The 71331-nt window shown below is 47.3% G+C and overlaps 1 protein-coding gene across 3 annotated transcripts; it reads left to right on the top strand.

Moving 5' to 3' along the window:
* Positions 1-12002: 12002 nt before the first annotated feature.
* Positions 12003-59572, top strand: NTN4 (netrin 4). Of its 3 annotated transcripts, none has more exons than XM_038153993.1 (10): positions 12003-12134; positions 15642-16171; positions 32835-33113; positions 42576-42702; positions 43999-44187; positions 50182-50398; positions 51025-51137; positions 52318-52386; positions 54068-54238; positions 57859-59572. In XM_038153993.1, the coding sequence occupies exons 1-10, from the start codon at positions 12077-12079 to the stop codon at positions 57993-57995; spliced, it is 1890 nt and encodes a 629-aa protein (XP_038009921.1). In that variant the 5' UTR covers positions 12003-12076; the 3' UTR covers positions 57996-59572. The 3 variants fall into 3 exon arrangements, with proteins under 3 accessions (XP_038009921.1, XP_038009923.1, XP_038009922.1); XM_038153995.1 differs by having other exon boundaries at positions 12079-12187; XM_038153994.1 differs by lacking the exon at positions 12003-12134 and adding an exon at positions 12210-12988.
* Positions 59573-71331: the final 11759 nt, after the last annotated feature.

Here is a 71331-nt window from a genome sequence, read left to right as displayed (position 1 = left end):
GCCCGGGAATGGGACTACAGAAGTCAGGACTACATTGGAGATCCAGGACATGAGCAGGTAATTAATCGTGCTGGATGGATCTCTATGTCAAATCAGCATCTACCATATCTGCCCAAGGGTTTTTCTTTGGACTGTAATGTCCCTATCATGCATACGGCTTATGGGACCCTAATGGCCTGACCTGAAGGAGAGGTCACTCGTGTGATCCTGTTTGTGCCTCTGGGTTCTGGAGTGCTGCTGATGCTCACCTGGAGCAGAGCTCCTGTTTAGGGGTCATTGAAGGCAATCTCATTCTCACGTGCCACAACCACTCTGCAAATCCAACCGGTAAGCAAGATTGGAGATAAGTGGAGATTATCAGGGAATTTGTTTACAAACTGCACAACTGTTCCTACAAAGCCAAGACTACTCCCATGTTTGTCTGTCAGAGATTTTATGGCCATGATAGTGGAAACATGCCACTGCGCTGCTGAACTTTGTTGTTTTCAGATGCTAACACAATAGTCACTTTGTCACTGCAGTCACTGTGCTTGCCCTGTGAAGGAGGGGTTTCAAGGCTCTCAATGGACACTTTCTAAGAAGTCTAGACTTATTTTATAAAGGCAGGAAACACAAAGAGTGATTGTCTCTTATTTTTTTCATTCTGCAGATGACTTGGCTTTTGGACTCCTGCTTTATAGCACAAAAGGGTACTATAATGACCCGGAAGAGTGGAGTCTGTCATGCTTAAGCATTTCCTTTATTGTCTAATATTCTTTAGAGATAATTTCTTACACACAATCTTACACTGATTTTGTAAGAAAAAAAAAAAGATATCAGCAGAAGGGGAATGAGAGAAGTGGGTGGGTATGAATGACAGATCAGGGAAGGGAAGACAGATGTCAGGTGTAGGCCGCAAGGGTAGAATTGGTTTTTTTAACAGGAGGGAATTAAAGGTCATGACGGCAGGAAATAAAGGATGGATCTAGGCTGCAACATGGAAAAGCAGAGCAAGACTGAGACTCAAGAGCAACTTAGAGTAAGGAAGAAAACAACAAGAAGATCAAGAAAGAAACAATAGAAATGAAATCTCATTTAATTTTATTTTCCAGCCCAAATAGACCATTTTTTCTCCTTAAAGTATACGGTATGTGTTTCAGCTGATAAGCTCATGACAAGGAGGAAAAAACATCCCTGTCAAAGCTTTCATTTACTGGTGCAGTTTGGAGTAGCAGAAAATATTTTTGGGTTAAGGACATAGGTTTAGCTATAACAAGAAATAATGATCTGGAAATGCTGGGATAAACCTTTTCATAATGTTCACAGCAATTTTTAGGACACATTTGTGGTAGCAGCAAAATTTTAAATTCAAGCAGCAATGGTATCAACACTGACTGCTGCTGGAGTCATCCCAGTTGAAATACCAGCGCATCCAGGATGCATCAGTTCAAGCCTCTTCACTACCTGCAGACATTTAGACCCCTGTCTCCTGCCACACTGCTTTGGGTTGTGGTGGGTGTTTTGGGATGTGCTTTTCATTGCTTCTGCTGACACTGTACCTCCTTGCATACACATTCACTTGGCACTTGGATATGTATCAGTGTAAAGGTGGGACATTCCTCCTAATGTGGTGCCCAAAGCAGTAGGTGATAAAGCCATCCTCTCTTGCACAATCTCTGTGCAGCAGCAGCCTGTGAAGCTCGCTAAAGAAACCTCAATGAGCAAGAAAAAACACTGAGAATAATTCAGCCTCCAAGAGCTCTTTGGTTAGGATGTTTTCCCAAGAAGGAGGTTTAACTCTGCCCAGGACTCAAACCAATACTTTGCTGTTCCTTGGTGAGGCCTTCTTTAACTCCTTTAGCTCCTTTGGGGCTTGGCATTTCAGCCTGCTGAACATGGCAAATAGGAAAGCTTTCAGGCACAACAATGTTGTCAATAACAACATCTAAGAAAAGTTGCTCAAAAAAGCAATGATGTTCAGAGTTTAATTTCAGGGATAAGAATGGTATGATTAGTTGGTTTATTGGGAGGTCATCCGAAAAGAGAACAATCACATTTCTGATCAGATGATGAACTGAAAAATAGCTACTAATTCAGTCCTCGGTAGTAGTTATGTTTTTCTTCAAAACCAAAGGTCTTCCATGGCCTAGAAGTGCTACAGAAGCACCCAAGCTCTCAGTGGTTTCAGAGGCCCATCACTGAGACAGCTTGAAAATCCAGGAGGATTGACATCTAATGTGTGCCAGGGAGCTTCAGCAGTCTCAGTCTCCAGTGAACAAGCTGAATCTTCCCAAGGTAAGCATCAGAAGCAAGCAAACCTTAAGGAGCAGCTGTGCCAGCTGACCCCAAGCAGAGATCTCATCTAAGGCTTAACAGCAAACCTGGGCAGGGAACCAGGTCAAGAGCAACAGCAAAAAGAGAGCAAATCTCCTCATTCTTTGCACATCCTGGTCTAAGCATGCAAACTCTTCCAAAAATACTGTAAAACAGTTCCAGTTCCCCACTGAATTGGCACACTCATCTCATGAGCAAGATGGTCAGGGCTGTTGATAGAATGGTCTTATTCATACAAACTAAGCATCTGGCTGGTATCTGTCCCTGTTTGTGAGCTTTTTCCTCCCCTTCCAAGCACAGTCACAGCACTGACTCATGGCTTGAAGGAGTTCCCTGTTGCCCAGCAAAAGTGATTTTTAGCTACTTTAAATTGAAGTTACCCTTCAGGAGTTCAAAACAATCACCTGAAGAAGTCTTGCCTGCTGAAATGTTTTCATAGGAGTCCATGGGCCTTTGCTAACGAACTAATGCACCTGGCTGCATGTAGGAACAGCAGCTCCTTCCACTCCCCCATAGTTCCCAGTGCCCAAAGCCCATTTGCTGAAGTGCTTTGGGCATTTAAGGCCTCACAGCTTTATAGCAGCTCTATTTTCTGTTCTTCCTGTGAATTTACCAGATCCGCCAGTGAGAAGAGGCCGTGCAGACCGAAGCTGCCTCAACTTCTTTTTCTTCTCTGAGAGCTCCTCCCAAACCTCTTTGGTACAGGTACACAGCTAGCATGTGTACCTGTACCAAAAAATCTATAAAATCCTAAAATCTGTCACTTTACTATGATGTACTGCAAAATGTCTCCAGATCCCCAGGTTTCTGCTGCATGTTGTGGGATCAGAGGCATACACACCAGGGTCTGGAAATCTGAGCTGCTTTGAGGAGGATGGAGAATCCCCAGAGGACTCTGTCTGAGATGATCAGGCTTTGTTCTGGCCACGCTGATATTTCATGTCTTCACTGCTGCCTGCAGCGTGGCTTAGAGGTACCAAAGCTGGCTGTAAGCAAGAGCTTAATATAGGCTAATTTAGCTTAATTGCTCTATTTTCAACCAGAGCAAAAGTCATGAGGCCCCTGGCATCTTTAGCATATGCAGGAATAAGGCAGCTAGGAACAGTGTTACTTAGGCTGGTTTGCTGGCCATCTTCCCACTCTGTACGTGTTCTACGTCCAGACACACTGAACAACCAGGGCTGTTGTATTTAACTACCCATAGAAATGTTTAAAAGCTCCCTAGTGATCCAAGCTTGAAAGCAGCCAAAGGGTGACTAGGGTAAATGCACAAGTTACATGAATCCATAGCTCTGCTACATTGTGGTGCTACAACAGTACAGACACAGCACGTTCCACATTTATGGAGCTCTTTCTGTTTAAAAAGAGAAGTGCTCTTCCACTTCCACTTCCACTGAAGCTAACTCATTTGACTGCATGATATACTGCAGATAATCTGCTGGATGTGTGTTAGTCATGCAGAAGTAATTCCCTTTTGAAGGTGTATTTTCCACCAGCCAGCACTCAGTGATGCTCACATTCAGTAACCTGCATCATGAAGTCTGCAATGAAAGTATCTCAACTAGCACGAGCTCTTTCTAGCATTAGATCTTTCCACTACACTCCATGGTGCACGGCAAGTATTTTCCTCTGACCAGGACTGTGGCTCCCTTGGGTTATTCCTGATGTCCTAAATGCAGATACTTTTCTTGAGAGATGAGGGAAAATAGACCTTCTGCAACACACCCCTTTGTCAAGAGGGCTTTCCCATCAGTACAGGACAAGCATCATTTCTGTCATATTTTTGTGGAGTCTCTGCTACACAGAGAGGAAGGAGGAGGACAGCCAGTCATGTCCCTGTCCTCCCCAGCTGTGCAGTCATAACTCAGGACTGTGGTTCCTTCCATTTTTGCTGCTGGTTCATCAGTACAAACTCCCCATCACTTCTGCATGGGGCTCTGCCTGCCTTTGGAGGCTGCACTGCATGTCCTGCAGCAAGCAGGGTGGGAGCCCCTGCACTGCTGCCCAGAGGGACTCGGGCTCACGAGGGCACCAGTGCTCACAGTACCTCTTAGACCCTGGGAGGAACTTTCTATTCCAACAGCTCATTGAATCAAGTGAAATCATTTAACCAATGTTTTTTTCACATGTTTTCTGGCAGTCATTTCTGTTTCTTTTTCAATGGAGCCCAATGGGATCATGGAACAGCAATGTGCTTTCTCTAAATGCTACCTTTATTGCTATGTTTGATAAGGGGTCATTATTTAAATTGATCTGGAATGCCTGAAGGGGGTGATTTAAAACCGCCGTACCCTCCCTAAGTTTGCCATGAAACCACTGCCAAATGCTTGTTTGAGCGTTTCTAAGCTGCGTTTGTCAGATTTTCATTGCTCATCCTGTGCATCAGGCAGACAGAGGCATGTTTTTCCCGTCTTGCTTTTTACTAATACCATCTTTCCTCCGCATGAGTAGTGATTGTAACTGAAGGCTATTAAACCTCATTTAATTCCAATGTGGTGCAGTTCTTGAACAGTCCCACTGGGGAAGCAGGTTCAGCAACAAGTCGCTGTCCTGGAGGAAACCCTGATCCTCCAGTGCCTACTCCTGGCTTGCTTAGTTAGATTTTAAGCTGGTTTTCTAAGTTCATTCTGTGTTTGCAGCTGGAAGTCCCTGCAGCTGTCTCTGCTAAATTACCCTTCTGTAAGGTGCAGTGCAATAGGCTTGCTCCTACGCTTCAGGACCAAATTCCCATTGATCAGGCCACCAGGGCTGGATGCCTTGAGAGTCCCCTGGATGCCTGGATTGCTCAGCACCACAGCATAGAGAAGGATCACAGAAGGATGAAGCAAAAATTAAAGAGCAGATGCCAAAGAGGGTGGCATGGCCTCACCAACATCTATATCCCATACATCCAAGGTCCCGCAAAAGGGTGCCCCGACAGATGTCCTGGTGGAGAGGTGGGAGCAACACAGCAACACTGTGTTGCCCTCCTTTTCCACTGGAAAAGGCACAGGGGGAAGCACAGCAGGATGGGTTCTGTGTGCACACACATAATAACACCTGCTGGCAGAGGACCCCTCCCTCAGTCACCCTGAACCCCAGCTTTGGGGTTTGGCTCACCGTACACCCGTGGTGAGGTAGAGGAATGCCAAGGGTCTTTCCCACATCAGGAGTTAGAAACAGGTATTCCATAGCCAGCCAGGTGTTTCCTGGGGGTGAAAGATGTGCCAACTCTTACCCTTGATGATTTTCCAGCACAAGGCAAAGGTCCAGACTAAGCTGTGCCTTGGATGGTAGTGGAGAGGCGACAGCAGATTTCCTCAGCTAATCCTTTCCCCTCTGTATCCCCAGCCCACTCCTCCAGCCCCACATCCCACTGCTGTGGCAACTGCTGGCTGCTGGGCTTTCCTCTGGCAGTGTGCTCCCAGTTTTGGGATTGAGTGCCAGGGCTGAAACAAAGCCAGGCTGAGGGCCTGGGAGGGCTGTGCCTCTCGTCCCACCGCCAGCCCCGTCGCTGCTGGCCGTGGCCGGCTGTCACACCACCGCAGCCACCTCTGGCCGCCTCGCAGCTCTCCCTGGCTGCCAGGAGCGTTTCTGCTGACTGGATGCTGAAGTTGGCAGAGGTGGCATTCAGGAAGCAGCCAGCAGGTTAATCCTCCTAATAATTTGTAGCCTGAAGGACACAGAGAACTGACATAGAAAGCGTTGATGCTGTGGGTTTCTATGGCATTTAAATTTCATCCTGGTCTTGATATTTGCATATCAATTAGCCAGGAAAGAAGGGGAGGAGGAAGGGCAGAGGTTATGTGGGAGCTAAGAAAACACTGAGAGCAATAGTCCAGCAAGCACAGGTCTTATGGCAAAAAATTATGCTGACTGCCTACCAACACTTTTCTTTCTTTAGCAAGTCCTCCCCATCTCTTTCTGTCTTTTACTTTGCTTTTTTTCCTCCTGAATCCCGTGTAAATGGAGCATGGGCAGATTAGCTGGTTCCCCTTCATTCCTGCTCATCCAAAATGGACAGTAAAAAGAGAAGGAGAGAGAAAGGGAGAAAAAAAAAAAAAAAGCCAAACTCAAAATGCCTGGAGCCATGGCTTGTGGATAAAAAACAGCTGAAAAACATGAAAAACAATTGATGTGGGATTTGAGCTTATATGGCCTGGAGAATGAAACACCAACTCACCCTTCCAGAAAGATGGCAAAACCTTTAAAAAGTATTATTGAAAATAGGGATTGAGGTTGGGTTTTTATAGCAGTGGATGTAGAGAATTTAATGCACTTGGATCCAGCCTTGTGCACTGCCAGGCAATCCCCTGCAGCAGTGGGCTTGGGACTGACCTTTCTTCCTAAAACAAATCCCTGTCAGAAGGCATTTTGGGGCTGCTAGTCAGAGAAGTGTAGCAGCTATTGGACCTCCTGGACACCTGCAACAGCCTTAACCCTCTCGTCCCTCCCATGAATCCCACGAGAGAACTGTGAGTGGAAGCAATTCCTGCTTTCGTGACCAGGTGATGAACACTTACTGGAGCACTGGTGTGGGGAGACCCATTCCCACACTGAAAGGACCAGGGCTATACACAGAGGGACAAGGATTCAAACCTTCACCAGCCTACACAGTAAAATGTTTTTCTGTGATTAATGGAGGGGTTTAGCATTATGTGCCAGGTGCAGAAGTCTACCCAAGAGACTGTCATGATCTCAGTCTTGCCCTCACATTAAATGTGAAGTGCAGTGAGTAACTCCAGGATTCCTTCTTCCTCTGTTTTTCAGGTTCCAGACTGACTCTTTGCCTTTTTTCCTTGTGGTGGGCAGAAATAGGGTGTTTTCCATCCACATTACATCTTCCATCTGAAGAATAGCACTACCACTGTATAATCCTCCTGTGACTTGACTTCCAATTACATTGAATTCCATAAATCCCACGAAAGTGCTCCCATTCTTACATGCGCACTGGTCGAGCATGCAAAATACTTGGCTGCAAAAAGTTCAGTCAGTCACTGGGTAAAGGGCAAGGTAAGGGCATTTTGGCTCCCTCATTTTCTCCAGTTATTTGTAGGGTGTTGTCAGGTATCGTGATTCAGCTTTAACAGGAATTTGCATATCACAGAGCACGTGAACAGATTGCTCAGAGAGGCTTTGGAGTCGCCCTCATTGGAGACATTCAAGAACTGCCTGGACTCAATCCTGTGCAATCTGCTCTAGGATGACCCTGCTTGAGGGAGGGTGCACCATCTGTCCCACTGTGGTCCCGTCCAGTCTTACCCAGTCTGTGATTCTGTGACACTGTGCATATGGAGCTTTAATCAAGTAATGTTTGCTCTGGGTTTTCCTTTGGTTTATTTTCAAACAGAAAACTTGGGAATCAAGTTGTTTCAAAATCTCATGAGTCAGTGAAAGGTTTTTGGGCTCATTGGACGATGGTTGGAAGATTTTCAGTGATTTGCAAATAAAAAAATGGAGAAGCACAAGAGTTAACAAGATGTTGTAATAGGAAGGATTAAAGATGTAGTGCCACAACAGAGAGGAGGGAGGTGACTTCAGACCCCATGCAAAATCCACTTATCAGCTGTCAACTTCCATTGACTTCAGTGGGCTTTGAATCAAAACCATAATTTTTATTGAAACAAATTTCTGTTCCTTTCTACAAAGCTCTTCTAACATTTTTTTAAATGTGTGCATGGTATATCCACCTCCACTCATGGCTAGAGGAGCAGATCATCTCCTGAAAATTGCAACGGCCACAAGATCTGGATCAGCCAAATTTTCTCTGAAATCAGTAGGATTGCTGATCCAGTAGGTCCTTCATATAAATAGGAACATCACCAAAACATCACCTTCATATAAATAGGAACATCTGACACAGTAAAGGACAAGTTCTACTGCTGAGCAGAGTGAGATACATCCAGTCCTGCCCAGAGGACACTGAAAGGGTCCCTCAATGAAAACTAATTAACAAAAATAAGCATTTCTAGAGCTAAAACACATGGGTAATGGTTCAGCTGGAATTGCTGCCCTGCTTGGCAGAGACTGCTCCAATCCATCTTCCCACCAGCCTGCGATGCTCTGGGTAGCACTCCGTGCACAGCACTGAGCAGGCCATGCCCAGCTGGTGGAGGAGCAGTGAATGAACCAGCAGGCTCAAACAGCACACGTCACACCACTTAAAATAGTCAGGCATGTCTGAAGGACTGCATCGACCCCAAGGGCCTCCTGTTAAACTGTAACAGGAGTTCTGCATACTTACACAGATGCCAACAGACAAAATGCTGATCTTTGAACAAGCCTCTAGTTAAAAATAAGTTTGATCTTTTGAATTTTTGAGATTTCTTTAATGACAAAAGTCTAAACCTGGTGGCTCTAACTGGGTGAGGTATTTCTCCCCCCTCCTCCCAGCCATGGTCTGATTCTAAATTTAGCTTCGTACAGTGACTTGAAAGTGTTACTCCCAGCTCATCCTTACCCTTGGCAGCGTGCTTGGGGAGGAGATTCACTGAGGATCATCTCTCCTTGCACAATTCAGGGGCCAGGATTTTGCACTGACAGATAAAGCCAAAAGGCTTCTGCTTCCTCTCCCCAAGGATAGCATCATGCCTTTGAGGATCTCTGCCAAAGCAGCAGGCTCCTTCCTTCAGGTTACCTCCTCAGCATCTCAGAGAAGGCAGAGGCCATGCCCCCAGGCTTGTCATCCTTGATTATTTCCTTCACACTTACTGTGACATGTCTGTTGAGGGAACATCATTACTCTTTAAAGACTTCTAAGGTATAATTGAGAAATGCATACACCAGACAGGTGATCTTCACATTCTGAGCCTTTCCATCTACCTGTCTATCTACAGCCACCCTGCAGGAATCATGGAATCACAGAATGGTTTGGGTTGGAAGGGATATCATCTATCTACCAAATATCATCTAGCATCTACCCTCTGCCATGGGTAGGGACACCTTCCACAAGCCCAGGTGTTCAAAGCTATCCTGGCCTTGAACACTTCCAGTGATGGGGCATCCACAACAGAGCCATTCTGTTCCAGTGCCTCACCACCCTCACAGTGAAAGGTGATGATGAACTATCAAATGACAGCTGCAAACAACTCTTGCTCTTCTTTAACTAGTTGTACAGTATGAACCCAAAAGCTTATGATCCTGAAGAAACTTGGTGAGAGGTGTACATTTGCCTCCTCGCAAGTATATGATTTTTCTTCCTCTGGCAACTCAAGAGGCAACACTGACCGACAAAGGAAATAAAACTGTGCTGAAACACCTCTAAGCCTTCTAACCTTCTGGTAAACTCCCAACAGCCCTGTGAAGCAGCAGATAGCAGCACCTGACCTGGAAAGATGTCCACAGTTTGTGGCGATGCACAGCTCCCCAGGATGCATTCACTGAGCCACTGGCTTGGGTGCACTCATGGCTGCAGGTGTGTGCAGGTCCCGTGGAGCCTCCGGGAGCCTGGAAAGGGGTGCAGGAAGATACAAGCTCCCCATGGCCCAAGGTGCAGAGTGTGAGGCCTCCAACAAGTAAAACAAATTACTCTAGGAAGAGCAGAGCTGATAGGCAAGAAAGTGCAGCTGAGTTATCTGGCTTAAGGGGACCGAGGCACATGAACCAGGCAGCATCTAAAAGGGGTGGGATCATGCTATCAAGCTCTCAGATGTACGGATACCTAAGATGACTTTGGGATGTCATCTCTGAGGTTATCTGGAAATTGTCCCTTATTCTCTTCAGTTTTCTATTCCATTAATCTGTTTCAGCAACATCCAACCTCCTGTTTCTGACAATGCTGTGAGTTTGTTCTGAGCACACGCTCTCTCCCTCTCCTATCCCCACAATTACACACCCACTGTGTAACCTGTCTCCTCATTTCCATTCTCTGGACACTGCTCGTCCCTCTTCCAATTTAAGCCTGAGCCTGTTAACACTCTCTCTCTCCAGCTTGTGATAGCACCACTCACCTCCTTCAAAATTTTTGTTCTGCAGTTTTTCAGTCCAGATTGTCTCCTTCCCTCCTGACTCAGGGATTTCTCCAGAGCCATCCTCTGCTCCTGCCCGGTCTCGTCTTCTGCCCTATCAAGAAAACTACTCCTGCTGCTTATGGACCTCAACCTGCTCTCTACTCCTGATGCCAAATGGGTTGACACAGCAGTGTGAGCTCTCGCTCAGGTGCACCCAGCTTATCACCCTACAGCAGACTTATCACCTGGCACTGTCGATGTAGAAGGAGAGTTATGAGTTGCAATGGAGATAAATTCCCCACCTGTGGCTTGCACTTTTCATTTCCCAGCCCTGCAGAATGTGACTGCTGCAACCTGTCTGTAACAACACGAACCCTGTGTGATTCCTTGGCAATCCATCCCCATTTTGAAAGATGCAAGGCAGAAAGCCCCTGGAACATCCTTTACCTCCGTGGTCACTGCTGTAAGGAGGCTCAGACGTGTGGGAGCATCCCACACCATGACAGTCAGGCTGCAGGAAAAGCTCCTGAGTACCTCACAAGTAGCCATGGGGACTCAACAGGTGCCTGGGAACTAGAAGTCCTTATGTAGATGCTCTTACCTGGAGGGTAGAGAAAACGACAGTGGCAAGGCGAGCAAAATGCTTCCCTGTGGCATGTAACTCAACACTGAAAAATCAGAAAGATGCAAAGATCAACTTTCTTCTACCTTTTAAGGTAAAGACATAGAGATAACACTGTCCAGTCAGATGATTGTGCGCTAAATACTTTTCAGTGAGCATTTTGGTGATGATATAATCCTAGCAGCTCAGAATGCTCGTTTGTAATGCATTACAGGAGACAGCGTGGTAGTCTTAGAACACTGTTATGCTGATTTTTAAAACGGAATAGTCCTCAAGTTGTCCAAGTTCAAAGTGCAGAGAATGACATATTGTAGCCTTTTGTAGCTCTTGCAACATTCTCGCCTCCCAGATTAGATTTAGGTAAGTAAAAAAAATGACTGCTCAGAAGTGCTCCACCCTTACTCTCTTAATGGTCCTTCGCTGAGACCTAAAAAGGTAGTGGTCTGGGGGCGAGCAGTGGATGTCACTATGTCTTTTCCTATTTTCAGAGCCCAAAACTGTTGTTGCGGTATGGTGACCGGCGCTATCGAACCCATCAGACCATAGGGGAGCTAAGCCATAGACTGCCAATTCCCAAGAAAGAAGGGAAAACCTCTCACGTTTACGTGGCTCCATCGCTCGGTTACCAGAAAAGCCGATAAAACAAGTAACGTCTTCAAAGCTGAGCGACCCGGGGTTACTTGTGGCAAATTAAGTCCCTCTTTTGAAACCGAGCCGGGCCGGAGGAAGGCTGCCTTTGGCAGCTTCACTTCCACTCTCTGTGCCCAGACAGCGCGCCCGGGCTCGGAAGCCGAAGCCTCCGGGCACCGGCGAGGGGTAGCCCCTGTCCCGGGGGATCGCGGATCCCTCCCTCTGGCTCCGGGCACCAGCCCGCCCGCCTCGGGCCGCCGCGGCGGAGCCGCTGGGGCTGCGGGGCCGGTGCGCGGGGTGTGCGTGGGCGTGCGGAGGGGCGCCCTCCGCTGCAGTACCGCGCCCGGCCGCGCACCGGCAACAGCCCCCCGCGGCGCGGCGGCCCCGGCGGGCGGGCCGGGCGGCGGCGGGCGGGGCGGGGCGCGGGGCGGCGCGCGGGCGCTGCGCGGCGGGCGGCGGGCGGCGCGGGGCGGCGCGGTGCGCGGCGGGCGGCGGTGCCGCGCGGGGCGCTGATGCCGCGCGGGGCCGGTCGCGCCGCGGGGCGGCGGGGCGCGCAGGGCGGGCGGCCACGGGGCGCTCGGCCATGGGGCGCGGGATGCGGCTGGCGCTGCTGCTGCTGGGCGCCGCCGCCGCCGCTGCAGGTGGGTCGTGACCGGCCGCGCTCGGCGTTCTCCGTCCTCCGCGGGCGTGCGAGGTAGATACGCGCCGCGCCGCGTGTGCGTGTGCGGGTACGCGCGTGTGCCGGAGCGTCCGCGCCCGTGTGCGCGGGGTACGCGGGCGTGCGCACGCACGGGGAGCCGCACGGGCGTGTGCGCGCTGTGCTCGCACGCGTCGGTCCCTGTCCGCACGTGTCCGCGCACACGCACATAGGCGGCTGCGTACGCGCGGATGTGCGCGCAGGCTGGGGCGCGCGTCGGTCCCGGCGTGCGCGGATGGGGGTGGAAAGGCAGCGGCCGGGATGCGCGGCCGCCCCGCGCCCCGCGCCGCAGACAAAGAGGGGTCCGGCCGCGCCGCACCGCGCTGTGCTGCGCGGGGCCGCCCCTGCCCGCGGAGCCGCCGGCGAGGCCGGGTGGGCTCGGGCCGGGGCTTCGGGGGACGCCGCGGAAGCGGGGCCCGGCTGCGGAGCGCTGCGGGAGGCAGTGGCGGGGCGCTGCGGGCTCCGCAGACGCTTAGGGCGGCAGACCCCCGAGTGGTCGGGGTGCGGAGGAGGGCGGACAGGGTTTCCAAAGCCCCTTCCCGCAGCGTAAACACTTCGCGCTCAGAGCTGCCCGCAGCGGGGTCCCGCAGCAGACACGCTCGGGCACAAACAGTTTGCGTAACGCTTCCTCGGCCGGGTGCAAGTCGAGTGCCAAATTTCTTTTTTAAAAAGAAGAAAAAAACTCTGATGGGAAACAAACATTTAATCAGGCGCAAGATATAAACGAAACATCACAAGGCATGTGTTGCTAAAATGCTTAAGCAGGAAGCATATGATTTTCCATGGATGTTTTCCCAGGTGAGTCATGGTGTTTGCTGCATGCTCTTACTCATTTCTGAAGATCCCAGTCCGATGGCATGTACAGTAGATAGAATGGGAAGATTTAGTCGGGCAGATGCATTAAGTGCAATAGGGAAAAGCACCTTTTCCAGTGCTGTGGCAGACCCGTTGTGAACTTGTGACTGCCAGCATAGAAATCTCTATGCTCTCTGTTTGTCCTTTTACTGAATTCCTGTGGCAGCCAGTGTTACACTAGAAAGCTGTCACTTTTCATAACATGAAGTGCTCTGCATCGGTCATGCAACTCTTTTCCAATTCAAGTGAAAACAAACACCCTTTCAAAGGGGGTTTCCTCTCCCTCCTTTCTGCCCCTGGGACCCACGTCTGTGTGCCAGCAGCATTTCTCAAACCCTGCTGAAGCCAAGGTCCCTTGCCCCAGATCTGATCCCGGTGAGGAAGGGACCCTCAGTGCCTGGCCCGAAGACAACTGCAGTCAGTGACCGTGCATGACCAGGGCTGGAGCACACCCCGAGCTGGGAGCAATCAAATACTCTCAGCTCCCGGGGTCTGACATGGGATTTGGTAGCCAACCCCTCCCAGCTGGGCTCAGGCAGAGCCTTGTCCCTGCCCTGGGGCCATCAACGACAGCCCTACCACCAACTGCAGTCCCCGGGAAACCTCCCATTGACCAGGTCCTCCTCCACTGCATTCCTGGAGGCAGCAGTCTGGTGTGTAAAAAACAAAAGGACCTGATAAACACAAACAGTAATCTCAACCTGTCTGAGGGGGCTGACTGAGCCCTGCTCTTCCTACCACTTCCCAAATCTGCTTTGCAATCCCACAACTGAGGGAACCACAGTGAATGTTCATCTATTTGTGTAGCGGCCAACTGCACTGTGTTATACGTAAGCCAAAGAATCCAGGAAAGCAGCCAAAGACATAAATTAGGCCAACTACTGGCTAGCCTAACTGATAATATGATAATAGCACTTAACTTACCTACCCCTCAGGAGAGCTACATAGGTTAGTTAATGTTTATACCACGCTTTGAAAAGGATGTTCGGGAGTTGTAGGTGATATTACATTGACCTTACAGTTCTATTTGTTTACTTTTCTGGAGCAAACATATTCACCCAGTTACTATAGGTCATCTCCAACACAGCCTTACCGGCACACTCTGGGAAGCTGACTTGACTGAGCATTTCTTGTTCACTAAAACTTTCCCAAGACTGCTTACCCAGTGAAATCCAGAGACTGGATTCAGAAGTGCTTTGTACTGGGTGCATAGCAAGCAGTGCTCCACAGCTGTTCTGAGAAAATGTTGTAGAAAACCCATATAGAACTTTTGTGGTAAAAATTATTTTTATCCAGGGTGCTTGAGGAGTGGCAGAAGTGGGGGATGCTGCCAGGCTTGGAAGGCTTAGCACTGCTAGTGCATAACATAGCTTAATTGCAACTATGACACTGTAGGCAAAAGCTGAATAAGCCCCAGATAAAGGATTTGTTAGATGCTAAACTGAAATGACCTTCAGACATAACAAAAATGCCAAGAAGAAGACATTAATTGATGCACAAAGCTGACTGTGTGTGACTGGCCTGGTGATAAAGAAGACATTATGCACCTCAGATGCTTTGACCTCCACACATTCAAGTCAACAGAGATTTTTTTTTAATATTAAACAATTCCCCAAGTACCACTTTGACCTACTCTGAAATTTATTAATAAAAAGTTGGAGAGCCCCTAATCAAGCATTGCTGCACCAAGATTTGCATTGATTACACGTGAGAGTTACATGATTTCTCAGTAAAGCCCATGGTGATTTTATTTTTCTTTGACTCTAGAACTGTGGATTTTAAAATTGACAGGACTTCCAGAAGAGCTTGAACAAAAACCACAGAGCCTCAGCTGTGTGGCAGCTTGCCAGAATAATTTCAACCGAAACTTTTTTTTTTCTTCCATTTACACTCACCAGCAACAGCCTTTCCAAACTTAAGCCGTGCTACAATTAAACACTGGTGTCAGCAGCAGTTTCTGATTGTGGGAAAATTTGGGGTAGGGGTGGAGTGGTGGGAAAGGGGGTGAAGACTTGAGGTCCTTGCTGGCAGGTGACATTCCCGTGGGCTCTCGCATCCCCAACACCTGATGCGCCGCACGGTGGGCTGGGTCGCAGCAGTGCTGTCCCCCACGGCAGTCTCCTGGCCTCGCGGCAGCATGCTGACTCGTCGGCAGCCTGCCTTTCTTCTGCTTTTCTCCGCTTCCCCAGGGCCACCTGGATCCCTTTGGAGGCCTTGGGGCACGGGTGGCATGGCCCTGAAGCCCCAGCCCTGCTCTGGTGCCCAGGGGCGGGAGGGCCGGGCGTACTCATCTCTCTCCCTGTCTGCTGCCCGCTCTGCATCTCTTGATAGGTAGGGATCTTCCCAAGTGCAGGGAAACCGTGAAAGATTTTTAGGGTGGCTTTTTCAGATTTTATAGACGCACTGAGCTCCACAGAGGGGAGAGCTGAGCAGCAGTGCCACACTGTCCCACAGCCCCTCCAGGGCTCGGTGGGTACCAGCGGCACACGCTGGCGGCGGGGGCAGCATCCCGCTAGCCGCGGGACGCGTCTGCTCGGACGGGGCGAGGTGCTCCCACCCGAGGAGCCGCCTCCAGCCCCCGCTCTGTGCCCCGCAGGTCTGGGCGGCGCGGCGGCAGCGAGCAGTCCCTGCGAGAAGGCCTGCAACCCTCGGATGGGCAACCTGGCGCACGGGCGGGCGCTGCGCACCGAGACGTCCTGCGGCCGCGGCGCCGCCGAGCCCTTCTGCAGCTACAGCGAGGACGCGGAGCGGCGCTGCCGGCGCCCCTCGTGCGGCCGCTGCAGCGGGGCGCACCCGGGGCTGGCGCACCCCCCCGCCGCCATGGCCGACTCCCCGTTCCGCCTGCCCCGCACCTGGTGGCAGGCGGCCCGGGATGCCCCCCGCGAGACCATCCGCCTGGACCTGGAAGCCGCCTTCTACTTCACTCACTTGATTATGGTCTTCAAGTCGCCCAGGCCGGCTGCCATGGTGCTGGAGCGCTCCCAGGACTTCGGCGAGACGTGGAAGCCTTACAAATACTTTGCTGCTAACTGTTCGGCCGCCTTCGGGCTGGAGGATGACGTGAGGCAGAGAGGAGCCATTTGCACTTCCAGATATTCGAGCCCCTTCCCCTGCACTGGAGGAGAGGTAAGTCTGCCTGGGCTGGGACGAGAGAGCCCCTGCTCCGGCCCCCTTTCTCCCTTCAATCTCTGCACCCGTGTTTACGCTTCATATTTCACTGCACCGGCATCTCTTGTCATCGCACGTATTTCACAAGGCGAATTAACGTAATTCGTTCCTGGGTGATGCAGGCACCACCCTGCCTCTTGCTTTGCTGCTTTCGCAGTCCCTCTCCATTCAAAAAAATTCCTTTCTTTTCACCTGGTGAGCCCCGCTACACAACTGCAACCCGGGCACGTGCTGCTAATTCCTCAGGACTGCCAAAGGGAGCGTCACTCTGGACAGCTTTCTCCAGATCTTGCAGTCGTGTGGTTTTATGGTGATGCAAATTAACCTGACCAAAATGCAACCATGTTGAAATCAATAATCACCAGACTGACTTTTAGTAGTGACCGCCTTCACTGAGAATCAGGCGTGTAACCAGCAGAAGTAGCTACTCACCTCACACTGAAGTATGGTTCCCATGAACCAGGTTAGCCAGGTAATTTTAAAACTAATACCTTGTCTTTTTTCCTGTGCACACGCATGTGAAAAGAGCTTGAAAAAAAGGAGGAAAAACATATTTGCTGAGAAGAAAAATATAGGTGAAAGTCGGAAGATTTTCAGTATCAGAAACAGCAGATAACAAGTGACGCATTTGGAGGCGCTACCAGTAACACTCTTACCGATGTGCAATTCCGTCCCCCAGTGCTGGGGAGCTTCCCCTGCGAGCCGCGGCCATGGGGACACCCTCCTGTGTCTCCCCCACTCGTGGGGACGCATCCCCGGTCACCAGCTCTGGACTCTGCTCCCTCTAGTGGCCTAATTCAATGAACTTGCCTGAAAGCTTAGTCAAACTTAAACTTGGCCTAACACAGAGAAAAGATAAAATCTGGTTGGTGAATCAGGAGATCAGTGATATCATTGCAGTTGCTGCTGAGAACTGGTTTTGAGGTGACAGCCCGATCCTTGGAGACCAGCATTCATGCTGAGAAAAATCACGTATTCAGACCCCTTTGCAATCACTTGTGGTCACCTCTAGCCATGCTCTGGCTAGGAAGCCTCTCTGCACTCTCTGGGAGCTGTTTTTTCTCTAAAGTGCATCTGTTAGCTGTGTCCCAGGAGGCAGCCAATGTCTTGCTCTGGGAGAAGCTATTCCATGCCCTCATTAGCTGAGAAACAAGGATCTCCAGACCTGTCAGACAGATCCAGGGTGACTATTCCATTACATTTTAAATCAAATGGTGAGAAAAAGTGCTACCTTTCTTCTGCCATCTTTTGCTTGTGCTCCCAAAAAAGCTGCCTAAACTTCCTTTCAGAGTGCAATATATAAAGGGGCTTACAAGAAAGGTGGAAAAAGACTTTTCAACATGGCCTTTTCTGACAGGACAAGGGGCAACAGTTTTATACTGAAATTGATTTAGATTGGACATAAGACATTTTTTGATTATGAGGGTCCAGAGGCACTGGAACAGATTAGCTGTGAATGGCTCATCCCTGGAAGTGTTCAAGGCCAGGTTGGATGGGGCTTTGAGCAACCTGATCTACTGAAGTATGTCCCTACCCAGGGCAGGGATGTTGGACTCAATTATCTTTGAAGGTCTTTTCCCAGCCAAATAATTTGGTGGTTGTGAATCAGGGCTAACTACAAAGGAAGACCTACAAAAGGAAGGATGTATGTACACCACTGGAGTTTCTCAGGCCCTCAGTACTTGTGCCAGCCTCTGTGTCCCACCTGAATCATGAAGTTAGGCCAGCCTGTGATGGAGGACATGGAGAAATCCACTTAGGCCAGCCAGTGGGACTTCTCTTGTGTATATGATTTGCATGCTCCTTTTTTAGCTTTCCAGGGATTTTTACTCAGGGACGAGAACCCCAGGGCATCTTACAAGGCAGCATTTGCCTCACTGGTATTGGGTCCCCTGTTGCTAGTGTCCTGGTGCAGTTTTCATTGTGGTCACTGCACACCAGGATGCTGCTGTCCCTCCACACAGGATGGGGGCTGTGCCTGGAGAGAGCCTGTACAAATCCAACCTCAGGCTAGCTCCTCTCAGGGCTGGTGCAATCTGGGGACAGCAGAATCAAGGTCTTGTGTGTCGAAACCAATGCCTGTCTCATGAAGAAAAGTAATTTGGTGCTGTTTGATGCATCTGCAGTAGCATGCTGCAAAGAGAGGCTACGTACCGAGCTTGCTCCTGTGGGACCTCTTCTTTTGGCATCCCTTTAGTCTGTGTTATTGCAAAGAAGCTATAAAAGTCAAGAGCATTTACTTGTTCCAAGTTTTAAACAAATACTGCATCCAAGGGGCTGGAGCTTAGAAGATTTTGCTCACATGGTACACTTCAGTTTCCTGCACTTAAACGCCACTTTTTACCTGCAAAGTAATAGCAGCAGCTCTCCAGATGGCAAGCCTGCATGCTTAGCAAATATCACATTTAATTTATTACAGTGTGCCGCATTCCAGCAATTACTAGTAGCTGCCAATAGCAACATGTATCTGACCTAAAGAAACATCAGAATTTTGTGTTCTGTTTGGAGTTATGTTGTGCTTTACTCCCACTTTGGTAGCACCTAATTTCAGACATATGGAAACAGCAATTTCACTTGAAACAGTGGTTTCAGGCATGCAGTCATCCAAAATGTCCATGTCTGAAGGGTATTGCTCTTTACTCTGAAGGGTATTACTCATCTTCAAAGCACAACTCCAAATTCTATGAAGGCCACTGGGTTTCTTTTTTAACCTTTTAGATTTTTTTAAACTGGGATGTAACAAGTGTAACCCGTGATCCAAGCCATGTGTCACACTGTCTGTGCGCTGCTTTCTCACACTCCAGACACTTCAATGCCACATGTGCATTTCTGGGCACGGTGTTAGGGCTTGCAGGATGTTGCAGGATGCTGGGGTCTGTCTGCATGGTGCTGGCAGCTCACTCACCGCTGTCTATCCCCTTGGATGAGGAGTTTGGCTCAGGTGAGGCCTCAGGTGGTGGTGACTCACCCCAAATATCACTGGAGTTTGGCACAGAGACAACAGCTTGTTGGGCTGGTGGATTCTGGTTTTACCCTCTGTAAAGAGCAGGCACTGCTGATGTACCTGCATTTCTGCTGATTGTTAGGGTACCTGCAAGCCCCAGTTCAAGGCAGCAGTGTGCAGAACCCCGCAGTACTCAGGGGCTTAGGTCCTTTTTTCAATATATCACCTGTCTTAATTTGGATCAAAGGTGTAACTGCTTCACTTTTTATTAAAAAGAAAGATCAGACTTTATGCATTCTGCCCTCATCATCATGAGCCATTCCTTAGATGCCTACTTCAACTCTTAAGACAAAAATCCTCCCTCATCAGAATTTGCCATGATGTTGATCTTGAGGAGATTTATGGTAGTGTAGAAAACAAGCTGCCAAGCCTCTAGGTTCATTTCAAAGAGCCAGACCTCAGAAATGCTGAAATGGCTCTGGGAGATGCCTTTCATCCTTCTGTAGCAGTGTGACTCTGGGCTTGCCTATGCAGCGGTGGGACTGGGGTGCTGGAAAGCTCTGGGAGAGTGATACTTTGGGAAGGCTGCGGTCACCTCAGCTGGGTGCCACCTCAGCAGTGGGAAGCAGACGAGGTAATTGTGTCACATGCCATGTGTGGCACTTGGATGGTCTATTGATGGGTAGAATCACCTCATCAGGGGCTTGGTAAGTCCTTGCTCTTCTTTGCTACCTGTTCCTAATGCTGCAAGTCCACCAGACGTGGTTATCTCTGATGTGGATGCAGCTCCAGCCTGTGGCAGGCGAGAGATGGAGGATCAACAGCCCAGGGATGGGATTAGGAAGGAAAGGACAAATCTGGGCAGAACTGCCAAGCAAAGAGGTTGAAGGCTGTACTGATGTCAGGAGCACTGCACTAAAATGCCCTGGGTTTGGTCTAAATAGTTTTCTTGATGGAAGTAAGCCTGAGTTCACAGGTCAGCATGTGCCCAGAGACCTCAGGGGCTCTGCTGAGCTGAGCCACATGCCAGGGCAGCCTGGCTGAGGTCTGACCTCATGCAAGGAAGAACCATTGTTTCAACAACCAGCAAAGTAGTCAGTGATTTCTCTGCAGGTGTACAGAAGCCAAACAAACCAACTGAGCCTCTCCTCAGTAGGGAACAGGAAAGGAGGCAGACGGTGCCCACCTCCTGCCCTGGCATCCCAACCTTGGTACAGCCAACCCGGGTTTCCAGCAAGCTTCAGGCATCTGCCCGTTTGAGGAGTTGGATTTGCAACATTGTGAAGGAGACACATTGCCATGTCAGGGAATAATTTCGGATCAGTTGCATGCAGAGAGGTCATTATAGACATCCCCTGTGCTTAATACGGTGAATTAATTGTTTCACAAGAGCAGTTTGTTAAGCACAGGCAGAAACCTCTAAATGTTAGCCTTGTATCACCAGTGTTTTAAGAAAATGGCTGTGGCCAAGTTTTAGCCTAAATCATACAAAAATGCTACAAATGCTGAGTATTGTCATTGTTTTTCAGGGTGTAACCCTTCAGCCACATTACTGCAAGGGAAACCAGAACTGGATCCAGATCCACCAGCCAAACATAATCTGATCTAAGTAAACAAGATGCAGAAATAAATTCTTTCAGCTTCATGCTCAGACAGGAATACTAATTTTACTAGTATGCATAAAAGGCTAACTTCCCTCCCATAGTTCAGATTATATTAATATTTCCTTTTCAACACACTAATCTTAAAATTATCCTTGGCTAGGGATCACTTTTGAGGGCTCAAGGGGCCCTTAGCAGATGTTAATTCTTTAACTGTGAGTGAGAGTGACTGTCCACTCTGCAATGCAATTATCTCATTCACTTTACATTGCCATCTGTGGTCAATTCAGATTAGCTCGCCTGAGTGTCCCCATTTAGACAAGCTCCAGGATAAAAGGGCTTACTGAAGCAGAGTCTCCTTGACAAGATTTTAGTAAATTAGTAACTTATTTTAGTGTTCATCTATTCAGAATACTGCTAATAAATCACTCGGAGACCTCAACTATTGTCGCTGTTTGCTATTTATAGAAGAGGCATATTTGTAGTTTGACTATATTCCAGCAACAAATTCTGACATGCTTTTAACTTTTGAAACACCACATTGCCACTGTTTTGCTGTGGGATGCGTGTCTTACTGAGCGTTTTATTGATCTCGTGCCTTCCGTAGCGGAAAGTCCTTCGTATATTTTGCCTTTCTCTGTTACTGCATGCAGCCTGCCTCTCTTCCTTGAGGATTTGGACACCAGTCCTACTGGTTTTACCTGACATTAGCTGCGTAGAGCAGAAGTAAACTGTGTATTTCTACTCAGAAGTCTGACCATGACAGTGAGTGGTTGTAACACTCACTGCTGAAACCAATAGGAGTTAAAGATGGTCAGTAGCTTTTATATTTGAGTCCCGATTTTAGGTTGCAGAAACTTCAGCCTGGTTGGGCTTTTTTTCCTTTTAGGCCCAAATAAGCTTGGTTTTCAAGCTTATCATTGTTGTTCTTAACCAAAGCTACATTATAATTGTACTGAGGTCCTTCAAAGGTCTTGTGGGTAACAGGAGATTTGGGTTCAACCACTTGCAGGACTCCACAAAAGAACCTGGGCAAATATGCAAGAATAACCTCCAAACAGCCAGGGATGTCAACCCATTAGAGGGCTGCAAACATCTTTTTTAATTGTCCTGTGCCACTGACATCTGCACAGAGAGAAAACAAAGGCCCAAACAGATGAGAAGGAAAGAGGAATCCTGGCAGGCATGTGAGGACATGGCTAGGGAAGTACGTTTTCATGTCCTACCTCTACACTTTGCAGAAGTGCACTCTGTGGGAAAAAGACCTTTTTAAGAGTGTTTTCCTGATCATCCTGTCTTTGGAAAAACACAAATTGTTGGGCTCTGTTCAGAAATGCCGTGTGCAAAGGAGAGTGTGTTCAGCTAGGTGTTGTTGGGGGGATGGCCAAATCCTGTCCAGCTCTTTGCATTGAATCACTAAATCTAGCAAGACATGGGGACCATTGTTTCATAAGCACAAGAATAATGATTCATTAGGGAATAGTTAATGAGACAAAGTAAATGAGGCTAGGCTGGAGTCAATAAAATTATATAGGAGCCTAGAAATCTCAGGCTGTGGCAGCTGGCAGTAGCAGCACACCAGCAGGACACCATCTCACACCAGCCACCTTGCTGATGGCTGTGGTGAAGTGCATTCTTTGGTTTGGTCCTCAAGCTTTCCTTCCTGCAGGGAAGCCCATCTTCCCAAGCACTGTGGGGGGTTTCCAAGCTGGTGCAGGTTTCCAGCAGTGGAGGAGGGGAGATTTTCCCTTTAAATAATGGGGCAGCAAAAAGCGAATCGGGGAAAAGGAGAAACTTTAGCTTAGTTTTCACCTGGTTGTGACAAATCCCTCCCCCTCTCCCACAGTCCATCCTAGAGGAGTGACATGTTCCCTTATGAGGCTTCCTGGATGCTCAGCATCTCTGAAGCACAAGGGCATGTGAAGAGCAAGATGCTTCTCCAACCTGCCCCATGATCCTCTGCATGATTTCTCCCATTACAAGTAGCCCATAGGATCGCCTCCTTTTCTTCCTGGATTTCCCAGTGCTTTGGCACTTGGGGGTTGGCCCTCTGCTTGGCCAGCTCTTGAAATGCAGCCACCTCTGGGATGGAGCATAGCCAGCGTTTAACAGTGCATATCAACAGTCCTCCGTTTGGAACAGCAAGTTTCTAACAACTGCTTCTGGATCGACCTCCAATATGGCTAAAGCAAATTATTCTTTGGAGGGAGCTTGACCAGTCTGTGAAAGGGGGGATATTGTAGGCTGCCAACAGCAGGAGGGAATGGGTCCCAGGGCTCCAGGAGACCCTTTCCAAACTTCTTATGTAGGATGTGAAGAGCACTGTGCCCACATGAAACAAGAGGAGTTTGGGTAGGCAGAATTTAATTCTCTAAATTGGCATCTGGCCTTGTTAGCGGGACTATTGCTTCCCTTGAGAAAAGTGCCACGGGATTTTAACGGTGCCTCCGGAGCCTCTCTTCAGGCACTGCACCCCACTGCTTCATTTCACAGTTCATTTTTGGCATGAAGAGAAGACTAGCTCACTTATTCAGCTCCCAGTTCTCTGGCTAGAAAGTAGGACTGCCATGTTTCTCATTGGGATTCCTGGATACAGCTGGTTTCATGGGAAGCGTGTAACCTAAAGCAATGTATTGACATGTCTCAGAAGTTTTGGATCAAAAGCTCATTTGAGATTAATTGCCATGCAACAGTGGGTGTCAGTGTGAGATACCCAGTCTAACAACATTCTAAATCCTATGCAAATGGTGAAGTTCTCAAATTCTCCATGAGTAACATTTTACAGGAAGAAAAGAAGTTAATGTCCAGAACCCAGTTACTCAATGCATATGTTATGAGTCTTTTATCACCAGTTTCTCTGCAGCATCCCTCCTTCCAGTAATCAAAATCTATAGCTATGGATTGAAAGAGGGGTGCTGCTTCTTGTGACATTTTTGACAGTGTGCAGTTACATATAATTCCAACAAGTGTTCTTTTTCCTAGAATAAAGTGTATCTCATGGTAGTTCTAGCAGACAGTCCTATAGACACAAAGTCTTTTCATTATAAACAAGAGCAGTTGAAAAATATTCATGGAATTGTGTTACTCCTAGGCTGAAAGAAAATCCCCTTGATCCTTAGTGCCATTGCAGTTACTGACACACTAACCTGCTGCCTTTCAGGCTTTTGCAGTGGTGTGTTTTGCTCAGAAGCTGTTAAAGAGGTTATTCTGCAGCTCTGGGGAGTGAGCCAGCTTTTCTTACAGCCCTGCCAATGAAGAAGCAAGTCCAGTCCTTTGTCTGGCTCTTTGGAGGAAGCTCCAGGATTTTTTTTGGTCTTCCATATGCACAACAGGTACTGCTGACCGCCCAAGGCTGAGAACATTAATCTTTTATGGGGATGGGGAAAGGAGGGGAATTGCTGGAGGGATGAGTATTTAAACACCATCTTTCTTGCTGATGGGTCAAAGGACTTCATATCATCAGCTGAGATGTGCTGGTTCATTTTCCTGACTGGGCTAGCACAGCCTTGGAAACAGTGATTCTAAAGACGAGAAAAAGGCAATAATTGTTTTCCTTGATAGTCCATAGCCAATGATATCATGCATCTGGAGGGTTTTGTGAGCCAAGAAACTGAGTGTTTCTATCTGTTTGATGAGTGAAAGTAGTGGTTAAGCAAAATGGAGCCATTGTGGAATAAATTATGAATTATTGGAGAAGCACTATTAACCGGAGATGAAGAAATCCAAGGTATTTGAGCTGTAGTGAGATTTTCCTGATAAGAACATTACTTTTGTGATCGACTGCATGAAGAGAGGAATGACCTAGCAGTGTTTCATTTTCATCTAATGAAATTGTGTAGTTGAATGTTGAAGAGAAGCTGAGAAGATGGCTCTCATCTGGCTGATTACTGCCAGAGATTTCAGGGATCCTGAAGAAATCCCAAGGGTCTTCCCTAGCTCTCCTTGTGCCTTTTCCAGCCCCTCACTGGTCAGCTGCTGCATGTGAGTTGGAACTCTTCCTGGACAGCTTCTCACTTTTGAGAATGGCAAAAGAATGCTTTGAGATTGCCAAAAGACAAAAGTTACCTTGGTATAAATTAATTTGGGAGGGATGATTATTTGAAATAGTTGGATTTTTGTCCTTAAGTCTTGGTAAGACTGCATAAATTTTGGATGCTGAGGCAAGGGATTATTTGTCCTGATTTATGTGCTGTAAAAGACTGCAGAAGGACTGGAAGCTTGGGCCAAATGCTTACGTTGAATTATATGAAAGACATCTTACGTTGAATTATATGAAGGAGCCTTGCTAAAGGCTGCTGCAGGAGTACCATTTCTCCAGCATCTCAAGGAGCTCAGGGACTGCTGGTGGTAGTACACAGTAGGTTTCTGTCATGGTTGCTTGGGGATGTGATTGAGTCCCAAATAATATGGCCTGCAAGATTCCAATGCTCACTGTGATCTTAGTGCCTTTGATGGTGTCCTCTCTGCAGTGGCAAGGCAGGTTTTCCAATTTCTGTTGCTGTTTCACCTCACCCGGGTGATGCTGAAGTGCATACCATGGGGGTGGTCAGACCTCTCCACAAGCAAAAGAAGCTCTTCTTCCCTGCAGTCCACTTGGTCTGACAGCCAGAAAAACAAAGAAGTGTTTTAGAGGAGCTGGTGGAGAATACCTGCCCAGCTTAGGCCGATGAACTTCCCATACTAAGTGATCTATTTGTAGCATCTGCCAAAAGCAGATCTGTCTTTTTTTAGCCTAGAATCATTGCAATGAACACAGCACAGAGATGCACATTGGTTTCACTCCTAAAATCTCGTTGCTCGGTGTGGTAATATATGAAATAAGACTGGATTGCCAGTAGGAGGTACCAGCTTTGTGGCCCTGTCCGCCTTCTTCACAGGGGTAGTAGTCCAACAGTCTTAAATTTGTGAAGCAATGAGATTGTTTTCTTATAACTTTCAGGAGCTTAACATTTGAGGTATATCTCCAAAAGGAGGTTGAAGTTAGACAGTGGTTTCAGAGGTTTTTAGAGTGGACTGATGGGCAGGGACAAGGATACACATGCAGTGCAATGGCACAGGACCCATTTCTGTAGCAAAATATTCCTCTGCAGAGACAGCTGCCCCCTCCAGGAAGAGCCAAGGAGAGCCTGGCAGATTTTGACCACACTGATGCAGAAAATCTCAGAAACTAAAATACTGACCAGCAGGGTAAATGCTAGCATAGATTTGCACCCTCAATACTGAAAGTGGGAGACAAAAGAAGCTGCCTGCAGAGAATGTGTCTCTCTCAGAAGGTGTTCGAGGGCAGAATATCTGCTGGCTGTTGCTTGCACTAGGTCTGCTGTTTAAACTGCATCTGACAGCAGGTGTGCCTGAGCTGCTCCTGCTCAGGGAGCCCTGTTAAACCAGGCAGCTCCTGTGTCTGAGGCTTCCCACTGTAAAAAAAAAAAAAGGTCCCCAAAGGTGTCTTGCCAAAGGGCGAGTAGGATTGTCCATGTGCCCCAAAGGTACCAAATTAGATTCATTGCTGCAGCTTGAGTCTTGCTGCATGGCACAGCAAACCTTGAAAGTCAAGCCATCCTCATATGAACAGTAAGACAGTCTCACATCAGTCTTCCCTGCACGTGTTGTGGTGTGAGAAGTTTAATGACTCTTTTCTGGGAAGGCACAGGGGGACAAGCACAGAACAGTCTTGACTCCAAGGTTCCTCTGCAGCACTGAAGGTGACTAAGCAGGGTGTGGGAAAGAGGTGTGAGAACGCTCTCTGTGAAGGGGGAGCACCTCGCTGGCATTGCATTTCTGCAGCTAAATTTACATCCAGCTCCATCAATCAGGCCTTTGTGGTTATGATGAGCTTATTGCTTCTAGTACCTTTCTTGGGTGGAAGTTGAAAGCAGACACTGTGGCAGGTTGACAGTTGGCACACATATTGCATCATAATTAATATTTTTGGTTACACATTTCTACAAATGAAATTGCTCCCTGCAAGTTTTCCATAATGTTTACCATGAGAATTGACTACCTATAACTTCTACATCCAGTGGGCAGGAAAGTGCCACAATAAAATTTCCCTACTGAGCTTCTTTGAAGAAGACCAGCCAAGGCTGAAAGCAGTTGCCGCCTTTGGGTAGTGCCTTCTCGAGAGTTCCTGGGCTGTTGGATGGCTGGGCTGGCTGGAAGGAGGCGCAGGGGGCAGGGGTGGAGGCAGGCAGTGGCTGGAGGGGAGGCAGAGGTGTACCCATGCAGTGGATAGAGCACGGGCTATCTCAGCTTGTGCTGTCGTTTGAAGTGAAAGCCGAGGCCTGTGAGCACAAGCAGATGCAAGGCAATGCTGGGCACACAGCTGGGAATCCCAGGGCCAGGATGTCAGAGACAAGGGCTCAGTTTCACCTCAGCCCCAGCACCAGGCAAGTAGTGCCTAACCTCAGCTGCTTGTTGTGCTTGAGGGAAATTTTTAAAGAGGCAAAGGGCTGAGGTCCTGGATGTGCTGGCAGAGCTCCACCACTGCATTTACTGCCTACATTTTCAGAGCCTTGTCCAGGCACTAAATAAATCACATCACTTCCAGTGACGTGGAGATTCCACAGGGCCCCAGAATACAAGCCAATTAAGCACATTTATTTAGTGCCTACATACCAAGAGTCTCTGCAGACTCCTAATGCACACCTCAACTTTTCTGTCAAACACTTACTTAGACATCATACGCCCTTTTGTAAAGTGGTGCACATCCCTCATTGCTTTTGCTTTCTATCTGGATAAGACAACAAATTTTGCATTCTTTTTATTAATACTATTTTTTCATTTGTTCCTGTAAAATGCATTGAAAGGGCTAAATCTACCAGCAAAAATCAAATAAACCAGTACTGAATTTATCTAATGCCCCTGAGCTAATTACATGAATCACTAACATGGATATGCCATTGTTGTAGAGTACTTATCGATACATTTTCATGCATCCAGGTCAGACAGTGCAGGGTAGAGCTCATCAGTCTCTTTTGGAAAGAAACCACACATCACTTCATGCAATGTTATCACCCTGGTCTTCATTTACAACCAAGTAAAAATGTGGTTATGTTTTTAATTTCTGTTTATTGCTTTTATTTCTGCCGTATTCCTGTTTGTTGGCTTGCTCCCATGTGTATATGTTTCTTGAGTCTTCTATCCATTTGTCTTCTATCCATTTTTTATCCATTCCTGGCTGAGGCCAGGCTCTTTGGAGGTTGGAGTGTGGCACCTTTGGCCAGGTGCAGGGATCCAGGGAACGGGCACTAGCACAGCAGCTGCAAGACTCTTTGCAAAGCCTCTGTAACTGTGCCTGTTTCCAAAGGTCTGTGAGGAAGAAACTTTTGTGGATCACCCATGTCTCTTCAATGTCACCTGCATTTGTATCCCACAGGGTCCCATTCCATTGCTCTGGGCACTTGCATCTTGACAAAGGTCCAGGCTCTTGCAGCTACATTCAGTGGAGGTGGGCCCGTGACTCATTGAGAAACCTTTGCTCCTGGCAAGTCTTTCATTGGTTTTGTTGACTTCCTCAGGCAACTTTGACTTCACAGTTTATTTTGTTGCTGTCAGAATCATTCATTAGCATTTTCCTTCCCCCTGTGGAGATATATATAAAGATGTTCTTTTATTGCCTCTCACACATAAACATATTAGGGTACTTCTTGCAGAGGGACTTTATGTATTTATAAAATCAAGGTCACTGTGGTGCAAGTGGTTACTTGAGTGCACCACGTCCATGGCTGCTGCTTTATTTATATACAGGGCTACATTACTGCATCTGCAGAAGGGTGAGGAGCTCAGGCTTCTTCTGCCACTAGAACTGTGAAATTGTGAAATAATCAGCAGAGCAAGAGGTGCTCATGACAGCCCATAAGGAAATCAAAACCCTGTGGAAATTTATTAGAGGCTGTCTATGTAATGATGTGGCCAAGCTGCCGACAGCTGCAATGGTCTGGCTGAAGAGCAGAGTATTTTTACTCCATGGCATGTGCAAGGTACTGTGGTACAGCTTATCCACTCCTGCTCCCTTGGAGTGGAGTGGGCTTCCCTCGGGAGTGGAGTGAGCTTCCTCCTGCCACCAACATGTATCGCACCGAGGGAGTCAGATGAATCCAACCCTCTTGAGGCCCAGCAGTGACATTCCTTACTCAGAGACTACAGACTGCAGCTCCTATTTGGCTGTGTAGACAGATCAACACCATGCAAAAAAAAAAAAAAATCTCTGTGCATCTTTTAAATCACTCCTCAATTGATGTTGCTTCATGCAAAGGTTGCTTTTATAGCACATGGGATCCAGCTGCATCGCTCCACATGTCACAGAAGGAACATTACCCCAAAGACTAGATATTTTGTTTCTTCTCAGTTCCATTTGCCTCCTGGTTTGTGACATGAGTTATTGCGAGATAGTTAATTTTAAGTGGAAGCTGAGATAAAGTTTCAGTTCCTGGGACTGCATTTAAGAATCCCAAATATCATAAGATTTTTTGTGAGCTAGCAACACCGGGAATGAAAACATCTTTCTGATATGCTCTGGATGTAAAGCACAGAAATGCAGGGGTGCTTCAATATATTACTTCTGACTTGTTTTACAAAATATAATACTTCAATTAGTGCATACATTTCAGAGCTGCTGGTGTAAAGATCAGGGGCTCCCACACTTTGCTATCATACGTGGGGCTATCGTACTGCATACGTCACATCGTCTGCCTAATGTTGCGATGCCAGGTTTTGATGTTTTGTTAGAAGGCCTTGTACACAGAGATGGAGACTTGAGTGGGAAAGACAGAAGCCTGGTCACCCTGGGGTGCTTGCTGTTGAGACTTGCTGCCTGCAGAGTGGCTGGGGACCACTGCCCAGCAGAGTCCTGGCTGGACAGTGGCACCAGGGAGACAATGGGCTTGTAAAACCACATCATCAGATGCACACACATGTTGACAAAGTGTGCTTTTCCGTTTTTTCTAACCCTTCCTCTACACTGCTAAAATTGAACAATATTTTGGTTGAGGAGACCTCTGATTGCTGTAGCTGGGAGTTGCTAGAAGAACCAGAGGTGTGAAAACCTGGTCAGGTCTGCTGTGCAAACCACAGCTCATTAGTAGAGAGGATGCTGAAACCCTGTGCCCATCCTGCTGGCGGGACAATTGCATTGAAAAGCCCAAGAATAAGTAAAAGCAGGAAATCTGGCACTGCCTAAGTGTGTATGTGTGGCTGGGCTGCTGGAAAGCACAGGGGTGCAAACCCATGATAGCTGTGTAAGACCAGTGTGGCCCCAGTGATGTGCAGACTCCTGAGACCAGCTGGGATAAATTAGTGATGTAAATGACTGAACAGGAAAATCTTGCTGGGAAACACATCCTTATCCTTATTATGCAGTGTCTGAGGGCTTGTAGAGTCCCAGCTGAATCTGCTGTGTCAGAGCAGAAAATTGCTATTTGTATGATGCCCTACATATTATAATGACCAGTTAGTATTTCATTACAGCAGTGCTGCCGGGGTCTGGGATGGAGGCATGGGGATGTTTACTGTCCTGGCAGCACTGAGACCAGGCTCACTCTGTTACACAGCTGCAGGGCACAGTGTATCTCCCCAGGCTGCTGGGCACAGCCAGAGAGCAGTACAGGACAGCCAGGGGGGGAGCAGCTGAGAGCCTGCAGCCCCTGGGAATTACAGACAGAGTTCATGTTTAGCATCACTGTTTTCACGCAGCCATAAAAAGAAATGTTTGTAGCATTTTAGGGTCTGAGCAGGAATACTGGCTCCATTGAAATCAGCAGCACAACTCCCCCTGAATTCCACACAGACAAGATTTAACTCTGTCAGTGCATAGGCACTCAGGGTTATTGATTTCCTTGCTGTGATTGTCTTTACTAGAACTACAAACATCAGTCACATGCATTAAACAGGGACAGATAAACAAGGAAAACTGAAAACATGAGAGGAAAGTCTACAGCTCCATCTAGCATAAATCGTTCCCGTTTATATAGTTTCTCCACTGCTCTCATCTGAATTAGGGCAAACAAAGAATTCTCTGAGATGCAATTTATGCAATATCAAGAAACCCAAGATGCTAGTTTTTACTGAAAGTTCTTGACCCAGCATTTTCTGTCATGTCCACTAAAAGGAAATCAATGTCTTCAGTTTGGATTTTTCCCAAGGAATTTTTTTTTTCCGTATCTGAAAGCATCTTGTGTTCACAAAACCACTAGCAAGTAAATGTGATCAGAATGGCATTTATCTAAATTTGGGTAAATAACAAGCCTTGGGTTGAGGTGCAAGACTTGCTGTAGTTGGGGTTCACTTGGGTTTCTATTGATATCTGGTTTATATTTTTATTTTAGGAAAGAAGAAAAAACTCTGTATATCTCTGAAAGAGAGGGGGGAGAAGACCTCTTTTGAAGTGTGTTACTGTTTATTAATACCCCTCATCAGACTCAACACTTGTGCACAAGGAGCATGCTCGCCAGCCTTGTCCTCTGACCATCTCTCCCAGTTACCTTCTCCCTTACCTGTGTCTTTCTGGCAGAAGATGCTCAAACACCTTTGGGAGGGAGTGTTTGCAGGAGGGCAGTGCAGAACTGCAGCCAGCATGTGTTTGCCAGCATGCAATGCCCAGCTCCAGCACGGCCGAGCCCCGCTGTCACCAGCATGCTGGTGGCAACTGTGCTTGGCAGGCTGGCGGGGCGCACAAAAGCGTGCTGCCGCCATCCAGCTCCAAAACAAGGCTAAATCTCCTTCCAGGCTGACACAAAGCTTCCTCTGGCTGGATTGGGGCAGCCCTGGAGAAATGCCAGGTCCCAGCCAGGAGAAGTGCCAGCAGTGCTGGGGCTGATGGAGGCAGCAGCTGGTAGGCAAAGCCTGTGGGCTGGCCAGCTGGCAGCACTGTGGTCATTATTTCCAGGATCTGTGGATCCTGGTCAAATAAAAGGGAAGCCTTCATCAGCTAAAGCGTATCAGCTGCTTTCTATGGAAGGAGTGGATTTAGGGGCAGGAGGCTGTGATCCCTGATAGCGACAGCAGCAAGCTGGTGCCTTGCCTCTCGGTGGGCCGGAAACAATGGTCACCTCCTTGCCGCCTGCAAGAGGCTGGCCAGCATTTTGGGTGGCATGGATTGTTTCAGTGGGGCAGCAGTGTAGTTTGAGGAGGTTTTAACTCACTGCTGGGAGTAGTGCATGGAGCCATTAGCTGCATCACACCCTCAAGCACTCAAGTGATTTGATCAAATGTTGTTTATAATTATCATAGTTCATCAAGCTGTCGGTGACTGTTCAGTGAAAAACTACTTAACTATTGAGAAAGTATTGCTGTCAGTTGAATGTACCAATAGCTAATATATGTCACAGATATGTTTTTTAATGTCAGTGGTAATCATATAAAGTATATGCTGTTTCTGATTCCTCATTGTAGGCAGCTAGACCAAAAACTTTAAAATAAGCCTTTTCAAGAAAATTGGTTATTTTTATCTACTGCTCTCAATATTCAGCTTGAGCCAATATTTACCTATTCAATCAAACTGAAGTTAAAATAAAGAATGAATGATAAGTATTTGTTTAAACTTTGGAAGCCCCCCTCTTTCCTTTCTCTCTTATCTCGGTTTTCTTGATTATCAGCTTGCTGTCACTAATTGCCACACCTAATCACTTTTTTCACTAGGAAGCAGCCTGGGACTGATAGGAACCAAATATTTGGAAATACGAGCTATATTTGTTAAAAAATACACCCCCTCTGGGAGAGGGAATGTTAATGAAGAGTCCCCCACATGTGCATCATCCGGCAAGGTGCTGGTCCCTGTGCTGGGCCATGCCACGTAGCAAGGGCACCCACCTTGATTTGAGTTAATGGCAAAACGTCACTTGACACCCTAAGGTCCTTACTTCTTGTGGAGAGGAATGTAAGGGATCATGGAAGGGTCACCCTGCACTCACTGATTTGGAGGCGGATTTGCTGGTCCCACCACTTGTAGAGGGAGAAGCGCATCGTGAGAGCCCGGTGCACGCTCCCAGAGGATGCTGTCATTGCCATTTCACCCCACGGCCCACCCTGGGGCTGGCTGACGTCCTCCTTTCTGCTTCACCCACTGTGTTTCTCTGCCCAGGTGATCTTCCGAGCGTTGTCACCGCCGTACGCCGCGGAGGACCCGTACAGCGCGGAGGCCCAGGCGCGGCTGAAGATCACCAACCTGCGGGTGCGGCTGCTGGAGCGGCAGGGCTGCCCCTGCCTCCCGGCCAGCCCGGCCCCGCAGCCCCCGCCATCCCTGCACTACGCCATCTACGACTTCATCGTGAAGGGCAGCTGCTTCTGCAACGGCCACGCTGACCACTGCATCCCTGTCGCTGGGTTCAGGCCCACCAAGGCGGCTGGGGTTTTCCATGTGGTATGTACATGTCCCAACAACATCTGCGCTGCAGGAAAGCAGAATTTTAAAAATAGTAAGGGACTGTATAGAGTATGGTGTAGGTCCAAGTATGCAATATTTGACGTGTGACGCCCTGGACTCCAAGCACAGCGAGCAGAAATGGTCTTTACAAAGGGGGTGGTCTCCATGTGGGGCTGAAGTGCTGAACTTCCTTTTTATCTTGGTGTGGCACTCTCACCCTTCAAAGGTGCTCCACAGTAATTTATTTATTTCAGGTAAATCTTTTAAAATAATTAAATTGCTGACACCCATCTTTCCCCAAATGCTAACTTGCAATAACACAATATCTAAAGGATAAAAAAATGCAGGACATTTTGGTAACAAAGAAGGAGGAGAGCTTCTCTGAAGATACGAGCCATCATGTAGCTACCATTGTTCCTGGAGGATCCAAGGATATTGGGCTGGATCTTGAACCAAGGGGATAGAGATGGGTTTTGACTCTCACTCACAGGCTTTCTATTGCACTTTGCAATACCTTTCTCTGGATAAAAACACTGTGCTCTGGTTTCAAGGGGACTCCCATCACAAGAGCTCTGAGCTCAAATTCCTAAGGACCCACCAAGACCTAAACTCCAGGGAAGCAAGAGCCACTAACCCATAAGGCAGGTGACGGGCACAGCAGCGGCCATGCCTGTGGCATGGCATGCCTGCACCCAGCCAGTCCAGGGACACTTCCTGCCACTAGCACCTCTTATCCTTCCTGCTCATCCAGGCTGGCTCTGAAAGCTCTGGCTTTGCTGCTTTGCTGGAGAGGAGCAGTAGGGAAAGACAGAACAGCTAAACATCCTGTGCTGAATAATGTTAGACAGAGAAAGATCTTAAAAAAAAAAAAAAAGGCAGTCTAGGTAAGGAGTCCAACTCTTTTGGGAGCTCTCATTTCATTCAAATTACAGTCTCAGACATGAAGCAGACAGGATGTTTCCCTTCTGCTAGAGCCTAGCCTTGCAACATCTTGAAAATATACCAGTTTGAAAGCATGCAGCTCTGTGATTGATAAGACTGTTTCAAGTAGCACTGCTCTGCTTTCTGCAGATGTCCCCTGAGTGAAAGTCTTTGAAAGGAGCTGTTTGCTCAGGATTATTTTGGTGGGATACAATTGCATGGGAGCGTGCCCTGGAGCACCATTGAGAATCGTAACAGAGCCTGCAGCCAAATAGGCCCCCAGTACAGCTACAGGCTATGGCAACCATGGTGTGCAGGTAACAGGCAGGGCTGGGGGAAGGAAGCAAGTGCCAAAATCACACTGAAAACAGAGCAAGAAATAGCAACAAACCCCTGTGCTGGCCCCAAGGGGGAAATTCAACTCTGGTTATAAATGTTTACGTGGCAGGAGTCCCAAAGGTGACGTTTCTGCAGTGAGGCTGACTCATTTTGCTGTGTCATAGTGTGTTTTACTTACCCCTCATCCTGCATGTCCCGTGAGGGGTGTGCCAGCAGGGGTGACATAGCCCCATGGTTTGCAGGGAGGGTCAAGGTGTGCTAAGAGCTTTCCCCTCCCAATACCACCTTTTCCACCATAGAGCTGGGGCAGTTTTGGGTGAGCCTAGTCCATGCCAGGCTCCTGTGGCATGAGGCTACTGCTGTTCAGGGACTGCAGTGGCACCCACCTCATGCAACCCAGCCTGGCTCTTGCCAGTGCATTGCATCAAGATTGGAAGAGAGAATTATTTCCAAGGTGATAGGAAGAATTCATCACACACATGAATGAACAGGAAAGGGATGAAAGATTGCAATGTCCATGGCTGTTTAGGTGGTAGAAGTCAAAAAACTTCTGAAAAGAGAGTAGGATTTCAGAGAGGGAGCATTTTTATACATTTCATCTAAAAAACTCACAGAAAACATAAATCTAAAGTCAGTCAAGAGGTAGATGGACATTTCCGTATAGTCTTTATGAACTTCTACCTACTAAGGGTTTTATCAGAACCATCAGTGTAAAACTGAGGACAACAAAAGCAAGGAAGCACAGTATCATTTCACAATATGATTATAAAATCCGGCTCTGTTTTTATGCTTGTTTAGACAAGATCCCTCCTGATGAATATGTTCTAAGATAGAGAGTTAACATCAAGATTTAAGCGTGTTTAAGATTGTTAGATAAAAAAACCAAATAACTTTTCAAAAAAAATCTATGTGCAAGTTTTCTTAACTCCCCACTTGTTCTCAGCCTACAGGCAAAATCCTAACTGCAGCCTTAGTTTCAGTCCCTGCTTGGCCAGCAGAAGACACAGATGATATATTTATTTTTCTCTTGGGCTGCTCTGGGCAGTAAGCTGGGGTATCCCACAGCACTGAGAACAGCTGTCAGGTCTCAGTCAGATCTCACAAAGTGACCAGAAGCATTTCAGCCACCTCACCCAGAGACAATCTGACAAAAGAGTGTGGGTGTGTGAGAATGCTGGGGGCTGCTGCTCTGGCAGGTTTGATGCAGAATCCCGACCCAAGGGGCCAGGATGGTCAGCTTGGCACATGGGCTCAGCTTGCTGCCAGAGGATTCTTCCCACTGGATGTATTTTTTTCTTGAGATCTTGGCAATGTTGAGTTGAGAAGGTGATGGTTTTTAAGGCAAATATTGTGAGTGGCTGAAGTGAGGCTACAAGTCCACCTGGCCATGAGATAATACTTACCTGAGACACCCTCAGGGTGTGGGCTTGGGATGCAAACAGGGTGGCTTCATGAACAAAGAGAGGCTCCTTGTGCCCTGGCAGAAGCAGCTCTAGCTTCATTTTTTGGGGTGGGGAAACCTCCATCTGCAATCTGTCTGAGTCAAACCAAAGCAAAGTTCAACTTGACAGACACCGATAAGAGATTTGTTTCTGTGCCCTCATCACCATCTAGCTGCAAAACTCTCCATGATGCTCCTCTCCTCCTGGCAATTCCCCCACTTACCCTTTCTCCTAAAAGCAAATGGAATTTATACAGAAAAACTCTGGTTTTGTTTGAGTGTCAGAAATGCCATGTCAGCCTTTAGGTGAATTCTGAATAGACAGGTGGGACTTCTGCTCTAGCAGAAGGTATATTTCCATCAGCTCCCCAGAGAAGACCTGACTGCCTGGGATGGCAAAGGCTGCTCCTCATGGGTAGTATGATCCTGTCTGTCCCTTGTTGGACATTTGTGTACAACAGGCAACTAACTGTACAACAGGCAACTAACTGATACAGATACACTTTTTCTCTTTCCCACCTCTCCCAAACTTATTCAAAGAGTCACTACTCAAATCTCATCAGCAAAAGCCCAATGCATACCCAGGAAAAGATAAGCATGTACAAACAGACCTCCTACCATACCATGCTAAGCAGTTGATCACTTTTTGAGCTGCATTACATGGTAAACTAAAAATATGAGCAAACAAATAAATTCACATAGATAGGAGATCCCTCCTGATCTTCAGTGGCCATGACAAAACTGGTTTTTTCCCTGATCTGTGGCACAGGAGCTTCTCACCCTTTGCCAGTACCTCTGCACATGGAGCCATTGCACTGCACGTTTGCATGCACTGCATGCCTCTTACCAGCTAAAGCATCCCCGTGGCCTGCTTGCAGCAAATGGCAAGTGGCATGCAAGAGGAGAGGCGAGTGTTGTGTAAGCCTGGAGATAAGTAGGACCTTGCAATTTAGGACTCCAAAGTGGGGAAAGCAAACCCAGAGATACCTCACCTGGGTTCTGCAGTTCTGTCTCAAGGTGAGTGCTGGAGTTCATCCATCTCAGAGACTCCTTGGCCCTCCCTGAATGTGGATTCCTGCAGCTTAGCCAGCTGATCTCTCTAAGCTTCTTCCATGGTTATGAAGGTTGGGATCCTGGGTGGACTAAGATACTCTGCTAAAGCACTTCTGTGTAGTTGGGCAGGGTGAATATTCCCCCCCATTTCCCATGTGGCCAACCCAGTGGCTGTTATAAATTGTTATCATGCTACTGACATCAAAAGATGTTCAAGGTCTTCCAGAGCAATGCTGACAGAAGCCTATTGTACAAGGAATTAAAAAAAGCCCTACTGCACAGCCCCCACACCCTGGACAACAGGCTTTGTATTCTTTCACAAGAACAAGATAGGATATGAGAATTTTCTCATGCATAAATTTGGTTGTCTGGTGCTTTGGGAAAAGAATACCTCTCCATGTGCTGACAGCCACCACTAGGCATTGGTTCTAAAACTGGCACAGCAGCTGAAGAACAACACAGTTTAAAAGCTATGGTTAGAGACTCAGTGTGAATGCTGCCATTTCCCCTTCGGCTAGCATCGTGCCCATTTTCCATGAAAGTTAAAAAAAAAAAAGAGGGAAAGAGAAAAAAAAATACAGTTTTAGCAGTTCCAAAAAGGAAATTCTATTAAAAGCAATTGCCCCTCCCAGCTATTTAGACTGTTTACGCTATCAGGTCTTTGGGACATTGATTTTCTTTTAGTGTGCATTTGTGTTGGACTCCATATAGTGGGTGAATTCTTACAATATAAATCCATTTATAACAGGTGACTGAAAGCATTTTTCCCTCAGTGCAGCAGTCTTTGTCACTGCCTAACATTTTGGAACATGATAAATATGGGGAAAAGGATTTTATAGGATCCAACCAAAGAGAAAGCCCTATGTATTTGCAATCTGAAAGGAAGCGCTGGAAGGTTATAATTTGGCAACAAAAGGCTCTGGAAGGAAGCATGCCCTAGCAACTGTCTTTGTATAGAGAAATCAGTCGCTCGTTTATCTTACAGAAGGCAACTTTTGTAACACTGTTTGCATTGTGCCCTCTAATGACTGACGTTGCGACGGGGCTGTCAAGCTAAGAAGGGGAACAGTGTGAAAGTGAACTGGGATATAAAGACCCCATGACAAAATGAAAAATGCTATAGGAAGGCCTTGCTGCTTAAATGAGTCAGGAGCCGTGTGAATGCTTAAAGGAGTGAGACATACTGGCAATTGTGTTTGTGTACTTAGTGATGCTCCATAATGACCCTAGTGGGTATGCCTTACAGCTAGCTATAAGTTGAGGTGAATGAAAAGGGAAGAAAATATGTGCTTTTTCCCCCTGTCAATGCACAGGGATCAGATTCTGCCTTCAGAAAGGTGCTGAGATGCTGAAGAAATGCTGAAGGCCAGGTATGTCATTTTCCCAGTCTACCTTGTGTCCCAGCAGAGCTGCTGGGCTGGTTTCTCATCCCCGTCTCCCAGCTGCTCCGTGGCATGACAGGGTATTTGCATGGCAGACCTGTCTTGCAAGTGGCCCTCCTACAGCTCTTACAGACATTAATTTTGTCCAGTGCAGACAGTCTGTTGGTTTTTTTTCACCTGCTGCCACTTCTCCTTGTATTACCCCTTCTTGGCCTTTCTCGTATTTCTAGCTCTCATACTATTTCTTTATAACTAAAATAAATACATGTCTGCCTATGGGCTGCAAGAAAGGGCTTGCTAGTATCCACCTCTTTTGTTGTTTCCCATGCATAAAAATATTTGCTGTCATGCTGGAATTATTTAAAAGAAAGAAGATATTTTCTTCAGTGGGATAAAGCTAGGTTGGAGAGACACTTCAATACAGAGCTGTTTTGGGTGGTAGTAATTGTAATGCTATTTTAAGAGAACAAATACATCAGCCTGAGGCAAGGTTTTTGAATCACTTAGGTCTGACTTTTCATTAAACTTCTGTGGAAAAGGAATATGGAAAAGAAGGTACTAACTAAATGGTTGCACTAGGACTCTGTTTCCCTCTGCTCCCTTGGTTTGACTGCCCCTTTAGCTCTTTAGCTTCTTCATTAGTGGGCCTGCACCCCACACTCCACCTGGCTGAGAGGGGTTGGGGCCACCACGAAGCCTGAGGGGACCTTGGAGAGGCAAAGTTTTCTCAGCCCACTTAAGCAGCAGCGCTGTAAAGGCACGGCAGCGTCAGAACTGGGAAACCTGCTGCCTTTTCCAAAGCCTGCTCCCAGAGCTTGGTGTCTGGGTAACTGCTTCCAATAGAGAAGAGGGGTCAGCCAGGCCGCTGCATCCCATGCCTCTGCAGGCGTTTGCCCAAACATGAATCCCACGGAGATGACGAGTGCCCAGCCCTGCAGCGAGCAGGGGCACACAGGTTTGCAAAGTGTGCACTGCAGGCTGGGCTACTGAGCAGCCATGCCAGCCCCTGCCCAGGTGGGCAGAGGGCATGTGGGATCCATAGGGGGATCTGCACTTCGGAGGGAGCAGCTGATGGAGGCAGCTTGTGATAAACCCTGAGGAAAGGAAACTGCAAGGCAGCACCTTTATGATAAGAATGGTGCTTTAAGATAAGAATGGGCCAGTGCTCCTCCTGGCCCAGCTGGACAGCACCCACCGAGTCAGGTGGGAGCCCAAGCCCACAGGCCTCTGGTCCTGCGATTGCCTTTGCAGATGGCAGAATGTGCTACTCTGTTATTTTTTAAGCTTTTCAGGCAGATCATTTGTTTCCTTGTGCCCAGGTGCATGGCACCTTTACAAACAATCAATACCAGGAGTGTCATGCCATGCTCTGCCTCTATCTAGATAAACACCAGCTGCTTGATTTGCATCATCTCCAGCTTGGCTCTTTTGCAGCTGTCCTTGCCACAGTGTGAGAGACCACAAGCCTTCCATTGCTGCAACAGCTTTTTAATTATGTACAACCTCTTTCCTTAGAGTTCACATACAGATTAATATTAATATTAATATTGATATGTTGAGGCACAGCTATTCAGTGGTTTACTTATTAGCTCTGCATGCCAAATTAATGGTGGGACAGCAAATTCTTGGCATACCCATCCTATTCTGTTTTATTTGCACCCACCTTCCTTTATTCCAGCAATGCAGCAATGTTCTATTATACAGTACTTGGGCTTTCAGAAAATCCAAGCTCTTGCTCTTTAGAACCATGAATGCTCCTTGGTGGGGCATTTTGCCTTGCTCTCTGCTGGTGTCTTGGGATGCTTAATCCATTGAGGGTTTCTGAGGTGCTGCTGAATTTCGGATGAGTTTTTTGATTATTAGTGCTGAGCAGCCTGTGGATGATTGATTGGGTCCCCACTGATTCTTTGTGTCGCTTTGGCAAGGAGCAAACTGAATGTGGAGGGTGAGACTACAGGCTGTGGGGACAGAAAGGGGAAGCACACATCCCCACAGTAATCCCAAGTGTGCCCATGTCTGAGACAATTTCTGGTTGCAATTCTTCTCCTATGTCCTTCTCACTTTGGCATCATGATTGCAAAAGCACCAAAAGACCCCCTGATTTTGACCATGGCACCCTCTGACCCCTTCTGATCATGTATGTCCAGGGTCTGATGGGTCCCTCTACCCTTACAGCTGGGACAGTCCTGTGAGGAAGGATTTCTGCAGGATATCTCTGGCCACAGATGTGGTTCAGGCTAGTACAACATGTACTAGCCCTAACCACTCAATGGCCAAAGGGCTTGCAAGAAACTCCTACCAAAAGTGGCATCAAAGAGTTGGGACACCATCAAAACCACCAGAAGATGACCAGTATAGGTTCAGTCATCTTCTGTTTCCATGCAGGTGTGTATGCTTTGAAATGTATGTGAAGAGATTCTGTAACATTGGTTTGTGTGTGCACCTTGCCTAAAAAATATGAGAGGCAGAAATTTATCAACGAGTGGTAATTTAGGAAAGGGAGGTATCTGAGAGCTTGAAGAACAATTTCTTGGTGGTAGCAAAAATGAAAATATGAACACACAAGACACAGTTTGAGAACTAAATATACCCTCCACAAATTTGTTGTTTCTTTTCTATGTTTACTTCTCATTCTTTTCAGACATTAGCTTATATCAATACAGTAAACCAGGCAGACCAAGTAGTATCTGCAGTCAGACCAACTAATACCTATGATGAGGCCAAATAGCACAGAAAATAATGTTAGCTTAGTATTTTCACTTTAGCTTAGATGCTTGGGCATTCTGACTCCATCTGTACCTAACCATTGCTTACAAAGCCCAGTTGCTGTTCTGTATTTATTGATGATCTGAAATTTTAATAGGACAGGAATGAATCCAAGAAGTTTTTGAAACATCTTACTATTTTTCTTTCTGCTTAAAACTCTTGGAAGGACTTTCCAGGTCAGTTTTGAAATTTTATCTGTACTGGTTACATTTCAGTCCAGTGACATAGTAGCTGAAATCTATTCATTACAAATGAATAAATCAGAAAGTCACCATAAGCCAGGAGTGTGTGTGGTGTGTGTGTGCACCTATATAGTAAGCAGGAGCTGTTTACAACATGTTCAAGGTCCTCTTCTGTTTTCTTGAGTGTTCAGGCTTAACTTGTAAAACCACAAGTTAAACTCTGTGGAAGGCAGCATTTTCCAGCAGCAGTTAAAGCCATGCCCCAGCTCCAGGCTGGATCACCAAGCACCCCAGCCACCCTGTGCTCTTCTTGATGCCAAAAGTAGCCAGCAGCTGGTGCAGCTCCGTTGGTTTTATGGCCAGCTTGTGGCATGAGCACAGGGCCACGCTGGCAGCGCAGACCGAGGCCCCTGGCTCGATCACGGGCAGCAGGAGAAGCCAAACCCTGCATTTAAAAGCAAAATGTGGAGCAAAGGAAAGCTGCAAACACAGGCACGTATCAAAATAGCTACAGTAGGTAGCTACCTGCCATGCTCCACGGGAAAAGGCAGGGCCTTCATTCTTGCCAGCAGAGCCATGCTGCTGCAGAGCTTGATCTTGTTGCATCCAGGCACTGCTGGCTGCTCGTGCCCTCTGGCTACATCCTGTTTTCTTTGCATTTGCCAACGGGGTGAGTAATGCCAGCGACTGACAGGGCAGCTGGCACCAAGTGTGCTGTGCTGGCTTTTCATCTCTAATTACCCCCTTACACTGGGCTGTCTAGCTGTTAAATTATCTGTCATGAACATGTCCGAGTATAGTCAGTCACAGGCCTTGTGCTATGCTTGATTCTTGCTTTGTGGGGCAAAAATTCTGCCTAGGATGAGTAGATATTTATGTTTCAAGGGGTTGATTTTCTTTTTTCTCATACTTATTTGTGCTGGAGATAGTTGGGCACTCAGAGATGGGTTCTGAGATTATAGGTGCTATTCCTGCAGTACTGCAAAGGGATATTCATGTTTATGAGCAAGAAAAAGAGAAAGGTTTTACAGCGTTTCCCAAGAATGCTTTGAATCCTGGCATTTTTTAATCTCTCCTGGAAATTCATGCTGCATCTGGAAATGGCTAAAGACCCTTTTAGATCTCAAAAAAAAAAAAAAAAAAGGTACAAAAAAGGTACCATGACATGACATGCAGATCTACACACACTAACCTAACTGAAAGTGTAACTACAGAATATTTGCCCTTGGCTGAACTGGGCACCATGCTATATCCCTCCTTCTAGTCGATGCAGTAGCATGTAGCTGGCATGCTGTTCCCTGTGTTGTGGGCATTGCTTGAGCCCAGAGACTCTGGCCTTTGCTGTGGGTGATCCTTGCTCTCTTTCCCCCGCTAGGTCCATGGGAAATGCATGTGCAAGCACAACACTGCAGGCTCCCACTGCCAGCACTGCGCCCCGCTCTACAACGACCAGCCTTGGCAGGCTGCCGACGGCAAAACCGGAGCCCCCAAGGAGTGCCAGTGTAAGTAGCCAGTCAGGAACGGTGTCTCCAGATCCTCTGCCAGAGTGAAATGCTTCCTCCATGCGTGCCTTTCTCCTGTGTGTCCGAGAGGCAGCACACCCTGAGGTGGTGGGGAGATGCTTTCCAAGCAGCTCAGCCAGTGAAGAGGCACTGCCACACCCCTGCCCAGCGCCCACCGCGTGTTTGTGTGGCAAGGACAGTGTCTGCACAGCCCCTCACTTGGCATCCTCACGAGACCCTGATGTCTGTTGGTTTGGCCTTTCTCTGGGATCCAAGGGCATCTCCTAGGGATAAGGTCTGCTGCTGTGGGCAGTCTGCAGCCTGCCAGGGTACCTTGGAGGTGACAAGGGGCCAGATTTGTCCTCTCCATGGACTCCACTGACAAACACCTTTGCAGGAGGTATGACTCTCTGCTGCTGGGTGTGGGCTCTGCTCACCCCTGGGCACTGAGGGCAGGAGGAGCCATGGGCTCTGGAGGTTTGAAGATCAGTTCTGCAGTGCCAGGGGCTATGCTTAGGGTGAGTGCTGGAAGCAGGGGAATGCAGAGGTCATGGAGCCATCTGCTTCAGTAAGAGCAGCAGTCTAGGCAGAAGGGTGCCGAGGACTACCCACACCACCCCAGGAGGGCTTGCAGGCCTGCTGAGTGCTGTCCTGCCCTGGCTACGACGCAATCCATACATTAGCAACCATCAGCCTGCCTATGTGGGCTGTGGTCATGCTCACTGAGGTATGGATGATCCCTGAGGGAATGACAGTGAATTCCTACTTACACCAGCAGCATTTGATGAGCAGGCACTGGGATAGGTCTCACTTAACCCTTGACTTCAGTCGTATGGACATGCAGACTTCCTCCACTGCCAGCACAGGGTAAGGAGGATGCTTGTACTCTCTCACACACCTCTCCTCCACCTGCCTTTTTCCTCCATCAGCTTCAGGGAACATCCTGACAGCACACTCATGGCAGATGTTGTATAGGGCAGTGCTGATTTCCAAAGCTGGGAGGGAAGGATCCTTCCTCAGCAGCACCAGTGAATGTGGGTCTCTCTGTTCTGGCCTGACCACCTGTGGCTGTCCTTGTACTGGAAAACCTGTATTGGAAATAAAAGAGTTAAAGAAAATACTTTTTCTTAAATGTCATCTCCAGAGGTTGGGAAATGTAGATGAAAAAGTAGTGCTACTTCATACATTCATTGTCCTCATTCTGAAATGTGGTTTGAGTTTTTGTGTCTCTTTTCTATAAACCAGTATCTTTCACTGCCTCAATGAGTCTTTCTGTTCCCTTTGGCTTTGCCTCAGCGTGCAAGTGCAATGGGCACGCCGACACTTGTCATTTTGACATGGATGCGTGGCTGGCGTCAGGCAATCGCAGTGGCGGCGTCTGTGACAACTGTCAGCACAACACGGAAGGGCAGCACTGCCAGCGCTGCAAGCTGGGCTTCTACCGTGACCTCAGGAAGCCTTTCTCTGCCCCAGACGCCTGCAAACGTAAGTCAGCCACCACATACTAGTGAAGGGCTTCTCAAGTGGGAAAGTGTCAAGCGAAAGGTGACATCTTCTTGCCCCTCCTTGGAGCAATCTTCTTGCTTCAGTGAAGGACAGGGAGCTCTTTGAATCCTCTTTGTGATACTACTTGCAAAAAGCAGTGGTGATATTTGCAGGGTGAAAGTCTGCAGATGCTGTTAACAAATCTGTCCCGAGGATCCCTGTAGCCTGAGGGCAGGGGTAGAGAGATGATTAATTCATTTCTCCTATTGCTATTTTTGGAGAGGAAAAGCTGCATCTTGTTTTCATGTTCTCCTTGTTTGGCAATTGTTGCAACCTCAGAATGGGGCTCCTCAGCCAGCAGGGGTGCAGCCGATAAATAGCATCGCCCACCAGTTCGTGTTGCCAGCAGCAGCAGGTGGGTATGGAAGGACAGACAGGAACACAAGTTGACTGATATTCCAGAAGGTGGGACACTGAGGAGGCAAGACTAAAAACGATGATTCAGGCACATGTGAAATTAAATCTTTCCCAAGCGAAGAAGCAATCCAAAAGCCACACTCCCCACGGACAACTGTGAGGATGGTGACTCACCATGGGGGATTCCAGATCCCCAAATTATGCTGAGAACATTATACTGGTCAGCTAAATCCAGGGTGCAGGCATGCCCTCCTCTCTGAGCCTACAGCCACCCACCGGCTTCACCACATTTCTCCTCGCTGACTCACTTACTATGGGGGGGACCTTCACAAGTGACAGAAAGAAATCCAACTGACACCCTGCCTATGTCTTTTGAGGAGACACAGAGCACATCTCTCTCCTCCCAGGGAGAAGTACCTGTGTGTACAGGAAGAGGGAACGCTCCTGCGGTGGGGAGCTGCACCCCAGGCTGGGAGGATGTGTGAGGTTTCAGTTGTTCATTGAGGTCTGGTGGGGAACAGCTACTCTTGTTTTGCTCCCTTGCTGCATATAATCCTCATGAGATTCCCAGCAGCCCCACCAGTCTGTTGCAGAGGTCCTCATCCTCTCCACCTTTCACTCATTGCAAGGAGGGGCAGCAACAGCTGAACTGCCTATTTTACAGCCCTAGCTCTCTTTATGGAAACAGAATTGACCACAGTTCATTGCTTGTGTAAATAATTACTTCACTGCTGTAGTATGTACACAATGATTTTTTTAAACAGTGAATTTAATGACTTTAAAAAATTTCATTACCTACGTGTATACATCAAAGTTCTAAGTCTCCTCTATAACATCAGATACTTTCCCTCCTTAATTATAGCCAGAACTTAGGCAATGAACTTTTGTTTTGGAGTCTCATTAGGAAAAAAAACAGGCTTAAGTCTTGCATTTTCACCCAGAGCAGAGACTATATGGTTTTTTCTAACTCATGGATTCATCCTTGCTGATTAAAAAAAAGAACAAATAGTATTAATTGACTGCTGGTAGATAATGCAGGACAGAAGACTGAAATAAATGCTGTGTGGGACCTTCAAGCTCTGAAACATCACTGTTCTATGCTTCTGGTACCTTTGCTAGGGTTGTAATTCCTGATATTCTTTACATGCCAGCTCCCATCAAGGAAGATTATGCACTTTTCTGAGGTCATTGAAGCTTTGACCATGAGCTGAGTGTGGTTTTCTGGGCACTAAAGACACCACCCTTTACTCTGGAAGCAGTAAAAGTGGCTCCATCTCCTCAATGCTCAAAGGGAAGGCTGCCAACCCTGTGCACGTGCCTGTGTGCAAGTTAGACCATTGTTAATGAAGTCAGGCAGTACCTCGCTTCATTAACTATGTGTTAGCCAAATTCCAGGGTTCTTGATTAACAAGTTTCTCCCCACCTTTATGAGCCAGAAGAAGCTGTGGATATTAGACGATTAAGGGGTATTTTTGTTGACATATGCCAGTGCTTGGTTCTCTTGGCTTTCTGCATTCATCTCTGAATCTCTGGCCCATGGCATTCCACTTTCCACATTAAAAAAAAAAAAAAAGTGTGCCTCCATTACTTTTTAATGCAACAATCTAGCTTTATGGACCACTAGATATTCATGAATTCTGGTATTTAAAAGCCAAAGATAACATATACTTAACAAGAACTGAAAGATACTCTTGAGTATAGTGAGAAAAAGTTTACATTTATTTACCTCCTGCATTAAGTACATCTACTTCATCATTCTTTTTTTTTTCTGCATTTGTGAATTGTAGAGCATGATACTCCCTCAAGTATCTGAGGAAGACAACTTTTCCTAGCACAAACTGATTCCACAAATATAGGGATTATCTGAATGCTTTCTTTTCAGAGACCCTGTTACTACAAACTCCCGGATGATTTCTCTCTGGGCTTTTCAAACCCTCACAAATGCAATCCTCCCTAAGACCCCTTCACCTCTTCACTTCTGCTCTCCTGCTGCCAGGAATGCTCCCTGCACCCAGGGACTCAGCATCTCACAGGGGAGATGGCAGCTGCAGGGCCGTAGAAAATGACTAATGACTGTTAAATTAAATTATATAAGATCAATTACAGCCTATGCCTGGACCATTTCCAAGCCCCATGCCGTGGTCTGCAATAACAAGGGATGTGCGTGGAGCCCTATTATTCTTCCGTGGGAAGGCCATGGCACTGCCTGCTCGTTTCTGGCTCGAGACACCATTATTGTTCAACCATTGAAAATTTAAAAATACCTAAGTCAAAGTAAATAAAGGAGTTGTTAAGCCATAATCTTTAAGGATACTTTAAAGATTCTTGTAGGCAAAGAGTGTATATAATATTTGCTCAGGAGTAGGAGTGTACCTGATAAAATGAAACATTCTGATGTTTAAAACACCAATCTGATGACTCTTTCCCCCGTCATACCTATGAGTTCTTTTCTTTCCATCCTCATAAGTTTTTAAGCCTCAGCTACAGTACAATTGCAAGCAGTAAAATTGAGTTTTATAATTGCCAAGTTTATTTTGCTTTTCAGCTGTAGGGTTTTGAGGGTAAATATTTGTCATTTCCAAAGGTTAGCTGGTAGCCGAGGAAACCACAACCATATCACCAAACCAGGGCAGGGAAATCCAGTTCTGCTGGCATCCCACTCACTGATTTTCCATTCCAGTCAGCACATGCAATGCCAGGACAAGCAGCTGTTAATTCATCTGTGCATGGAAGTCACATGCAGAATACTGCTATGTAATTCTGGCTGGTAAATTGGCATTTTTAGCAATGCTGCTTACAAATCAAAAAGAAAGGAAAAGGATCAAGCTTGTGGAAGGTTTCTCTTGATCCAAGGCTAGGGCCCAGCCATTCCTTCTCTCACAGGAGCTCCCTTGGCTGTGCAGAATCCCAGCCTCTCTGGTGAGGTGGCCACGGCACGTGAGACAGGCACTGTGCAGAAGCCTCACACTGAGAGTCTTACACTCTGCACCTGTGTATCCACAATGAAACACCATCCAACGCTGTCTGTGGCTACTTCCTCTGTTGCTCAGCTGCTCCTCTCACTTTCCTGGATGTGGGACTCCTACTACCTGTGCTACAGTGAGGTGTAGATTGTATGGAAAGAGGAAAATGGAAAACCAACACAGCACAGCTGCCCATGAGGGACCAATAGCTCCAGCTTTCAAACATTGTAGAATCAGTCCTGCAGTCTTTTCCTTCCTGCCCTTGCCATAGTATGGAAGCACTCCATCCTTTTACTATGCATTTCTTTCAAGTGTGGTGAAACACACTCACATCTGAGCTCTAGAGCCTCATTTCTGTGCTTGGTGCATGGCGGTGGGCTTCACTTTATGTCTGCATTGCTCAGCAAGTTCCCACTGCAGCCCATCACAAACTGTGTTGGAAATTTACTGTGTTGGAAATTTGCCACCCAAACCATACAGATTAATGCCCTTTAGTGTCATCTTGGGCCTTCACCCAAAATCCAAGAGCAAAAACCTTCAATTTGCCAGCCGCCACTGGAATGTGGATTGGCACCTTGGTGGCTCATCGAGGAGCAGCCAGGAAGGATGGGATCCATGCAAGTGGATATGCAGGCCTGTTAGAAATTACCAGCCTTTACAACACATCTCTTTGTGGCTTTTATTAAAAAGTATAGCCAACTACATTCTCATTTTTAGTTGTCTTTTTAATTACTTATGAGTTTGCTGCTCTTTTTCAAAACTGCTCTGGTAAATTTAATATTCTTGCTTCACCATAGTGTTGCCACTGATTTTAAATTTTACATTTGGGAAAAAAAAAAAAGAAGTGTGTAAAAGAATTGTCTAAAACATAAAAGCTCCAACCCCAATGGGGTTGCATGTAAAAGTCAGCTGAAACCTGACCAAGACAGAACCAAATCTCTGGCTGAGCAGTGGGTTTATCTCGTTAACTGGAGGAGAATAGAAGAGCCTTAAGTGCCTGATATTTCCCCTGAAGGGCCTGAGGAATGCCAGAAATACCCTCCTCATCTAGTAGGAAAATAGAGCATTTGGCTGTATGTATCAGGTGTAAAACACTTCACAGACTTCAGGAGAAAGGTATGCAAGTTGCAGTGCACACTGTTGAAAACTATGCTATTAAAGGTACCAGAGTTCACTGCCTGCAGCTACTTACGCAGTTTGTGGAGAGCCTTTCTAATCTTTTAATTTTATATAATTATATTTGTTTGCAAGTGGAAAGGGTGGGGGAAATTTGGGGATTACTTTGGCAAAGATGTTGGAATCATAGTCGCCTCTAAGTTAACTGCCAATATTAATCTATCTTTTAATATTTTGAAACTATACTCCAGGTATGTCAGATTCCTGAAACCACAAAAATGTTGTCAGAGCAAAATTAAATGTATGTGTGCAGCAATAAGTATTTTAAGAGAAAGAAATACGTTGCCTATAATGACTTTCTTGCTCCATTGCCTTCAGAGTTGCAAAATAGAAAGACTGGTATTAGAATTTAGTGAAAATATTCCCTACAGGTATAATTTGCTTAGGAAACTCAATTTTATGTAAATGACACTTTGGGCAAAGGCATTTCGGCAGGAAATTTTTTGCCATAATGTGCAAGGCTGACTGTACCATGTCCTGGTCAGAGAACCAAACCCTGAGGTGAGAAGAGCACAAGTCACCCAGCTACTGGTCCTGCAGGCCACAGCATCACCTGCTGACCTGGCCACATGGTCAGAGGTTTGGCTCATGCTTTTGCTAGCTGTATTTCTGTTCTTTGAAAACCTTAACATCTTTGGGGGAAAGTAGCCTTGTAACAGACATAAATTATGTTTTTGTAAAAAAAAAAAAAAACAAAAAACTAAGGAGTAGGTAAGGAAAACTTCACACCACCTCTTTTAGGGCATCTTTTCTGAGAACCCAGTATGTCCCAGCACAGTTCTAGTGCATTGTTCTGATGCAAGGGGCTGTGAGGGAGAAAAGAGAGCAGCTGGCATTTCTGATGTGTTCTCTGCAAACCCGTGTCCTGGAGAATATGCAAAAGCCTATCTCTGAGCTGTCAGTTTCCTCATTCTTTTTTCCTAATATTTTTAATTGATGGTTTTAAAAATCAGAGAGAGACAGAGGGGTACTTTTTGCTCAGCCTTCACTTTAATTAAAATGACTGTTCTGAGGGGTTTTTTTAACCTCCTGGATGCAAGACAGTTATTATTTTAAAAAGCAATTATGCTCTGATTCATTTTTGCAATGAAGCACCCGCAGCTGCTCAAACATCACAGTGAGGCAGGCACATCCCTGGGTACTCGGCCGGATTAGAACCCAGATGCTGCGAGGAAAGTAATAAAGGCATGTTTGGCAAAACATAACACGACACCAGGGCAGGTTGACTAATTAAAAACTAGCTCACAAAAGTTGAAATTCTACAGATTGCAAAGGGAGACTCTGCTCAGATTTGTATGGGTGAGGGATGAAAAAGCCCAGAAACCCCAGAGGTGTCCCTCGGCAGAGAGATGGTTTTGCAGGCGTCTCCTGCACCTCTGTGATGCAGAGGTTGTGCACTCACAGATGCTCTGTCCCTCACAGTGTCCCTCCCCTGCAGCTTGCTCCTGCCACCCCGTGGGATCGGCCGTGCTCCCCCTGGGCCCCGGCACCTTCTGTGACCCCAGCACCGGGGACTGCCCCTGCAAGCCCGGCGTGGCAGGGCCCCGCTGTGACCACTGCCTCCCCGGCTACTGGGGCTTCGGGCCCTACGGCTGCCGCCCCTGCGACTGCGCCCGCAGCTGCGACCCCCACACCGGTGACTGCCACAGCAGCAGGTGAGCTGGGGGGTCTCACCGTGCCTCAGTGATCTCAGCTCCAGGGATGGCTCTATTTGCACATGGCAAGCAGGCTGAAAAGTATCCATGATGTCAAATACTTGGGGTTTGGTATGGGTTTGGTATGGCCAAGAAGTGGGGATAGAGTGGGGGCTGAGGCTGTGGTTCCCTTGGGAGCCTGGCAGGGCTCCAGCGATGTTGGAATTTTTGCTCTCAGTGCTGGTGTTAATGTATCAGGTGTTTTCCATAACCTTCACAGTTGTTTCCTCTCAAGTAAAATGTGGGCCTCAGGGACATCTGAGTGAAAGGAGACCGAAGGCCTAATTTTACTGTTCTAACTCAGCTTATGTTGACTGTGGCTTGGAGTCAAGCTTTTTAGAAAACAGCACATTTTAATAATACCCCACTCTCCAAATCTGACATGTTGCTTTCTTTACCAGACTGAAGATATTTGTGGTATATAAATCCCTATAGCGTATTTTAAACCCAAAATGGATCCATGATCCTCTCTGACAACACTCAAGCTGTTCACCTTCCAAAACTGCCTTTTGCATTTACCATCATCAAGACACACAGTCACGTTGTGTCTGGAGGATGAGCTGATCATCTCCCTTTCCCCTCAACAGCTCAGATGTTTCCTGGCACAATGAAGCACCTCCTTTCCAGGCAGTGCTCAACGAGAGTGAGCCCACCTGGGGCTGGGAGGATGAGCAGGGCTTCTCAGCACTCCGGCACTCTGGTAGGACTGCGCCTTTGCATGTGTCCCACCCGCTCAATCCCTCCAGCCAGCAGCCACTGCAGACCTAGTCTTCTGCAGTGACTTGTAGTTAGCACCCTGGTTGTAGCAGGAGGGAATGGACATTCCCCAGCTAACCTGTGGAGTAATGTCCTTGTGGCCACCTCCTTCCTCTCCGAAGAGCCAGAGGAGCCTTATGGCTCACCCCATCAATGCAAGGATGGGCAAACCCATTAGACAGATGCTCCATGCTGAGTGCCCGTACCCAGAATTTAGCTGTTGTAAGGCAAGAATTTGCAGTTCCAGCTCTGAATTTCAAGGCTGAGTGCCCTCATGTTTTACTTGACCATCATGTTTTAAAGGTATCCTTATATTCCCTCAAACTCAAAAAAGCAGCAGCTTTATTTAAAGGGTGGGGTTTGCCACTTCCCTGGCAGGCAGTTAGGGGATTTCTAACTAAATTTCAGAATTCATTTCCCCAATACCCACAACATTTTTAGCATTGCTTGCTGCTTATGATGCGATTTGAGATGGTCTAGCATGCAGCTGGAGAAGTTCTTTCCCTCCGGTGTTCCCAGCCTGGGGGAGGTGGGTGCTGCATGAAGGCTGGTGCAAGGCAGGCTGGCCCCGTGGGGCAGCATCAAGCTCTCCTCCCTTGCAGCTGCTGCATGCAAGCAGGCAGGCGTCATTTCCTCCATTTTCGGTGAGGGGCTTGATAACATCTCGAAGATACAATAATTGAGTTAATTGAGGGGAAAGCTCCATCATTTGTCTGGGCGACTTCATTTTAAACGTAAATAAGTATATCATGTTATTCTTTGTTCTAAGATCACGGAAGTCATTAATCTGCCTTAACCTCTGCAACATTTCCTTTTAAAATTTTGTCTGGTACATTACGGTGTGGAAAATACCACAGGGAAAGATACGCATGTTATTTGCATCCCAAGGCAAAATAATAAGGCCTTTGTTTTCCTTCTCTTCTAATTGTAAACAAGGAGTAATTGCCCTTGGACTAAGAGTCTGTATTCACTCTCAATCTGAAAACAGTTGCAAATTCCTTTTTTTTTTTGCATGAGGCTTGTGGACCACTTGAAAAACCTCTGGCAGTTCCTAGGCTCTGCCTGCAAATGCTCCTGTCTTTTAAGCACAATTCTCAGCCATTTGCTTCCTTCTTTTTCCCCAGGTAAATGTGAATGTAAAGAGCAAGTTTTAGGGAATCCCAAGGTCTTCTGTGGGATGAAGTACACCTATGGTGAGTTGTGGGTGAGGGGGCTGTAAAGGGAGGTGCTACAAAGCAATGCAAAAGTGTACATAGAGCATGAGAGTTCCCGTGTGTGCACCGCTCCATCCTGGCAAACCCACGGGATACTTAGCCTAAAGGCAGAATTTCAGCCAAAATGTACAGGTATCGTGTTTCCAAGTCAAGGTGGGTGAAGCATCTTGTTCTGTTACCCATCTCTCTTGCTATCAAAACACCCTTACAAAAATCATGGGAGGAGGAGAGCTGGAAATGTCCCTGGGAGGTTGTCTGGGTCCAAGACAGACTATAAACCACTACTACCCAAAATGGGTCACTGAAATGCTGTCTGTAGACAAGGTGCCCTCAACCAAGTCTAGAAATGACTGTATCTGAATGATACTGAACGTAAGGAGGGACTGTGGTCACCACTCCATGGATAAAACAATTCCAGTAGCTACTGGGAACTCCCACTGTCAACAAAGTTCAGCTGTTGCAAGGGGATGATGTATATTGTCTATATGTCTCTTGGATTTAAATGAATGAGAAGAGGCACTTGGTTTCCCAAGACCTCCCTGGTGTGTGCCAACAAACTGCCTCCTTCATACTGTGGCAGAGCAAGGAATGCTCTGTGCAGAACTCCCTTCCTCCGCAAGGAATCTCTTGCAGGGGTCTCTTGCACCTGTTTCATCTCACATTGAAGTAGAAAATGCACAGAGAGATAGCCCGTACCTCTGCAGGCTGCAGAGCAACCCACAAAGCAGAGTTCAAGGGGTTGCCAGAGGTTGAAATGCATCCCTGGATTAGTGATATTAGGAAAAAATTTGATTCTGCTCTGTTTTGCTTCCCAGCCACGATAGTAACTGTGTTTAATCTTGCAAAAGATAAGAAACTGAAAAAAAAAAAAAGAAAGTCACGAAACCTCCAAATTCATAAATCTTATCTAAAGTACACTCAAGCTTCCCCCGCTTTCATCAGTCAACATGTGAAGGTGTCAGCTCAACTAGAGAGACGGATGAATTACGGGGCTCATCATGAGCTCCAGGAGGTCACACTGTGAGAGGCTGCCCTGAGCTTCCCAGTGTGGGTGCTGAATAAAGCACCACCAATATGGGGATACCTACCAGTATAGGTGGGGTGGAGGAGCTGAGCCCTGAGCCTCCACCACACAGGGGCTCAGCAGTGGAATTCCAGATGGTGGAAATGTATGAGTGAGCTCAAAATACTCCCTGATTTTACCCAGTCCCCACCAATGTCTCACTCTACTCCACTGAATTTGGATTTGGCAGCTCTGCAAAGCATCAGGGCTGGCACCAGGATGGGATGAGGCTGAGGCCAGCAAAGCCTCCAGGTCCATCTCTAAATCCGATTGATTTCCAAAAGAGATAAGGAACACAAAGGGTTTGCTGAACTCTGGGGGGAAATGGGACCTCACACTCTCATGGCAGTTCCAGGGGCCGTGGCCAAAACAACTGACAGCATTTCTGCCCATGGGTGTGGGGATGTACGTGCCTCTCAGCAGCTGCTCTGATCCTGGGCTCCCCAGCAAGGAGCAATGGGCTGACTTCATTGTAACAAAGCAATTGTCCTCACTGCTTCACCCAGACACCAGCACTAGACCAAGGGAAAAAAAAAAAAAAAAAAGAGCCCTGTAAATAGTTTGTATATTCCTGGTTTTGAATTCCTGTGTTCCCAGTGATCAAGACAAAGATCTTGTCAGCTCATGACAAAGGTTCCCATGCAGAAGTCAGTGTGAAGATCAAGAAAGTCTTGAAATCTACAAAGCTGAAGATCCTCCGGGGCAAGAGGACACTCTACCCTGAATCCTGGACTAACAGAGGCTGCACTTGTCCCATCCTCAATCCTGGTAAGTTTGACTCCCTGAACAGGACATCCCCACCACATATACACAGATTTCATTGCTGCCCCTCTATCCCCTCATACCAATGAGCTGGGATTGCAGCCTAGTGCTGGTGAAAAATTATCTGTTACGTCACTTGGATTCCAACAGCAGTCTCTGTCAAATTGAAATTTCATACAGAAAAACTTGGTTCATCCTATAGGCTTTGAAACACAGAGTTCTCTTTACACAGCATAGTAACAGGCTTTCAGTTTTACCAGTCTCTGTTCCCAGAGGGAGGGAGGTGCACATCACACCACAATAGCATGATGCATCTTTCAAAGCTAAAGCTAATTTGAATCCATAAAAACATATGTAAATCTAATTTGAGTTGGGATACTGCACTGAAGTTCTAATCTAAACCCAAGGGAAGATTTCTCTTTGAAAGTAACACAAATTTAGATCTACATGATTTAGAAGAAATTTTCTTATGCAGTGAGGGGAGAGCTCCACAGTTTTTTTCCCATCTTCTTTCACTGAAATGGAGTGTGGCAATGGTGGCTAAGCAGTGCACGCAGTCTCCAGTACGGACAAGGACATGCAGGTTCACGAGTTTCTTCCACAGACAAAACTAAGCTCTAGCTGACACACCTCTCTTTACAACTCCAAGATAAATGAGCAGTTACCAACTAATTAAAATAAAGGGATTTCTTTCCATGAGATGTACACACCACTGCGAAATTGGCAATGGAAGCATTGATGTAGGTGCTGAGACATCCCTGTCATGTGCAGCACTAGGAGCTAGGGGGTACAGGGCTGTCTGTGGGGCTGGGCTGTGCAGAAAGGTTATTCACTGATGAGGTGTTTGCAGCCTTCTTTCATGTCCTCAGAGGTGACTGTCTGGTTTTGAAGGCAAGCTGCTGTGATAGCACAGCTGTAGCTAGGAAGTCTTGTCAGGTGCAAAGGTCAGATGAATCAGCAGCATTAGGTAGGGCTCTACTGTTTAAGTGCAGTAAGACTGGATATTGCTGGAGCACCATAAATCACTAATCAAATAGCCATAGCTGGTGTATTTTTCCATATGCGATGAAAACTCAAGCAAGATAGCCCATATGCAGCTGCCTTAATATGAGCCTGAAGGAATGCAACGTAAGCTATCCAAAACTGAGCCTGCAGGGCAGCCCCACACCTGACACCCAGCTTTGCCACTCGGCTAACTTCAGAGGAGCTTCAGTGATTTTCCCCAACAGATGAAAAGACAGCATTAATCACAGAATCAGTGGAGGCTCTTAGACAACAGCAGAAAGGTGGAGATGTAACTGTCCTTAGTGACAGTCCAGGTGTCTGACACATCAGGTGCTAATCCCTTGTTACTTCCTTGCCAGCTCTCATGATTTACACTGCAAAGCTTGGTATTGTTTTGAAATGCAGCTGCTTCTCCCATGAGTATAAATTAGTCTCAGCCTCCAAGTTGAAAAGGAGTTTGTTGCTAATAGGAAACTTGAAAACATCCGTTGAGTGAATCTTTAAGATTCGATGATGTCAAAGAGGGAAAAAAGGATCCCAGATTTTTTTTTAATTCATTATTTTCTTTAGCTACCACATTAATTTCTGAGTGGCTTGCAATACAATATTAGTAGATTCAACCCTCTGTCACAGTAAGAACTTATGGCCTATAGGTGAATAAACCAAAACCAGCTGGATGAAAAGTCAAGCTGACATAAAACAATTTTCTGACATATAGCTATAATGGAAATCACATCTTCAAAAACATAGAAGAGATCAAAGATAAACGTAAAAGTAAGACAGATGTGTTTTTATACCATTTTACAGAAGTTAAGGGGTACCAAAAGGAGAGTAGGTTCTTAAAGGCTCTGACAAGGCAAAAAAACCTGCAAACATTTATCAAATCTCTGCGGGCTATTTTCAGATGAAAAACGTGCTTAAGTTCATACAAGGGGAACCCTTTCACCACCCTTGCACACCTTCTGCTCCACACACACACACACACACACACACAGAGGCAGATTCTGTGTCTGGGGGACACTGAGCTGAAAGATTTAAAGGTCTCACCTGGTTGCAAGGTAACAGGAGCCCATCCCTTCCATGGCTCTGCCAAGCACAGTCAGAGAGGCAGAGAGCAGCCTGCCAGGGAAAGCTGCACAGCCTCAAGTCCTGGCTTGGGGCATCTCTGTCATTTGACATTTTAATTTTACAGTTCTCTAGCATCAGGCTGAAAATCTAGAAAGCCCTACACAGCAACCACAGCAATATTTGCTTGCTCTGTGAGTGTGCATACCACATTTCTCTCTAAAGAGAAATAAACCTAGGAACCCTTGAAAAGTGGTATTTTTAACAGCAAGATTGACTTGGCCAAAATTAATGTCTTCTGAGCGGCAATGCTGCTACACACATATAACACAGATGTTTACTTGGCAGAAGAGAGGATGTGTGTGCCCAAAAACTCAAATAAAGTAGAAAGCAAATTATATTGCTTTACCTTTACTTGGGAAGCACCCTCCCTTTATTCTGGACTGCAAAATGAAAACCCAAGACAATACCAGCTGCAGCCAGGATGGAGTGGGATGGCTGAGAGCACTGGGGAAGGCCCATCTCCCATTCCTGGTTTGCACCAGTGCGTTGTGATCCCCAGACTGGTGCAAGAAGGGGTGGGCACAGGAGGGGTCTGATGCTGGCTGCACCCTAAATGTGCTGCAGTGGCATGCTGATCCTGGCAGGGAGCTCCTCCTCCCATGAAAGGGATTATCCTCCTTATTATCCCCATTCATGGCATGTTTGTGGCCTATTTAGGCTGTTTGGATCTGTGGCAGTGTTTCTTTAGCTAATTCAAGCCAAAGGCTTTGCTTTATCCCCCTGTTTAGCAGTTGTTACCTGGTTCCAAGCACTCTTTTGAGTTGTGCCCTGAAAGCCAAGTGCAGACCTGGATGCCTGAGGAAAGACCTGCAGCAGGGCACGACAGGGACACACTCCAGCCCTTTCTATCTGTTTCTGGACAGCCAGCTGAGGCTTTGTCAGACCCTGCTGTCATGTCTCTAACACATCAGCAGAGGCAGAAATTAGCAGTTCTTTTCAGTGGGACAGCCACTCCTTCAGGTTCTTCTGGGGTACTGTTGCCTGCACATTTAGTGATGCCTCTCACTGGGGTCTGGCATGCCTTTGCCTCCAAGGGACCACTGGCCACTCCAAGCAAGATCCCTAGCACTGGACCATCCTGCACTGTTCCATTCCTGGAATTCACTGAACTCATCTCTAGGCCCAGATTTATTCAGGGAGAAGTGAGGCAGATGAAGGTAATAGCAGTTGCCAAATGAAGGTAATAGCAGTTCCCAGAAGAGGTGTAAAAACTTGCAGAGCCGCCCCCAGAGTTCAGTTTTTACTATGTTTAGAAGTTCACAAAGTCACATTTTGTGTGCTGCATCTCTCTGACAGGTAGCCACAGGAGTAATTTTGCCATAGATGCAGATAGAGCTATAGATATACAGATATATGTGAGAGCCAATATATATAAATATTTCTTTGTGTGGGTGCTTTTTTGCACGGGACTAGATATCCAGGCTGACTTTGCAGCTCAGTAGGCCTCTTAAGCGTGGTACTGTGCAGTCCCTGACCACTCTGCTGGTTTGCAGGCTTGGAGTATCTCGTGGCAGGACATGAGGACATCCGAACAGGCAGACTCATTGTCAACATGAAAAGTTTTGTCCATCAGTGGAAGTCGGCTCTCGGAAGAAAGGTCCTGGAGATTTTGAAAAGAGACTGCAACTAGAGGTGTGCAACTGCCTAGGGCATTTCTTTATGCACAAAATGCAACAGCCTCCACAAAGAGAAGACCTCTAGCATGAAAACTGGAATGTAAGAAAATAGTGCCAAAACATGTAGTGAGGCATTCAGAGTTGTAGGCACTGTCTAATTTAACCCTTTCTGGCCAATATTCTTTCTCTTGCCTATAGCTTCCTTGTCAGGGCCTCACCCTGAGCCCTGCTCATTGTTATGTTGAGGGAAACAAAAGGAAGGGTGGTGGATGCTTGTCTCACTCCAGTGCACTGTTGGAGCAACTGTCATGAAGCCACTGATCACCCAAGACTAAATTGCCACCCTAGAAGAGCTACTGCTGAGAAGCAAAACACTGCCAGTGCCCCTAGTGTGCATCCTGAGTGACTTCCAGGGGCTCCCAGAGGATGCTGTGGAGAAGGCAATGGGTAGGTGCTGCCACCAACGTGGCAATGAGAACCACTCTTAGAAACACCCCTTACAGGTTAGGACATGGCACCCATCCAAGAGAATTGGGTGCTGCTTGCTTTTAATCTGTTTGCCCTGCTGAAGGTTTCAAGGGCTAGATTCTCTGCTGATGCTGCTGAGGAGAGAGCTGCTGGAGTGAATTGAATCCCTCTGCCTTGGCACAGGCATGATGCAGGGCAGAAGCCAGCTCTCCACCCGCTGCACAGCTGCAGAGAAGAGCCAGCTGCAGAGGGTGCAGTGTCTCTGAGCTTTTGTCCTTGAAGTGTTAAAAAATGAACCTAGCCCTAGTGTAAATATTTCATTGTATAAAGCACTTTACTACCTGCCCCTTCACGGTGCGGGAAGTCTAATTGTGTTGGGGAAAAGAATTTGAAGGTGGCACATGAAAAAATCTCCCTGAAACAGAAGCACTCCTGAGGACCCCCCGCAGTTGGACAGCATTAACAGTATAAAGGGAATGGCCAGCCTGGCACTGGCCGCTCAGAATATCTGAGGATGCAATCTGAAAGATAAAGTATTTGCACTGAAGTCCCAGCTTCAGACCAGCACTTGGACCCCGTGGGCAGGACTCCAGCAAGACTTTGCAAACAGAGTGGGGAGAAGAGACTTTGAGATAAAAATGCAATTGCTGGAGGAGGAAAACTCCGACTGCAGGAAAAGGAGTGGATGCAGAGAACAGAAAGGACTTGCATTCACATATCACAACCCAGCGATTCATGGTGGGCCTGGAGTTTATTTTATTTTTATGTTAGTATTTAAAACTGAACATTTTATTTGTTTTCTTCTGTGTTACTGTTTGCAATATATACAGCCATTATACTTCCTCATTAACACCAGTATGAAATATAGCACAGTTTACTGCAGTTTTCAGCACTAAAATATATCCTTTCTGTAAAGCATCCTTAAACCACATTGCATAGAGTGTATTTTGTTCATGAGTGTGAGGGGAAAGAAGACATGCAACACCAGAAAAGTCACTAGTCTAGCAATCCACTTTACGTATGTATTTTTCTTTCAAGGTCCTGTGGACTCACAGAAAAAAAGATGCTATTTTGGTAATTTGTTTTTGTATCTCATGTATGTAATAAATATGATTTCAACATCTTCTTCTCCTGTTCCTGTTTATGACAAATGCAGCAGGGTCTTCATGCCTGCACAAAAGAGCACAAGCAAAGATTGCACTGGGTGAGGGGAAGCTGCCATGGGGATATTTTCCTGTCTGGTTGGGGGGTAAAATGCAACACACCATAGAAAGGGAAGTAGCGTGGATGGGTCACAAAAATCTCATTTCACCTCTTGGTTTTGGGAGGTTTGTAAGGTCTTCTCATAAGAATGGGAATTGTACCTAAATATTTTCAAAGCAGGCCAGATCCTTGCCTCCGCACAGTCTTGAAGGCTGAGCTGCAGAGCAAGTACTTACAAGAAGCAAGTCGGGGATGGCAGAAATAAGGTTTGTTCCCTACATTTGAAACTACTAAGGGGAAACAAAAGGCTGTGGGAAACAAGTGCTGTGGCAAAAGGTCTACAAAAACACTGCAGAGTGAAGTCAAGCATCAGAAATTAGTGGCCAGGGGGTCAAGACATAATCCGCAGTGTGGGCAGCAGCTCCCCAGGTGGGTGGTTAATCAGTGACTGCGGCAGCACCCATCTCCCTGGTGGAGGAGAGTGCAGGGACAGCCTCTCCTATGGAGGCATTCAGAGACCAAGAGCCTCCAATAGCTCCGTTTTGATTTTAAACCGTGAGTTTACCTGCTTGACACATTTTTAGCTTCATTTCATTTTAATGCCACTAAAAATACATTTGCAATGGCTAGTTGATTCATGTGACCTTGTGAAAGCTGGAGGGTGTGAACCCACTGTCCCAGCCAGCTCAAGCACTGCAGGAAACTAGGATGGTTTCGTCAGCAGTGCTGCTTGCAGCATTTTGTCTGACTCCTGTCCTAGCCTTGGAGCTGGGCAGGGATGGTTTCATGGAGGAAAGGGGTTAACTTCTGAGGGACAAATCTGCCCATGCCATTTCTGTCAGGGGATTTTGGCTGGAAGAAGTGTCCCATTACCAGAAGCAGATGAGTTGGATATCAAAGAATCACAGAATCAGTTGGGTTGGAAAAGACCTCTGATATAATTGAATTCAAGCTTTGACCAATCACCACCTGATCAGCTAGACCATGGCTCTAAGTGCCATGTCCAGATGTTTTTGAACACCTCCAGGGATGGTGACTCCAGAAGCTCTCTGGGCCGCCCATAACAGTGTTTAACATCCTTTCTGTGAAGGAATTCTTCCAAATGTCCAACCTGAACCCTCCCTGGCACAGCTTGAGACTGTGTCAAGACTCTTGTCTTGCCTTGTCTCCTTGCTGGAGGTTGTAGAGAGAGAGAAGGTCTCCCCTGAGCATCCTTCTCTCCAGGCTGAATAATCCGAACTCCCTCAGCCACTCATCACAGGACTTACCCTCTAGATCTTTTCTATCCCTCTTTTCAAATGAGAGCACAAGATGGCCAGCCAGGCCCTCCTTAGGAAGAAAAGCTTCTTTGGACACTATGTCTTTGCAGCTTAGTGAGTTAATGGAAGCAGCCTGCCTGGTTTATCTGTTTACTGCCCTCTGTCATGTGTATGAGAAGAGGATGTCTGTGTCCGCCCACCTGAAGAGCAGATGTGTTGCACCCACAGAAGGGTTTTTTCTTCCGGAACTGCTCCACTGATACAGGCAAAGCTGAGGCCAGGCTGCCCTCTCTGGATTGTGCTGCTTCTGTCAAGAGGTGACTGCTGGATTTGCAGGAACCAAAAATGGGAATTGCCACAGTTCTCCCTAGAGCATCCTCATGCTGTCCTTATGCCTCACCTGCACCTAAAGAACAAGTGCCTCCCTGCTGCTGAAGGAAGCATGGTAGAGTCTTCCTTTTTCCAAGGCTGGAGGCCAGATGTAAGCAGTGGCCAGGGATCAGTGATAGGGGCTGGGGCTGCCTGTCAGAGCCCTGTGCTCCTGGCTGTCTGTCAGCACTGCAGGAGTGGGGTTGGTAACCTGGGCTTGGCTGGAGGAGGTAAGGCGAGGTAAGGTGTGTTGGAACCAGCTGCCAGCAACACCTGACCCAAACCTGTACTCCATCAAGGCACTCACAGGACACCTCTTTCTCTCTTTCTGGTGGACAAGAGCACTCCACTCTCTGGCACATGGCTCTCAGCAGGTGCTTTGGCACAGAGGGGAACACCTGGCTCCAGCTGGTTTCCAATGCCTCCTTGCACTCTCTGAGGCAAACCCTGTGCCAAAAGTATCATCAGGAGTAGGTGCTTAGCCACTGTGGCTTTCTCCACTGTCCTCCACCACCACTGCTACCTGTGGAAGAAAGCAGAATAAGCCACACAGATCTGTCCATTGGTTTTCCCTAACCTGAAGCTGGGTTCTTGGAGGAGGCTGTACTCAGAGACATCCCACATCCTCCCTGAGAGGTGGCCTTACATCAGTACCTGGAAGCAGGGTGAGTCCCCCCAGCTGTGCAGGGCCTTTGTGATGGGTACCTGTGCCCAGCCCATTCATCAGGAAGCAGGGAGTGATTAGGTGAAGCATCTGTTTTCATTCAGTTAAAGATCATTTTTCTCTTTGGATCACCTCAATAGACACTAACCATGCCTACAGGCTCTGAGTGCAAGGAGGGCCAGCAGAGAAGCCACCTGCAGGCCCAGCCACATCCATCCCTGCAGCAGCAGCTGGCCATGGGTCCCCAGCAGCACGGCCCCCTCCCCTAGGAAGTGCTACTGATGGGAGCCTCCTCATCCCTGATCGAGCCCTGTTGGGGTACAGAAGTGCTGTGCCCTCCTGCCATGGTGAGAGGCTGGAGAGGACTCAGGGTTGTGCTGCCTGCGTGTGCACAGGGCCACCAGTCAGTGATTGCTCGCCCCTGAGGAATGCAATCTCCCAGTTACAGTGGAAAATTACAGGCGTGTTTAATATAGTTGCTCCAGCAGGCTAAATCTTCTGGGATATGACCATGTTGCTGAAAAAGACTGAACATCTGGGACCACAGGCCTGCCTAAATGGAAATCTGGGCTGGTATGGGTAAACATAACAATTCAGGAACAAATAGCTGCAGTGTACTTTTTTTTTCATCTTTATTTTTAGTTATCATATTGACTTCAATATCAACACAGGATAGAATAAACATCTCAAAAATGTTCAGTGGCTGCTGCCTCAGCATCCACAGGAGCTCTCTCTCTCTGATAAGGCTGGAGGGGATCAGCTGTCTGTGGGCCTTCTGGGCTGATGTGTTGATTTTCTGATGATGGTGTTTCCAAAGCATGCTCTTACCCAGGGGTCACAGTTTCTTGCTGCTCTTTTCCCACAGTTCAGCACAGAAAATTCATGAATGCCTTGTATTGCTTCAAGGGAAGGCAGTGATGCCTCAGCAAGCCTCAGAGGCTGGGAAATACACTATATATGGGAAACTTGTAGGCATATTGGAAACGTTAGCATGGCCAAGAGGCCAAAGTGCTGCAGCAGACATTGGGAGAGCCACTCTCGGTGTCTATCTAGCTCATCTCCTCACTTCTCCATCACTCTTAGGGGTCCTTTCAGCAAAAATAATGCTGGGTTGCTTGAACATGTGATGCATCACTGGTGTGATGCACTCATGGGTACACTTAAGCCCGACCAAATCCTATAGCCCAGAAAAATGTTAGAAAAATGCCATCATGCCCAAGCTTTGTTCTAATGCCACATGCAGTTCTAGGTATCTCCAAGTACCACCTGGACACTTTCTCAGCTGTAGAAGATATGTAAAAGAAGTTGGCCAGGCCACTAAAGGTCTAGGGGGATTGTGGGCCTGGAGGAAGGTGTGTGTATGTGCATCCCCTGCTCACTTCTTCATTTCCCAGATGGTGTTTTCTCTGCTCATGTCTCTGAGCTCCCCCTGACCAGGCAGGTTGCTCATACTGACTGCATTTCTTTCTTTGACCTCTTGTCTCAGATTTATACATAGAAATTAAATACAGTTATTTATCACAGGACATGGCGTTTAAGCCATCTGGAAATGAGGGCTGGCAAAAGGCCCTCAGATCTGTATGAAAATGGCTGAGAAAAATAAAGTTGCTTCCTAAAGCAAACATTAGTGAAATTTCCCTGAACTGACTTGCTGTGGACATGGATATGCAGCCCTACTCCAGGCTCAGAACACATGCTGAGGTACACAAACAGGTGAAAAAACCCACAAAAACCAAACAAGCACCCATTCAGCTGGCACTAATCTGGAGGAAAGGGCATTCCTCACTGCAATTCCTGTGGCAGATTCACACACAATCTGCACCTGGATCAGTAGGAGATATTTCTCACATTATTACCTTAAGATGTACACATTTAAAAAATATATTTGCTCTCTGTCTCTGCTGTTCATCAGAGCTTTCCTTGATTCGCAGCAGGTGCAACTCGTATCTGGTCCTCAAGCATTTTTGAAGCCTCTGTGTGATCACATCTGCTCCATAATCTCTGCTTGGGCTTTATCTGAGTAACACCTGTTACTCAGAGATCAGAAAACATTATTTCAGAAACACAAACAAGGAGAGATTCACCTCACCTAACGTGAGGTGCTGGTGGCAGATGGTGGTCAGGACAGGATCCCCCAGTCCCCCCAGGGTTGCAGAAAAGACCCAGGAGCACCCTGAGGGGTCATTAGAGCTGCCCAGCTGCCCCGCAGGGGTAGGTGAGGGGGCAGGAAGATGCACAGATACACTTGTGTAGGTTGAGCAGCATCAGCGAGATGCTCTTGGCATAGAAGCAGGGAATTAAACTAATGCTTAAGGGAAGTTAAAAAGGGGAGAGGTGCAAGCAGGGACACTGTCACCTCTGCAGCTGTGGGCACATACAATGACAAGGGATCCCAGCCACAAGGAAGCCTCAGCGTTTGCCCCTTGCTGGGCATGGCTGCCTGGACCTGATCAGCCTCTCACCTTAGCGTGCTACTAGAAGAGGCCATTGCTTGACCTGCAAAGAAGGTCCTTGAAAAGGCCTCCAGAGCTGCTGGTGTGACTGGAGCAGGGAGGCTGATTCAAGGGAGCCTGAGCCTGGTCACACATGCAGCCTGCAGTTGCCTAAGGGAGTTGAAAATGCTCATGTGGAGCTACGTGTGCAAAATAAACGTGCCCAGAACCACCCTGCAATGCAAGCAACCCCCAGTCTGTGCCATCAACCACCTCTGACACACATTTTGGGAGGAATGCTGCCCCTGGGCAGCCCCCAGACCGGGGGGTCAGGAGGGGATGGAGTGGAGCAGGGCTGTGCCAAGGGCCAAGCTGACAACTGTGCGGTACAGATTCTCACCTTGCAGTGCCCGGAGAAATTCCAGAAAACTGTGTCATTTATTCCCGTGTCAGTACCTCCCAGAGGCAGCACATCCTGCCCCGTGACTTGGCCCTGGCCGCAGCCAACATCTACAAAGGCAGGAGGAAAAAAACAACAACAAGAAAACAGAAGCCAAGTTATGCAGCAGAGGGGGAATAAAACTATTTCCCTGGTCGCGGCGGGTGACCGGCAGAAACCCCGAAAGGCGCAGTAAATACAATGCACCGCGGCCGCACCGCAGCCCGGCCTCGACGCTCCGGGGAGCAGCGCCGGCGGCAGCGCTCCAGGGACCAGGGACAGTGGCGGTGCCCGTGGGACGGGCCAGCACTCCCGGTCCCGCTCTGGGACATAAACAGGACGCCCCACCTCTGGCAGATAGCGATCAGCTGGACGAGGCAGAGAGGGAAGAGGCCGGGGCCCCGCTGCGCCCCGGTCACCTCTGAAATGACAAAGCATTATCGCAAATGGCAGAGTACGAGCGCTGCTGCAAAGAAAGAGCCTCCACACCAAGAGGAGGAGGGGACGAGCCGGGCGGCTCCTGCCGCACCGGGGTCTGCTGCCTCGCCTGCGCTCCATGCCGGTGACTATTTAACACGCTAAATGCAGTAAGGACTGAATTCTTCTGAGCAAAAAGCGCTTATAATTGGATAATGGCTACTGAGCATCAGTAGGTGGGTTGCCGAAAGCCTGAAGGAAACCATGAGAATTTTTTTTTCCGCCCACAGCGCTATTATGAAGCTGACAAGGTCCTGCTCTCTGCAATTCCTATTAATTTTACTGCCTGACCTCCAAGATTTATGACAGCTTTGTCTGACATTCACGGGGCAGACAGGTATTGTTGCATGCCGACGTAACCCAGGTAGCAGCCACGGGTTGTTCTCCACAAATGACTGCACTCCAGTCAGCTTTGGAAAACTCCCTGCTTTTGTACAGGGAAATACTAAATAAATGAGAATCACTTTAAATTCCAGCCTCCCTTTCCACCCTCAGGGAAACACAACACATGCCAGAGAACAGAAATCATTGCTCATCCTGTATTCAAACAACAGGCAAGCTTAAATCCTTAGAAATCCTTAAATACCCAGCAGATGATGACATACACTGAGGCCATACTATACCTGTCATTTAAACCCTCTGTGACTCGAAAAAATCAAATACACAGCAGTTATGCTAGCCAGGGGCAAAGGAGGAGTGACCAGCTGGTCCTTCTTTTCCCTGCAGGACTCGGATTTCTCTAGCAGAGTCTTTTTTTATCGTCTATGTAACATCCAAAATAGAGAGAAATCAAAAAGAACTAAAATAGTAACAGTACAAGAAAAAACACAATCAGGAGTTCCTGTTCACAAGGCTATCCTGGCATTCATCTGGGGCTGTTGACATATTTAATAGTCATCTGGTCTCTGCCAGCTGGATGCCAGCTTCAAACTCAAACCCACAACTGTGATAACTCCTTGCTTCATGTTACAATTCATGCACTCTTATTTTTCCTGCAGTGTGTTAGCAATGCAGCTTATTCTGAGGAACAGCTTATCTGAAGGCATCCTGAAAAATAGACCTACATGGGTAATCTCCAAGTTTCCCCCACCTCGGGAAGCAAGGATTTTGCTTCCATGTTATGTTAAGGAAGGATTTTTTTCTGAGTGAATTGTAGCAAAGAAAGCCTATTGCTTTGCTGTCAAAGGAATATGTGTGTTACCATCATTTTAGTACAATTTCTGTAATGTTGTTAATGTTTCTTCTTTAAACTGAAGAAACATTTTCATTTTAATTATCTGTAGTCCATGGAGATACATGTCTTCCCAATTCCCCCTCCCAAGATGGTGAAGAATTACACTCTATTGGTGGATGCTGGTGCTGGGTTATACTAAGTGCTGTCCAAAGAAGTTTTCTCCCAAAAGACTGCAGTGTCTGAGGGCTCTGGGAAAACCAGAGTTTGGGGGAGAAGCACTGTCCCCTTTGTCTTCTCTGGAGGATTTTGTTTTCCTTCCCTGGCATTACTTGGGAGCAGCGCAGAGCTGGGCCTTCATGGCTGGAAGTGCTCCCATGGTAAGACCACCACAGCTCCCACTTTCCACAGTCCTAACAGAGGCTTTGCAGCCCACGCCCTCTACCAGCAGGCCACTGTCAAGCAGCAGATGCCACAGGGTGGAGGCAGAAGCCTCTGTCTGGCTGCAGGAGCCCCGGTTCCAGGGAACACGTGCTAGCTCACAGCTTGCAGGTGACAGCTTAGCTGCCATGGAACAAGCCTGCCAAGAACCAGTAATATATGGCACTTCAAACTCTGTGGTTTGTATCCACCCACCTTGACATCCCTGGAAGTGTTCAAGGCCAAGTTGGATAGCACTGAGAACCTGGTGTAGTGGGATGTGTCCCTGCTCATGGCAGGGGGGTTGCAACCAAATGATCCTTCTAACCCCACACCATTGTGGGTTCTGTTTTCCAGCACACATGAAAGCCACAATAAAGTGTGGCTTTGGAGCCCACCAAAGGCCACTTCTTGTAGGCTTGGGGCAGGGGGGAGCCCTCACTGAGCGTGCAGACATCTGGGAGCGAGCCAGAGGTGCTACAGACCTCACTCTCTGCAACCAAGTGGGTTTATCCCAATGGCTCACAAGCTGCTAAGCACTACTTCCACTGCAATTTTCTCCCTGCCACTCACTGATTAAACCCTATTTTAATAAGTCATAAAGATTACTGACTCATCCTTTCTCTTACCATTATGGAAATGGTCATTTGGTCAATTATATTAAGCATCACAAAACTCAAAAAAAATGAGATTCCTGTTAATGGATCCACTTTTTTGCCCTTTATAAACTGAGAAACAACCCTCAGGTATCAATTCCCAGCCAACACAACATTTGCATTTGTTACATATTGGTTTTGTTGCTGCTCAAGGCAGTTATGGTGCTTTCCACTGCAAACCCACTTGAGCTGTGGGACTTGGCCAATGATTCTGACCTTTTCTCAGCAACAAAATACAAGTTATTTTTGAGAGAGCTGGTGCCTCCACATGCTTTTTTTTCCCTTGATGCTGCTATGCATCCATGATAACTTTATTAAGCAGAGTGAGAAACAATAACAGTGACTTATTGTAGCATATACTGGGAAGGATTTTTTGTTTTAAATGCAAATAATACACAATAAAATCCATTTTGACTCTGTATCACATCGTGTGACAAGAGAGAGAACAAACAGAGATAGCTACTGTTCTGAGCAAACAGACACAAAATAACACAGTTAATAAATTTTTTCCTTGACTTTGCCTCCCTCACATTCACAGCCTTGGAGCCCTCCAGTATCTTTAGCTGCTGATATGCTGCCCGCTGTGCTCAGTGTGACAGTGAATCCCAGATCCCTGTGCCGTGCCTGTCCCTCCAACCCTCGCTGCCCTGGGAAGGTCCTTCCTGGCACTGGCTTCTGTCACATCCTTCACGCAGGAGCAGCACAGGGGGCCCTTAGGGCTGCTTTTCTCCCACATTCACGTCAGTTCAGCACACATTTCGGGGCAGCCTTGCATGGGCAGCAGCCGTGCTGGGGGAACATCCCTGCAGGCTGCAGGGGCTGCTGGCTGCCATGGTTCTTGAATGCAAGGGCAGTACTGGTGCTGAGGGTGAGCACAGGGAGCTTCTCCAAACAAGAAAATGAATGAAACAGAGACAAGAAAGGAAATTAAGTGACAATAATGTCCAAATGGAACTGAGATGGCTGCTGCAGGCAGAAATGTTCCCACTGTGCACGAGTACCATGCATGGGCACTGTAAGCTTCTGCAAAGAGAGCATCTAAAAATATCCTTTTCCAAAGAGAAACAGCAAACATTATTTGGTGGCAATGAAGAATCTGGATGAAGACATCAAGTATGGCAAAAAACCTAGAAGTGGGCAAAAAAGACAACCACTTAAAATAATAACCACCTCAAATAACCTAGCAGGGGCTGGTAGTCAAGAGCTTGAAAGAGCTGAATATGTGTAAGTCGTGTTTTGTTTTCCAATACAAATTATCCAGGCACACTACAAAATACTGAAAGCTTGCAGTTCATGTTTAGTAAGCACTTTCATTGGCAGGTATGGGGATGCATGTTGGAGAATCTCTGAGCTGCAATCTCAGCTGGTGTGCTCAAAGACTTGCCTTTTTTCCAGCTGTACCTCTTGGTTTAGTAAAAAGTGTCACTCCTTGATGAGTACCTTCTTTCACCTCTTCCCTTACACCATCACAGACACAAGGTTGACTTGAGAAGGGCAACAAGGTTGGTGAGGGGCTTGGAACACAAACCCTATGAGGAAGAACTGAGGGAGCTGGGGTTGTTTAGCCTGGAGAAAAGGAGGCTCAGAGGTGACCTTAATACTCTCTGCAACTCCCTGAAAGGTGGTTGCAGTCAGCTGGGGGTCGGTCTCTTTCACTAGGCAACAACTGACAGAACCAGAGGGCACAGTCTTAAGCTGCACCAAGGGAAATATAGGTTGGATATTAGGAAAAAGTTTTTTACAGAAAGGGTGATAAAGTACGAATTATCTGCCCGGGGAGATGGTGGAGTTACCATCCCTGGATGTGCTTAAAATAAGACTGGATGTGGCACTTGGTGCCACGGTCTGGTTTAGGCGTTGGGGCTGGGTTGGACTCGATGATCTTGAATGTCTCTTCCAACGAAGTGATTCTGTGTGACAGCACTCCAAACCTCAGCTCCATAAAGGCAGAGATGCTTTTGTGCCCACCAAGGCCTGACCCCACTTGGGCCAGGGGCTGGCTCCTGCCCACAGCCAGCCAGGCGCCAGCTGGGAGCAATGTCCGCATTGGGAATGGCTCCTGGCTGGCACCTCGCCGGCCTCGCTCCAGGCAGCCGAGGGCAGAGCTCAGTTCCTCAGCTTGATTGCTGCACCGAAGGTCTGCAGGGCAAATTGCACCACACTACCTGGCACTCCGCGGGAGGCATGGATGTGCAGCCATGGGCCTGCAATTTACATTTAAAGAATTAATAAAAATTCCAGGCTAGAGAGCTTCTGTGGAGTTTATAACCTTGACATTTTTTATCACCCCCTGCCTTGTTTCTTTTCCCCTTTTTAACCAAACCAACCCATACAAATTAGTATTTGAAAGTATGCAATTAGCAAGCTGCTTCTGCAGCTATGCAGTTCTCCTGCCACCCAGTTTCCCAATTGGGGGAAATCAACAATAAAGAACAAAGAAAAGAATTTGCTGCCTCATATTAATGACTGCTGTTTGAGGACAGCATTTGTATTTTAAATGAATAGCTTGCTGAGGACAAAAAGGTCAGAACTGCATTTTATGGTAGCGATAGAATAGCAGGAGGACAGAAGAAAGGCGAAAGCTGCGAGCAGACAGGCGGAACAACACGTTCTGCTTGCTGGAGAGGCTGGGATCAGCGCCCGGCCACACTGAGGCCACGCGTTCAGGAGTCAAAATACGGGCACGGTCCTGCAAGGTGGAGAGGACAGTGGTGGGAGAGGACAACTCACATCCCAGCCAGCTCAGTAAGGTCTGAGGATACAGCATGGTTCAGGCATACAGCTCAGCCCAGTGATCCCCCAAAAAATCCTTCCCTTCTGCAAAGCCATACGGGTTTATCTCCTTGCAAAAGGAATTTTTTTCATGAACTCTGAGGCCCTGACTTTGCATTGTGCCTCAAGATACGGCCTATGGATACACAAGAAGACCCTGCCAACATCCAGTGAGAAAACCTGTGCCTTTGTGTTGAGTGCAGCTACCTGGGAATGTGCCCTTGGGTACCTTAACATCTTCAAATTGCTTGAAGTTAAATCTAAAGTGAGAAACCCTAATGAAACCTGATATTGATTCAAGTATACTGCAGAACTCCAGCCCTTATCCATTGGTATTGATCAGCACTTTCCTGAGAAATGAGCCTGCTGGCTCTCTGAGGCTTCAGAAAAAGGTGAGCCAGTATAATAACATACCATCAGAATGAAATGCTCATGCCACAGCTGATGACAAAGCTAGCCAGAAAGAAACATAAAGTCTTCCAGGGAACCATGAGATGGACACTCCACTGGGGTATTACCTGAGCAGCCAACTTATAGCCAACTTCAGCAGTTGTTGAGAGTAGTAAGAAGCTTCTCCAAGCACAAAGGCTTGTGCCACTAACCTTTCCTGGTGTGAAGCAGCCCATGGTCCCACTGGGCCACAGGGACTGACTGGACCCCTGCAGGCTGTCTGGGATGTATGGCTCCCTGCCAGACCCCTGGGTGAGAGATGCCACACTTGGCACCCACAGGACACCTGCTTTCCTTTGCCCAGGGACATCCCCAGCCTCCTGGGCAGCCTCTCTGCTGCTTTGAACTGTGGCACTGTGACTGTGCAGCTCTAGCAAGGACCTAACAGTGAAATCATATTGATACACAGCCAGAGAGAGGGCAAAACCTGGTGCCTTGCCTCCACCATCTCTCATTTCAAGAGAGTGCTCTATAGTCCCCTCTTCTCCTTGGGGTCATTCCTGTTGCTGCCATCACCTCCTGCTCCCTGCACATCTCCTGGCTGCTTTAGCAGGAGCCCACAGCAGCCAG

The sequence above is a fragment of the Motacilla alba genome, chromosome 1A (assembly GCF_015832195.1).
Source record: "Motacilla alba alba isolate MOTALB_02 chromosome 1A, Motacilla_alba_V1.0_pri, whole genome shotgun sequence".
Lineage (NCBI taxonomy): Eukaryota > Metazoa > Chordata > Aves > Passeriformes > Motacillidae > Motacilla > Motacilla alba.
This window is presented reverse-complemented; position numbering and strand designations above follow the sequence as displayed.

Bases quoted from the DNA above. Each gene is read 5' to 3' on its own strand.
- NTN4 (XM_038153993.1), top strand. From the start codon at position 12,077: ATGGGGCGCGGGATGCGGCTGGCGCTGCTGCTGCTGGGCGCCGCCGCC. The intron at 51,138-52,317 runs GTAGGACTGCGC...CTTTTTCCCCAG, and splicing joins CTCAGCACTCCGGCACTCTG to GTAAATGTGAATGTAAAGAG. The intron at 52,387-54,067 runs GTGAGTTGTGGG...CTGTGTTCCCAG, and splicing joins TGGGATGAAGTACACCTATG to TGATCAAGACAAAGATCTTG.